At 36.6% G+C, this 72,089-nt stretch overlaps 2 protein-coding genes and 1 non-coding gene across 3 annotated transcripts; all 3 read right to left on the bottom strand.

Annotated features, from left to right (window-relative positions):
• Positions 1-15,908: 15,908 nt before the first annotated feature.
• LOC145040984 (uncharacterized) lies at positions 15,909-16,958 on the bottom strand. The gene is made up of 3 exons (XM_078988860.1): positions 16,871-16,958; positions 16,194-16,789; positions 15,909-16,100 (listed from the first exon to the last, which is right to left on the bottom strand). The coding sequence occupies exons 1-3, from the start codon at positions 16,956-16,958 to the stop codon at positions 15,909-15,911; spliced, it is 876 nt and encodes a 291-aa protein (XP_078844986.1).
• Positions 16,959-27,266: 10,308 nt separating this feature from the next.
• On the bottom strand, positions 27,267-36,686 carry LOC145040983 (uncharacterized). Its single transcript, XM_078988859.1, has 6 exons — positions 36,474-36,686; positions 35,815-36,076; positions 35,603-35,697; positions 28,890-28,944; positions 28,184-28,408; positions 27,267-27,904 (listed from the first exon to the last, which is right to left on the bottom strand). The coding sequence occupies exons 1-6, from the start codon at positions 36,684-36,686 to the stop codon at positions 27,267-27,269; spliced, it is 1,488 nt and encodes a 495-aa protein (XP_078844985.1).
• A 4,586-nt stretch (positions 36,687-41,272) lies between these two features.
• Positions 41,273-41,380, bottom strand: LOC145044398 (U6 spliceosomal RNA). Its single transcript, XR_013681352.1, has one exon. It is a non-coding gene; the product is annotated as a U6 spliceosomal RNA (small nuclear RNA).
• Positions 41,381-72,089: the final 30,709 nt, after the last annotated feature.

Raw genomic sequence — 72,089 nt, 5'->3', positions numbered from 1 at the left:
GTGCACCAAGTGCAACAGGAAGGGGCACACAGTCTGTTTTTGTAAAACACCAGCACAATCCAACACCCAAACCCCTGGAACTGGACTAGGCCAAGCCTGATATGGGTGTGGCATAACTAGGCACTACAAGAGGGATTGTCCGAAGACAAATAATGCTGACGGTGCAGGAAGAGTACTGGCCATGGGATAGGAGGAAGAAACATCGGATCCTATAGTGGTCACGGGTACGTTTCTCCTCAATCACTCTTATGATTGCATACTATTTGATAGTGGTGTAGAGAGGAGTTTCGTAAGCCACAAATTTAAGCACCTTCTAAAAAAAACCACAATCCCTAAATGAAACATTTATCGTCGAGATGGAAAGTGGGAAAACCGAGAGCACTAACAACATATACATAGCCTGCACACTTACTCTAAATGATAACTCGTTCCCAATAGACCTTATTTCGATCTCAATAAAAAGTTTTGACGTCATCATCGGCATGGACTGGTTAAGTCCTCACCGTGCTGATATTCTATGTGAAGAGAAGGCTATTTGCCTCAATCTGCCAAACGGTGAAACCCTTGATATCTACGGTGACAAACCCAGTGCGATCCTTCATATCATCTCTTGCATCAAAGCCCAAAAGTACTTACGCAAGGAGTACCACACGTTCTTAGCCCATGTTGTGGATGAAAAGCAAGGATTAAAAGACCTCGAGAGCATTCCTGAAGCCTGTAATTTTCCTAACGTCTTTCCCGAGGATCTCCCAGGAGTTCCTCCTGAACGCCAAGTCAAGTTTCGAATCAAATTGATTTCTGGAGCTACCCTCTTAGCCAAATCCTCGTATCTTCTAGCACCAGCAGAGATGCAGGAATTATCCAACCAAAACGAACTACTCAACAAAGGATTCATCAGATCGAGCTTCTCACCCTGGGGAGCACCAGTATTATTCGTGAAGAAAAAGGATGCATCTTTCTGAATGTACATAGACTATCACGAACTAAACAATCTCACCGTTAAGAACCGCTACCCTCTACCCAGAATAGACGATATGTTCAACCAACTCCAAGGAGCGAGATACTTTTCAAAGATCGACTTGAGATCAGGGTACCACCAATTACGAGTCCAGAAGAGTGATGTTCCCAATACAACATTCTGAACTCGTTACGGTCACTACGAATTTATAGTAATGCCCTTCGGTCTGACAAATGCACCTATTGTATTCATGGATTTAATGAATCGGGTGTGCCATCCTTTCCTGGAAAAATTCGTGATAGTATTCATAGATGATATACTTATCTATTCGCGAAGCAAGGAAGAACATAGTCAACACATGAGATGAATTCTAGAAACTTTAAGGGCGGAGAATCTATATGCGAAATTCTCAAAGTGCGTGTTTGTGATTAGGAAGGTAAATTTCCTTAGTCACATGGTTAAGGAGAAAGGCCTACACGTGGACCCTTTCAAAATAAAGGCAATTGAGAATTGGTCGGAAATCCATTAATTCTTGGTTCTTTCTGGCTACTATCACAAGTTCATATAAAACTTCTCCTGAATTGCTAAACCGCTTACCACCCTGACTCAGAAGGGTGTAACTTTTAGTTGGGGAGAGCAACAAGACAATGTGTTTCAAACACTAAAGTGAGCCCTATGCATCGCACCTATCTTGTCCCTCCCAGAAGGGACAGAGGATTTCTTTGTATACTGTGATACATCCAATCAAGGGCTAGGCTGTGTGCTTATGCAGCGACGAAAGGTCATTGCATATGCCTCGAGACAACTAAAGACACATGAAGTCAACTACACCACTCATGATATCGAGTTGGGAGCATTAGTATTTGCTATAAAAATCTGGAGGTATTACCTTTATGGTACCAAGTACACTATCTTCACTAACCAAAAAAGCATTCAACACATCTTTGATCAAAAGGAACTTAACATGAGACAACGGCAATGGGTAGAGCTACTTAATGACTACAAATTCAAAATTCGTTATCATCTTGACAAGGCCAATATAGTACTTGATGCCCTTAGTCGAAAGGATTACTCAGGTCATAGGGTGAAGGCACTAACCATGACAATCCATTCACATCTATCCAAACAAATCAAAGAGGCTCAGCTAGAAGCCTTAAATCCAGAAAATGTGGCGGATGAAGCCCTAAGAGGAATGAAGAAAAACTTAGAGATCAAGGAAGACAGAGTTCATTATCTCATAAGTCGAATCTGGACCCCAAATTTCGATGGTTACAGGGATGTGGTCATGAATGATTCACACAAGACTCGATACTCCGTTCACCCAGGTTCAGACAAGATGTATCTAGACCTCAAGAAACTTTATTAGTAGCCGAAAATGAAAGTTAAGATTGCTACCTATGTGGGAAAGTGACTAACTTGTGCCAAAGTCAAAGTAGAACATTAAAATCCCTCAGGTTTACTTCAACAACCAAAGATACCTGAGTGGAAGTGGGAGCGGATTACAATGGATTTCATAACCAAGTTACCCAAGACAAAGGGTGGTCTTTACACCATTTGGGTAATCGTTGACAGATTAACCAAGTCCGCACACATCTTACCAATCAAAGAAACAAACAAGATGGAGAAACTAACCAGAACACACATTATAGAAATAGTAAGAGTGCATGGTGTGCCCATGTCTATTATCTATGATAGAGACAGTAGATTCACCTCAAGATTCTCGCAATCACTTCAGCAATCTTTGGGAACGAGGCTGGACGTCAGTACAGCCTACTGTCCACAAACTCACGGGAAGAGTGAGAGAACCATTCAAACACTAGAAGACATGATGAGAGCCTATGTGGTCGACTTTGGTAAAGCATAGGATACCCATTTGTCACTTGTCGAGTTTTCGTATAACAACAGCTACAACTCTAGCATCAAGGTTGCCCCATTCGAATCCCTCTATAGTTGCAAGTGTAGATCCCTTCTGTGTTGGGCTAAAGTGGGTGAAACACAGCTAGCTAAAGGGCAAGTCCCTGATAGCAACTGGTCCAGAGATCATTCGAGAAACGACATAAAAGATCGTCCAAATCCGAGAACAACTAAAAGCTTCTAGAGACAGACAAAAGAGCTAAGCAGACAAGAGATGAAAACCCTTCGAATTCTAGGTTGGTAACCGCATTCTATTGAAGGTCTTACCTTAGAAGGGCATGATATGCTTTGGAAAGCGTGGAAAACTAAATCCAAGGTACATTGGGCCATTTGAGATTATGGCTAGAATCGGCCCAGTAGCTTACAAATTTTGTTTACCACAAGAACTTAACAACGTACACCCTGTCTTCCACGTGTCAAACCTAAAGAAGTTTCTATCCGATGAGACTCTTGTGATTCCACTCGATGAAATCGAGGTAAACGAGAGTATTAAATTTGTGGAAGAACCGGTAAAAATCATGGATAGGGAAGTCAAACGAACGAAACAAAGTTGCATACATATAGTGAAGGTTCGCTGGAATGCCAAGCGGGGAAGTGAATTCACTTGGGAACAAGAAGATCAGATGCAACAAAAGTACCTACACCTTTTCCCTAGTCCATGATGTACCCACTATAGAAAGAATTTCGGGACGAAATTCCCTCTAACGGGGGGTATAATGTAACAACCCATTGTTCTCAAGTCAATAAAAGTCAAACTCTATAAATAAAATTCAAGGTTTTGTTAATTTCGTTAAATTTATAAGGGGTCAAACGTTATTCAAATTATATAAATAATGTTTCTATATAAGAATTTGGAATAAAATACACTTAAAAATCAAAGTTTTTCCCTTTGGAACTGAGAACCCTCACACCGAAACTCCTTCTCAACTGAGAACCCTCGGGCCGCCAACCCTTCGGACCGAAAATGTCCTTCCGGTCGAATATCCAACCGCTATATATATTTTTCCCCGAAAAATAAGTCATTTTCTCACTTCTTCACTCGAAAACACTCCTATTTTTCACTCAAATATCATACAAGTATCTTCATCTCTTCAAGAAAAGTCCTTCAAATCTTCATAATTTTCACCAAGAACACAAAGAACAATCTTCAAATCTTCAAGTTGAACGAAAACACCTTGGACCGAGAACTCATTTCCAACCGAGAACACCCTAAGATCGAGAAAGTGGTTCTCGATTGAGGATTTAGGACCGAAATCAAGGATTTCGCTGAAGGCTAGACCGAAAACCCTCATCAATACTTCATACAATTCTTGTTAATTTTTATAAGAAATTATTTACATAAATTAAGTGTTGTCTAACACTATAATTAATTATCTCGCTAATTTTAATACGATTAAGTGTTTAAATAATTCTAGGATACCTTTCTTTCCACGTGCACTAGCCCAAGGATCATCTCTTCAGTATCGCTATCCAAACATGAAAACGTACTAGATGTGAGTTCATATCCCTACATTTCCACTGTTTTTAATGTTTTTAGGTGGGGAATACAAGTAAAACACAAGGAATCTTGTGTTCATATTCCAACGATTTCAAAACCATTTGCAATTTATTCAAACCGATTCATCGCTACATTATATTATATTATATATATATATATATATATATATATATATATATATATATATATATATATATATATATATATATATATATATATATATATATATATATATATATATATAACCATTTTGTGCCATGCTGAGCAAAAGGGTGTTCTTCACGGATTTCTTACTACTACATCATACATACAGTTTAACTGAAAGGTTTTCAATACATTACAGAACATTACATTTAAACTATAATTGGTATAGTTTGGGAATCACTACATTATTTTACAAACTTCATTACACAAAGCTAGCACATACACTTTAACTATAATAGGTAAAATTTGGAAGCACTACACTATTTTACAAGTTCAAGAACACTATTTAGGAATAAGAATATAAACTATAATAAATATAGCTTATGGAACTTTACTCTATTCCACTGATTCAAGGATACACTACTAAATAATTATTAAAGTATACTTATTTTACATTACAAAGTACAATACTATAAGGTGATACATATAGTTTTCTAGTACAAGAGAAAAACTATAACACTATACGTAAACTAGTTAATACAGGGTTGTGAGGCACTACTTCAATTGTACCCATCAGGGTGCAGGTTCTAAATACTACAAAGTATAACCATCGTCTTCTGGAGGGAGAGCGTAAGTTTGTGTATAGATCTATATGGGATTGACAACCCCGCACCTAAATTGTTAAATACAATTAGGCCGGCAGGCCTGGGATGACAAACGTCATAACAATCTGATGCCTGAAGAACGTCGCAGAGGTCACTATTCAGATTAGCATTTGTTATATGAAACTCACAACTGAATAACTAAAACATTTGTTTACGGGATTAACACTACTTCAATGGTTTTATTTTAATTAATGAAACTATCATACACTACTATACATTATAGCGGGTGGTATCCATGCATTCATACAAAGGTTTTCATACAGTACACTGCTATACATTACTACTGGTGGTATCCAGGTTTCTTTACAAAGGTTTCATAACAAACACTACTACGATACACTATTTCCCTAGTATAGAGTACACTAGTACTACATACAATTTAGGGAAAACATACATGATATAGTTTTATTTAAATATAAGACTATGAATTACTATTACAGAGTACAGTAACAAACATACATTTTGGTCTTAAGGCCTAAGACTACATTTCATTTACTAAGAAAATATTGGATTTTCTGGAGGAACATACTAACGATTTCAAAGAACAAAGACAAGCTTTCCATCACAAAAACATACTTATGAACTCACCAGCTTAAATGTTGATACACTTTCAAAACCAATTGTATTCTCAGGGAACCAGTAGACACGTACACCTTTGTCGCGTCTTTCCTCGTAGGGGATGACTATGTGAATGTTGTGAATACAATCGTTAAAATTGGATACATCAAAGATCACCCTCCCACACAAGTTCATGAGGGAGAAAGAGCCAGAAGAGTTGAAGTTAGCAGCCTTTTTTGAAGTCGACATTTGTAAAAGAAAAGAGACAATGTTTAGATAAGAATCCTTAATATAACACCCAAATGAAATATTAAGGCTAGGATCCAACACAGTATCTCACAATTCGGAAGAGGGATGTCGTAATCCAATTGCAATATATTTGAAGGTAGGTAAATGATGATTCACCAAATTCCACCATAAAAAACAAAAAAGAATATTAAGTTTTAAATAAATTGAAATTCGTAGAATCTTTTGAGATTCATTGAACTTTGCAATGGCATGTTTTAATGTCGATTATGCCCTTCAAGTTTGTGACTGGGATATCGAGGAAAAAAAACGAGGTGTGAATAACCATGCAAATGTGCTTGGTACTCTCGATGTCATTTATCACCTAATCAATTTGTCGATTAAGCACACACGATCTATTGATATATGATAAACATCGAGCTACCCTTTTCCACCCTTGCTAGTCCCAAATTAGTGTGCGGTTAGCCACACATGCTCCACTAATGACTTGGCAAGGTGCAAAGTGCAAATTCATGGAATAGCATCATTTTCATATTTTTCCTAAAGTAACCAAGATTGGGAATTTGTGAAAAACATTTAGTTACTTTATAAATCATTATACTTATTAATGAGGAATTAGTTTGTCCTATCCTACCCGTTCGGCTAACGACCCTCAACTAATCAAGGAAGCGGTGGATGAGATTGGACACTCATTCAACTGCCATTTTATAGGCAGTTTCCTTATACTCCCCTTATAGATCGGCTTCGTGGATGAGGCCTAATAACGATAAGACTAACTTGTCTTATACGTATATATATAATTATTAATATTTTAATATCATAATAGTATAAGGGTAGAATTTTAAACTTTTAAAACTCTAAGGTTTTAGAATTTAAATATTTCAAAATTAAAACCTTTTAATCAAAATTTAAGTTTTGAAACTTTTCAAAACCTTCTAGATCAAATTAAAATATAATTTAATTAATCAAATAAATGTCATTATCTAAATTGACCTAATTCATTTTATGGCAAGATAATTCACATCAAATAATACAAATAATTAACTTTATCATATAAACTAATAATTAGCTTATAGTTTGACAATTATCTTCCAATTGGATGAGAATAATCATTACCATATAATAAAATTCGAATTTTATCAGTTAAAAACGTTTTTGGTAATTATCCTAATCCAATTCTGGTCAAAATTCGGAAAAATCAGCCAACAGACGAGCCGTCTCATCGAGTAGCCCTGACTCATCGAGTTCATGACATGACTCGACGAGTTCATCAGTAAATTGCAGAATTTCGACTTTTTCATCTAATAACAATTAAGCAATGCATCATATACAACAGAAAACCGATCTAGGCTCTAATACTACTGATGAGTTTTGAGCATTACATCAATCCTATGGTGCACATGCAACCCTAAAGCTTTGGATCTAGGTTTTTTCTAATTGTACATGCAATAATAATCATCCAAAGCTATAACCCTAAGCTAGCATGCTATTTTCAAAATTAATACCTAATACAAAGTTAGATGATTACCTTTCTTGTAGCTTGTTTGATCTTCAACCTTTGAGAACTTAGCACCTCAAATGTGATACCTCTAATTGATCACAAACACCAAGAGCAAGTTGGAGGAATACGAGAAAGAGGATAGGGATCATAAAAATTGGTTGGTACTCTTCTGAGGGTTTAAGTAACGATTTTAGGAGTCCCACGGGGTCTTTATATAGCTAAGCTGTTAGGGTTTCTATCAAAACCCTAATCTGATTGCTTAAGCCCTAAGTAGTCCACTGGATCCTTCCAGAAGGCCCCTATGGATGATTTCTATGTGGGCTTCCACATAAATTTTTTCCACCTCCTTCCATTAGGAGTCCATAGCACATATTGCAACTATCTTATAATTACAATATCAGTCCCTTTAATTTAATTAATCTCTTTTTGATCACTAAATTAATTCCAAATTAACTCTTGAACAATATTAATTAAATAATATGATATCTCAATTAATATATTATTCTTATAATATATTAATGAATCACAATTAACATCTTTCTCCATAATTCATCCAGTCAAGTTGCTATGGTGAAGGCAACCCAAAATGACCATGTTATTATAGGGTCAAGTACGTACCAATTATAGTTATGGGCTTAGATACCTAATCCAACAACAAGACCCAAAAATTAGGGTTTTCTCCTACCAATAGTACGCCTAACGTACACGAGAAAACCCCTGTGTCCAAGCCTTAATGGTGTACGCCCTGTGTAACCTCCAATTATGCTCAACATAATAACTCTCCATGAATATATATATATATATATATATATATATATATATATATATATATATATATATATATATATATATATACATATAAGAACTTAAAGAATTTACCTGGGAACTGTGCGTTACAGATCCATTTTTCCCGTTTTACCGGTTTCATAACTTACTCCGTTCCACTAAAGTCTCATTATTTTACCATAATCTTAACTAGAAAGGTTACTGTGGCATCCCCATTTTCAGGGCCAGAAAAGACCAATTTTCTTTATGCTTTATAAAAATCAGAGTACCTCTTTTAATAAAAATGTTGCGGAATTTGTTCCCAGTAAAACATGATAAATACATTATCAAATCATTTCCATAGGAAAGTATTTTTATTCATCTTAAAACGTTTGGGATGTCGTCGTCAATACATAAACATAAGCATAAACAGAACTTACATACATTATCACTAGTGATTTATATCTCCTTAATCTCTCAGTGTACTGTGACTTCATATCAACACATGTGATATAAATAAAATGAGTGGGTCTGGTTGGGAAACCTGGTGAGTACATAGAGTTTTCAACCCACAATAATATAATTATTATGTTTGATCATCAAACAGTTAGCCTAATAACCATCCCTATTATCTTCTTTACTCTTAAGTGTCTACCCTCAGGATCAACTATTCCTCATTCATTCATTCCTAAGGATTATCCTAAGGAATAGGTATGAAGTTCATCATTGTCAATGACACAGTTGTCAAGCACAACCGCTAGTGCTGTCACTTAGGCGCAGCTACTGGAATTATGAAATTCTATATGAGGCGCAGCTGCCAGTATTGTCCTTCGAGCACAGCTGCTAGGGTTATCTCGTTTATTGACAATATCATTTGCGAGAGTCCACTCGCAATACATGTCAATGGGTTTTTAGAGTACACCGGTGAACACATCGTTCATAGCACCTATAGGTTGTGACCCTGCTAGTGTTCTAGTGGACTATATAGAATAGTTTGTGGTTGTCATCTATACTCTGCTAGATGATGGGGCCACCATTTGGGAACAAAGCTTCTCACATCATCCACCTCTTACCATTACCTCATGCTCTATATCACCTCTCAACTCATCATCCAACTCATATTTCATCTACCCATGTTTTAACCAACATATTATGTAGATACAAATACATATACAATTTAAATCATATAAAACTTGTATAACATCGTCCATCCAACATAGATAGCAAGTATACATATAATATGCACACATAGCACGTAATTTATATAAAATACTTCATATCTATGTGTAAGATGAAATGGACCATGCACTCACTTGTTAAGGTGGTGATTTCAAAGTTAGACTCCGCTTCGTTACTCTTGAAACAATTTCCTTCGGCAAAACCTAGTATCATTACCACTAGGGTTTAGTCTATCATTCACCGAGACTAATTAATTGTCTAGATATTATTATTATTATTATTATTATTCTATAAGCATTAAAAAATACTTATATAACCCATAATAATAGCCCAAGTACTTATTATAAGTTCCTAATAAAGTTACTATAATTAAATAAAAGCTATATTAAAAATAGCGTAGGCGTAACTCACTTACAACGAGTTTTATAGAAAATCGGACTTCACTTGGCGTAGTGTTTCTGAACCGAAAGACCCTTTTCTCGGGACTCCGGGAGCCTTGGGGCTTCCTTCAGGTGCTAGGGGGTTTACCTAGGCTTTAGGGGGCTAAATATAGGCTAGAGAGAGAAATAAACTAAAGAGAGAAGTGAGAACGGTACAAGAAATGAGGTTGGCTTCGCTGCCTTTTTATAGCCTGCGAGGCCTCACACTACGTTGGGCGTAGCCGAGGTACGCTGGGCGTAAGGGTCGCATTGTACAACACGCGTCACAAGGCTGCTGGGGCGACGTGGCTCGTTTTAGTTCGTAGAAGACAGTAGTACGTGAGGCGTTCCGAATCTCGTACGTGAGACGTAGGGGGAACATTGGGCGTCCGAAGACCTACGTTGGGCGTACCCCTCGCACAACCTTCGTGATTTTCACTCCCGACTTCAAAAATTCGTATCGTTCGCATACGAGCTCTATTTTCGATGTTCTTTATATCCGAGCATAGAAAGGAATGTACTCTATAACTTTCGTTTAGAATCTGTTAGCTAATTTTGACTTTATTTTAAATTTTATATTTTTAACAGGTCGGGACAAGATTGGTACGTTAAAAATCCATAACTTCTTCATCCAACGTCCGTTTTCGTCTATCTTTTTGCCATTATGCTACTATTAACGAGATCTTCGATTCCTATTTAGGTTGTGTCAACTAAATACCGCTCGATCTAATATTCGAACTCCGGATTGTACACTGCTAAGCCGAAACTTCGAAAAATCATAACTTCCTCATACGAAGTCAGATTTGGGCATTCTTTTTATGGACCCACTTTGTTTAACGTATTCTACAACTTTAGTTTATGTCGCTAAGGCTAAATATCGTTGTATCATAAATTCACTATTTACACTTCCTGGTGTCGTGCCGGTTCCGTCGCGAAATTTCGACGGGCCATAACTTTTTCTTTATAACTCAGATTTCGGTGTTTTTTATATGTATGGAACCCTTGAGATATATTCTAAAACTTGGTTAATATTATTTATTCTAAATAATCTTTTTTCAAAAAGTCATTTTCGACCCCTATTATCTCTAAATTGATTAGACCGGATCTATGACGTTACAATTATTTCCTCCTTATGATGATTACGTCCCAGAATCATCAAAGAATGGGCTCACATGATGAATCCATACATTCTCTCTTCATCCTAAGTAATAACCGTAACTTTGATGTTTCTTTGAACAAGTATCTAACTCTAAGACTTCCTGACTGCAGGCGGTGCCCGATCTTGGACCCGCTCTCTATGTCATGTTAGCCTTCCAATCATGATCTTCATGTCATGATCTCAATTTTTTTGGAGACTCCTTCTTTAACAAACTTGAGATAAGTTTCTTCCTTCGATTATCATAATAGACCGATGGGTCATGTTCTAATGACTTCTCATCATATGATGCATTGCTTGGACTCAGGTCTTTTAGAGTCAAATTCCAGAACAGACTATACCTTCCTTCATATTCTAATCACATATTAAAAGGTCGCATTTCTAGCTACAAACAACTATCACGACACCTCTACCGATCGCTTTGATTATTTTTTTTATTTCAATCTTCTGGATTAAGTCAGATGCTACATCAAACTTGGTTCTCTGAACCACGTAACATACTCATCGTAGTCGGACTCAATTCAATATGACCACTGGGGTCGGAATAACAATCATCCTCTTAGTCATTACCGAAATGATGGTAATGACATATTTGAATAAAACGGTATCAATAACTAGCTTCTTGGTAACCTTGTGACTTTCCCTGATCCAAGCATGAGTCATGTGCTTCCGGTAGTATAGGCCTCAACTACCTTTCACACTTACTCATACTCATCCCAAGTATTGTCTAGCAGTTCACCCAAGTCACCATACAAGAAAATCACATAACAATTTGATACATTAGATAAAAAAACGAAGGTTTTATATTATTCCTTGAAATGATTACATAGGTGTTCAAGTTCAACCTATACTATACCTCTAATAGGCTACACCATGTGGTACTATTTACACGACTACTTCATAAATCCTCATTCCTGGTCCCTTTTATTTCCATCTTCTTCGTCAAGGATCATATGGAATGCTTTTGTATTCGGTTTCGGTGGAGTGTTTGGTCTTGCCGCCTCTTTCTTCTTCGAGAACCCTTAGCAACGTGCCCTTCTTCACAACATTCATAACACACCCTTTTGTTGGCGGTGCACTCGTTGGTGTAGTGTCCGGTCTTCCCACACTTGTATCAAGTCACTTCCTCGCTACATTTCCCGAAGTGCTTCTTCTTATTGGGCCTCGTAGACCCCTCAAACTTCCTTTTTTCGCCAACCTCAATCTTGTTGACAGCTCTTCCCTTAATCATATCCTCCACAGACTTGGCAGCCCAGATAGCCACTTCCAGAGTAGGTGTCTGACACACTGGCACCGCATACTCCCATGGAAGTCCCTTTGCGTACTTGTCGATTTTTGTCAACTCATCTGGAATAATACACAAGGCAAACTCCATCTTCTCTGTGAATTTGTTGGTGTATTCATCAATTGACATGCTTCCTTTCTTCAAGGCTAGGAATTGGTTCTCTAGCTCGAGAAGGTTTTGGGTTGAGCAGTACTTGCGTATGAACTACACCAAAAACTCTACCCATGTCAGTTGTAGGGGCTCAGAGTCTTCCCCAGGGTATTCCACCAGCACACAGCACTTCCTCAGAATTGATGTACTGCAAAGGTGGTCTGTAACTTGCCTTTGCAACCACACGCCATGAAAGCTAACTCCATCTCCAAGATCCAATCCATTGCTCCGATCGGATCTTCCTTTACAGTGAAATTCGACGGCTTACAAGTCAGAAAATCCTTGTACTTGCATCCATTCCTCTTAACTCTGTCATCCTAGTTGTTTTGTCGAACTATTGGTGGGTTGTCTTAACCAACGGTCCCACTTTAGTTCCCTCCTTCTAACTGCCGATCGTTCAATTCGGGCTGTTCAACTGGCATTGTAGGTTCGTCCCTATTTTCATGCAACATCTGCCTCATCTCTTCCCGTTGTTCAGCCAACATAGCCCGTATCATGGTTTGTACTCCGGCCATTGTAATTGGCTCAGGAGCATCTGCTATAACATGTATTTGTTCAATCACTGGTGATTGATTCCTGTTCCCATTTGCATTCCCGGCTCCACTACGGGTTCTTGCCATTTCGATCTATATACCAAATCAAACGTTCGGTGTGCAATGACAAGAATTAAGATACGAAAGATTTTTGTTTACGATTGACGTGTAAATCTCCCAATTTCTCCGAAAGGTTATATGTCAGTTCTAATACCGTAATTAAACATTTAGATAACTGAACACATAAAGTTTCCAGATCCGGTCGGCAACAGACCATACATCCGATCATACAATGCATATCATAAATCATTTAGCACATAAAAGCAAGTTAGGCATTTTCCCTAAATTAGATAGTGTTTGTGTCTATTCAGGTGTATCACCTAAGACACACTCCTCACAATCATTGCTTAGAATTCTAAGTTTAAGTCTAGAAATAAATTTATATTCCTAGTTCGCTTAAACTAATGCACTGATACCAACTGTGACATCCCCATTTTCACGACTAGAAAAGACTGATTTTGTGTATTCTTTATAAAAATCAGAGTACCTCTTTTAATAAAAATGTTGTGGAATTTATTCCCAGTAAAACATGATAAATACGTTATCAAAGCATTTTCATAGAAAAGTATTTTAATTCATCTTAAAACATTTGGGATGTCATCGTCAATACAGAAACATAAGCATAAACAGAACTTACATTCATTATCACTATTGATTTATATCTCCTTAATCTCTCAGTGTACTGTGACTTCATATCAACACTTGTGATATAAATAAGCTGAGTGGGTCAGGTTGGGAAACCTGGTTAGTACCTAGGGTTTTCAACCCACAATAATATAATTATTATGTTTAATCATCAAACAGGTAGCCCAATTACCCATCCCCATTATCTTCTTTACTCTTAAGGATCTACCCTAAGGATCAGCTCATTCCTAAGGATTATCCTAAGGAATAGGTATGAAGTTCATTGTTGTCAATGACACAGCTGTCAAGCACAGCTACTAGTTCTATCACTTAGGCACATTTGCCAGAATTGTGACATTCAATATAAGATGCAGCTGCCAGTATTGTCCTTCGAGCACAGCTGCTAGGGTTATCTCGTTTATTAGAGTACACTGGTGAACACATCGTTCACATCACCTATAGGTTGCGACCCTACTAGTGTTCCACTGGATTGTCTAGAATAGTCTGTGGTTGTCATCCATACTCTGCTAGATGATGGGGCCAGCATTTGGGAACAAGGCTTCTCACATTTTCCACCTCTCACCCTTACCTCATGGTCTATATCACCTCTCAACTCATCATCCAACTCATATTTCATATACCCATGTTTTACCCAACATATTATGTAGATATAAATACATATACAGTTTAAATCATATAAAACTTGTATAACATCGTTCATCCAGCATAGATAGCAAGTATACATATAATATGCACACATAGCACGTAATTTATATAAAATACTTCATATTTATGTGTAAGATGAAAGAGACCATACACTCAACTGTTAAGGTGGTTATTTCGAACTTAGATAGCGCTTCATTACTCTTGAAACAATTTCCTTCGGCGAAACCTAGTATCATTACCACTAGGGTTTAGTCTGTCATTCACCGAGACTAATTAATAGTCTAGATATTATTATTATTATTATTATTATTATTATTATTATTATTATTATTATTATTATTATTATTATTATTATTATTATTAGAGTAAATTACTGAAATGGTCCCTGTGGTTTAGGTAAAATTGTGTGTTTAGTCCCTAACTTTGTTTTTGCACTCGTACAGTCCTCAAGGTTTCATTTTATTACGCGCCTAGCCCCTATTGACGTTTTCTATCACTCTTCTCCGTTAAGTATCTCATGTGACTGGCACACTAAGGGTATATTCTTCCTTTTATTTGAAAACCCTTTTTAAAGTTTGTATAATGTGTTTCTCTCTCTCTATTCTAATCACTTTCACTTCATCTTTCTCCATCTTTTATCTTCTTCTCTGCAACAACAAAACAACAGTAAGAACCCTAATGGCACGAAATTGCAGTTGTGGTCACCCAACTGTAATACGAACATCAACGACAAAGAAGAACCCTAGACGACGATTCTATGCTTGTACCAACAAGGTAATTTGTTAATTGAGCCCCATTAGTAAAAAAAAACCTTTAACGAAGGAAAAAATATCAAATTTTTAGGTAACAACTTGGGGTTTTGTTGGCTGGGTTGATGAAGATGAGTCTGATCATGCAAGAGCTGACCTTTCACTTCTATCAAAGCTTAAAGATCAGAATTTGAAGTTGGGGATGCTACTACTCTTCAGTTGGGCTTTTTTTTGTGGTGATCCTAATTTACAAGCTGTAATTTACTCGATGTAATTTAGTCAATGTAATTTACAAGGCTTTTACTTTATTTTGTGGGAATTGACAATTATGTTGATGGTCTGTAGGATTTGAAAACAATTATCTCCATGTATTTATTTAGTGCTTAATAGAATTGGTATTTTGCAAGAAAAAGGGTTAACTGATCAAAATGTTATGTTGATGGTATGTCAGAATTGAAAACAATTATCTCTGATGTTTTTAGTGCTTAATACAATTAGTATTGTGTAAGAAAAAGGTTTAACTGATCAAAATGTAACACATGTTTATTCTATTTGTATGAATTTAAATCAAAACCATCAATCAGTGACAATTATATCCATTTAAATGTAGAAATTGGTATGAACTTAAATGCCAATAAGTGCAGCAATCTGACCAACTTTAGAAACAACCATCATATCTAATTACCATGCGGTTATACCCTTACAAAAGATACAAGTTCCAAAAGATACAAGGTAATTATAGTAATTGTTAACAGTTAAAACTAAGACATTAAGCCACAAAAGATAGAAGTTCCAAAAGCTAATACATTAAGCAACAGAAATACTAGAAAATACTTCTTCAAACAACATTATTTCCTTTGTTTCGAGCACCATTTGGTTTCTTTCCAGCATCAACTGCTTTCTTCTTCCCAGCACCATTTGGTTTCTTCCCAGCACCAACTGCTTTCTTCTTCCAAGCACCATTTTTTTTCTTCCCATCACCATCTGCTTTCTTCCCTACACCATCTGCCTTCCCAACACCATTTTCTTTCTAACCTTTGCAACTTCTAGCATTATGACCATTATTTTTGCATTTTGAACATGTCACAGATTTATTTTTCCTTGAAGCACTATTCCCCTTCACCAAATCTTCCACATCAGACTTCTTTCGTTTCTTTTTTGGTCTTCCAATAGGGACATGATGTTTAGGAGGTAGAAATGTGGTAGGGCAAGGATATTTTTCCCACATTCTTTTTCTATTAATAGGTTCAATCTTGAAGGAATACATTTCCTTCCATGTTTTTAGCCAGTAAGTGGGATGAACCCATGATTCAGGCAACCCTACATCTTTATTGTTTTTTCTCATATCCCATATTGCAACTATTTCATGCTTACATGGGATGCCAGTGAGTTCCCATTTCCTACAAGAACATGTGTGTTGAACCATGTCAACAACACACTGGTCCATCCATGGTCCAATAACTTGGTATTTACCATTCCCACAAAACACACCAATACATTGTGATGCCTCATTTTTTATTTTTTCCAATACAGTTGTTGCAGTTGGAGTCAAAGGTCCAGATGCCTTATCGATTACCTTTTGCACTGTGACTATCCTTACCATTAGGTAGTATCTAATGGATTCTAGACAAGTGATGATCGGTTGTTCACGTGCTTTTTGAAGTTGACTATTAAGAGACTCACACAAATTATTTAGAAGACCATCACAATGTGCCCTCCCTGCATTACAATTGAAGTTTAAGCTAACATATTTTACTAACTAACAAAAATGAAGGTATATCAAGTAAAAAGGATACAAACCTGTGAAGTGTGACCTAGCCCAGTGCTGAGGTGGAATAGATTTAACCCATTCATAGCAATCATTATTCAATTTCTTGAACTCTTCCATTGCATGGTGAAATTCTTGCACAATTGTTACAGTTGCACAATTCCATAACGTGTCCTAAAAGACCCTTCCCCTCGACTGTGTTTTCATGTTTTCGTGGATATGGCGTAGACAAAACCTATGTTCTGCACATGGAAAAAGTGTACCTACTGCATGCAACAATCCCTACCAAATAAAAACATAAATAAAATCAAAATGAATTATACATGTGTAGTTATAAATGTAATTCTTGTAGGAATATATCACCTTCTGTCTATCAGATATAAATGTAAAGTTGGAGTTACTGTGCAACTCTAGGTCATCACCCAAACAATTTAAAAACCAAGTCCATGAATTTATGTTTTCGGCCTCTACTACAGCGTATGCCAAAGGATAGGTACAGTTGTTTCCATTAAGACCCTAAATACAAATATTAAGTTAGTAATCAAAAACATTAAAAATAGATGAGAAAAAAAAATTGTTAACTTACCACTGCTGTGAGGACTATTCCTGGATATAAAAGACCCATCCAAACCAAGATAATCTCGTTTTCCACCTGCAAAACCCTTCTTCAATGACCCTAAGCATATGTATATCCGATTGAATATTCTTGATTCACAGTGGGGATTGGGTTCGGTTTCAACTTCGATTTTCACGGTGGTGTCTAGGCTTCGTGTTTGAAGTTCCAAAACATAGTCTCTTAATATAGAGTATTGGCCTGCATAATCACCTATCACATGAATATTTGCCTCGGTTTTTGCCCGAAATACCTTCATCTTCGAAATGTCACATTGGTATTGGCGTTGGAGTTGTTCTTGTAAAGCTCTTGTAGGAATTGTTGGGTTACTTTCCACCTGTTGCACAATTTGCTTGGATAAAAACTTGTAAGTACAAGCTTTCACAGTCCTCGTTTGTAGACATACATGTTTTTTTTTCATACGTATGAACCTCCCAATCTGCATCGTTACTCCACCTGCTTGCATATAGGACCCACGGGCACTTGCTTTCTTCAACAGGCCCACCAACACCTACTTCAATAAGGTCTGGTATACTACCTTTACAAATGGCCCTTACCCTATTTTTGTCATTTTTAATTATGACAATCTCTTTTCTAGTCTTGACAACATGTTGTTTTATTTTGTTTTTCAACTCTTCAGATGAACCAAAACTCTGATACAAGTAAAAGGGATCAGTAACACGCGCTTCACTGTTTTCTTCAGCATCCCGTATTGCTTTAATTGACTTTCTTCTACTTTTATCTCCCCCCTCCTAATCGGATGACGACTCAGATATCAACATGTCATTGTTAAGCACCTCGATTTGTTCATCTTCCTTACCATCTTCTACATTCATACTTGACCCTCCATTGTCACCCATCCATTCTGCATTTTGGTCAATGTTCGAGAAAAATTCTTTCATATCTATGTCATGCTCCTCAATCATGTTATCCTCGTCTAATAGGAAGTCACTATCTTCACTGCCAGTCAAATCATCACCATGCACTCCCATGTCCTCACCTTGATTGACCTCATCTTGTACAAATGCAGTAAAGTCTTGATCAAATTCTTGTACAAATGAAGTTAAGTCTTGATCAAAGTCATTTAGAGGGTTTTCACAATGATCAAAGTCTTCATCAAAACCTTGTGTTTGAAATTGAGGTTCATTTGGGGGTTTTCCACATTGGTCAACTTATGGTATGGTAGAACCACTACAATCCCCTGTTGTTGATGTCTTCCATTCTAAGAAAAGCCTTATAGAACATGCAGGGGGTTCAATAATTTCCGCAATCCTAACTTTACTAGGGTTAGGGGACATTTAATACGTCTTCAACATTGTCTTACCATGCTCTGTATAAACTTCAATAAGTTTATGTTTCTCCACATATGTCCTCAAGTGGTTAATATCACTATCACAAGCCAAAGCATACAAACCAGTGTCCAAATCTGATAATGGTCTTTTGAAGTGATAATACAATAGCTTACCTTCCTCTACGCAACCAAGGATGTCCATCATTTCATCAATATCATGAATAGAGAACTCGTCAATGTCCAATAAATCAACATACTTTACTTTTCCCTTTATGTATCTCCTTCCATGAAACTTTGTAAAAACTCCATTATAAAACAGTTTAATCGAGAAGAATGACGGATTACCACCTGCGAGAACGGGAATGAATCTTAGGTTTTGAGAGTTTTTGATTTAGATGAGAGTATTAAAAACAAAAATACTAACTGTAAACTCGTCCAACGTCTATTTCCGCCATGTCTGCTCAAATCCTCCACCCCACCATTGTTGCCTTTAGGAAATCTTGATTGAAATTGAGTAGGTTAGGGTTTTCTAAGTGATTTAGTTGATAGAAGTGGTATGTGTAATGTAAACGAGAAAGATGATCGGGAAGATATAAGAAACGTTTGCCATATCCATTTAGGCGCCATGTGTAAAAGGACGAATATACCCTTAGTGTGCCAGTCACGTGAGATACTTAACGGAGAAGAGTGACAGAAAACGTCAATAGGGACTAGGCGCGTAATAAAATGAAACCTTGAGGACTATACAAGTGCAAAAACAAAGTTAGGGACTAAACATGCAATTTTACCTAAATCACAGGGACCATTTCAGTAATTTACTCTTATTATTATTATTATTATTATTATTATTATTATTATTATTATTATTATATAAGCGTTAAACAATATTTATATAACCCATAATAATAGCCCAAGTACTTACTATAAGTTCCTAATAATGTTACTATAATTAAATAAAAGTTATATTAAAAATAGCGTAGGCATAGTTCACTTACAGCGGGTTTTATAGAAAATCGAACTTCGCTTGGAGCAACATTTCCGAACCAAAAGAACCTTTTTTCGGGACTCTGGGAGCTTCAGGGCTTCCTTCGGGTGCTAGGGGTTTACCTAGGCTTTAGGGGGCTCCAGATAGGCTAGAGAGAGAAAGAAACTAGAGAGAGAAGTAAGAAAGGTGCAAAATAAGGCTGGCTTCGCTGCCTTTTTATAGCCTGCGAGGCCTCGCACTATGTTGGACGTAGCCGAGGTACACTGGGCATAAGGGTCGCATCGTACAACACGCGTCACAAGGTTGTTGGGGCGACGTGGCTTGTTTTAGTTCACAGAAGGCAGCAATATGCGAGGCAGTCCGAATCTCATACGTGAGGTGTAGGGGGAACGCTAGGCGTCCGAAGACCTACGTTGAGCGTACCCCTCGCACAACCTTCGTGATTTGCACTCTTGACTTCAAAATTGTGTATATTTCGTATACGAGCTCCGTTTTCGATGTTCTTTATATCTACACGTAGGCAGGAACGTACTCTACAACTTTCGTTTAGACTCCGTTGGCTAATTTTGATTTTATTTTAAATTTTATATTTTTAACAAGCCGGGACAGGATTAGTTCGTTAAAAATCCATAACTTCTTCATCCGACATCCGTTTTCGTCTGTCTTTTTACTGTTATGCTACTGTTAACGAGATCTTCGATTCTCATTTAGGATGTATCGGCTAAATACTGCTCGATCTAGTATTTGAACTCCGGGTTGTACACTTCTAAGCCGAAACTTTGAAAAATCATAATTTCCTCATACGAAGTCAGATTTGGGTGTTCTTTATATGGACGCACTTGGTTTAATGTAGTCTACGACTTTCGTTTAGATCGCTAAGGATAAATATCGCTCTATCATAAATTCACTATTTACTCTTCCGGGTGTCGTGTCAGTTCCGTCGCGAAATTTCAACGAGCCTACCTTTTTCGTTATATTTCGGCGTTTTACGGAACCCTTGATACATATTCTACAACTTGGTTAAGATTATTTATTCTAAATAATCTTTTGTCAAAAGTCATTTTCGACCCCTTTTATCTCTACATTGACTAGTCCGGATCTACGGCCGTTATAGTTACCCCGCTACGCGGGGGCCACAAGCTTTCGATGTTGTTTCTGAGGTGGCAAATATGAATACAATCTGCACGTACGATATTGGCTTCCACATATCGGAATTCTAAATTTTTTTGAGATTGAAGGTTTTCATTGACTTTGTTTTATGGCGATAATTTTTTAGAGTTTTGTGTTATTTTTTCTCCTCTGAAGAAAATGATACCGATTGGACTACAACTGAAAGTATTTTATATCTATTTTAATTGTTTACGTTTATAGTGATTTGGTTTTCAACAAATAAATATATGAAGAGACGACTGAATATGGATCAAAAGATATTCATTCATTAGTGGATGATTACATGACATTGGATTACATAACAGCGGGAACGATATTAGATGGTGGCAAAAGCATATGATTTTGGTTGGTTATGGTGTTGGGTGGTCTTTAATGATTTTCTTGCAAATATCCATTGCTTCTGTCATGTTCTGCTGCATAATTTCGAACATATCGAGCATTAGTATTGTGTCCATGTCGAGATCGCCGATGAGGATGTTGGTGATTACAGCGTGCTTTTATGGCAGTTTGATTGGAGCATCTTCTTGTAGATTCTTCCTGGAGGTGTTAATGGTGTTGTAGGTGTGTTGGACGTCAACCAAGGATTGCTTCATGGTTTCCAGTTGGTCGAGCAGCTTCTGCATGATGGTATCCATGCTGTTTGTTTGGTGTTTGGTGGAGAGGTCGGTGAGTTTGTGGTGTGGTTTCATAAGGGATGATTATGGTTGTTCGATGCCATTAAATATGGTAATTTAATTGTTCTCCTGGAAAGTCATAGATATAGGGCGGCTTGATGGTTTTTTTCTTGATTTGGTAGATACAAATCTTGGGTTTGGGTTCGGTAATTAATTTCACAAGCACTGTGTGGTGCTTATTTGTCACTTGGGTCAGAATGTCTGGATAAGTCTTCAAGTGCATGTTGTATAAATGAAGTGGTAGTTTGTGTTTGGTGGAATTTATGGAGTAGCATTTAATTCTATAATGGTAATGTTAATGATTTCCGTAATGAAGGTTGTATGTATAATAATAATCATTTACTGGATCTATAGAGATAACGTAATATATTATTAATTAATGGATTATTTAAATTGTTATGTGTGTATTCATGTTTCACGTGACCGGTAGCATACATATTTTTTTAGGTGGTACCTTAGTTGATACAGGAAAAGAAGTTGTTATATATATTACATATTTTTAGTTGTATGGTTGTTTGCGTATGTAAGTTGGGAAGGCTATGCATATTATCATTACATCTGCTAAATTTAGAAGAAGAACATTAATGAAAAGGGAAGTTAGTTGTTATAGTTTTCACTAGTAGGGGGTCATGATGGTATGTTTATATTACAAAAGATAGAGATATTGGCCCATACAAAAGATAGATTTTATGGTGCTTGTCTATGATGCTTACTATTTTTCGGTCTGCTTTGCACTTTTTGTTGGTGTACGTCCTGTCATACATGAACTGAAAGCTGTTAGTATATGTTTGTGTATTTTGTTTTTACATTTGATTTTGTTATATGTGTATTTACCTTTAGGATCGTAAGTGAGAGCATGTGCAACATGTTGAACAGGTGTGGATGAGCCTGGTGTGCTGTCATTTGGTTGTATTCTTGTCATTTATGGTAGAGCTGTTGTTCTTGGGATAGATGTTTCAGACATGGTTGTTGAGTCTTCGATGTCTATTATTATGAAGCGCACATTGTCTGGAGTCAATGCTCTAAGCATTTGGATTGACATTGTTTTTGTTTATTCTTTGTGATCAGTAATGGGTGAGGGCAGGATGTTTCTATTAATGAGTGGATTGTCAGATATAAACTTTTCGAGCGATGACTTTAGTAGCTTCCGAAATGATGTCTCAAATATTACTCCTGATATGGTGGTTGTAGCGTCGATGATGGTCACAGTGAATTTGCATCTATGGACAGAAAATATTTGTAAAGACTGTTGTTACAGAGTAATGACCTTTTGTTTAATTTAAAAGATGCTTAAACGTAATTTGGCTTTTCAATCAGTGCGTGTGCACTGAAGAACCACTTTTCAACCCTTCTGAAGATTCGATCCTTGCAAGTTGGACATGTTGTTTGGTACCAACTGTTATGAAAGTGAAAATCTTTGATTGAAGCCCGTACAATGAATGTTTTATCCTGTAGATGTGAACAAATTGGTTGTGGATGTGTGAAACGAATTCCATTTGTAAATAGAGGTATTATTAGTACCACATTACCAGGAGATCAGATCTGTTTTTGGCCTTCATGTCGTATAGGGTCGAGGGTGTTCCTGATAATGTCGGCACTGGTCTTGAATGTCCTGTAAATTTGATGGGATTTTGTTATTAGTACAGGATGTTTACCATATGGAATATATTATGTTTTTTTCCTAATTTATATGAGTTACAAGTTAATGAGAGATGTTGTTTCTGGTATCTCTGGGTTGACATGGATATGTGTAGCATGTGATGAGCCATGGCATAATGCTCCTATAGAAAAGTGTTTTGGAGATTAAAACCATCAGAATACATGATGTGACAGTCATAGGAGATATATATCGAGGGTTGTCTACAAAAAAGTACCATTAGATATGGACGGTTTTAGGTTCGTGGCCGCAACAACAGTTGTCACGGGTGGTGGATGTAAGCAGGAACGGTTGAACTTATGTGGATTGGTTATACATTCTTTCCATAGATTGATTGCAAGTTCACTACCACTAACAAAACTGAAATTGTTTTGGTATTAGATGGCTATCACAGGATTGATAAGTGTAGTTTTTTGGTTACCATGTATACCTTTCGTCAGTTTGTATAAGTAACACAAATGGTTCTCCACTCGCTTTGGTGCAATCCCTGATCTTCGATAAAACGCCAATGTAGTCTGTTTAGAAGTACATGTAATTGTTTAAGGAATAGGTATGTAATCAGATGGGTCGGTATGATGACTACCTGGATAATATGGGGGTGTTTCTCCAAGCTCTATGAGATGTGACTTTGATACAAAGAGAAACTAGGTTTCAGTATGGTTATTGTGTCCGGAATTGGTTCTATGACAGACATGAGGCCAACATCAATATAGAAGTCACTTTTCAAGGAATTTTTGATACTTATCTAATTGAGGGCAGCAGTAATCTGATATGTTGTAACATTCTGAAACATTGAGAACAAACTCAATGTAGCTCTGATTCGTTCGTTGTCTAAGAATTTGGATGGCATTCGCCTATAAAAACACATTGTTATAAGATTAGATCAGTACAGTTTGTGACTCATTGTGGTAATAAAATTTTACCATTTTGCACAACATTAAAAAAAACGAAATCCCAATTTGGCTCCAATCTGGCAACAAAGAAAGTGTGAAATTTGGAATATTTGAACATAATTACTTAGTGAGGAGAATAACATGTACTTATTTTACTAAAAGATTAAAATAAGACTTAACCATATAAATTAACATATAATAGTCGTCGAATATTTAATATAGTCTTGATCAATAAGATAATAAAATTGATAAATTTACAATGACTGTAATAGCCAAATTAAATAGTCTATGTATTGGGTTTGTGATAATCAAAGTGACTTTTAATAAGAGGATTATATTGAATGGCATGATTAACAAATAAGAATTAGAACATAAGTCTAATTGGGTGAAGTTACCGATAAAAGTATGACTTGTTACCGTAAGATTAAGAAGAATGTGGAGAAAAAAATAGCATATTACATATCAATAGCTAGTAAAAAAACAGTTTTTGTTTAGACTATAGATAAAAACTATAAAGTACATTTAAAAATGTTTGAAAGTAAAAGTACAAAGCTTATGACAATTAAGTTTGAATGCACTCTTATCAGTCTAAAAGTATTCAGTATTTATATGGATTGCAGAGCATAAAACTGTGAAGATTTCCTGCATTTTAGGAGTAAAGGGCAAAATTCTCCATTTTATGGAAATGTGGGGTACCAGGTTCAGTTTATGCCAATGGGTTCGTTTTTCGTATTTACAGGACTTCCAGATACTTGCAAACTTATAGACGTATGCCATTCATGGAATCCATTCTATTCTACAATATCAATATATATATATATATATATATATATATATATATATATATATATATACATATATATATATATATACATATATATATATATACATATATATATATATATATATATATATATACATATATATATATATATATATATGTATGTATTTTTGAACATTGTGTTTTAATATTTAAAGAAAATGAAAGTATAAAATTTGGAACTTGGTTTTATTGTATTGTTTTTTAGTGATAACTTACAAATCTGTCGACAGCTAAGTACCAAGTTTCATATTGTCGGACTTCATGTTTCCATTTGCGTAGTATTCTAACTTGTAGGGGGCCTCCAATACCATCAGTCTTCAATTCTGAGATGCTCGCCATGGCTTGCCTATGTTTTCTAATTCAGAGAAATATGTGGAAATGAGTGGTATATTCAGATGAGAACATGAAAATCTATAAATATGTAAGCTATGGTGGAGCAGTGAACACAAAAAAAAAATGAAAATTCGGTAATGGTTTTTGGAAAATAGTTGACAAAAGGTATGACATGTAGTGATACTATAGACCTCGGGTGAAGTAACTTTCTGCAGTAGATCTTTGAAGACAATGTTTTTGATTTTATTGTGTTCCATTGTGTCATTGCTATCTATCAGTATTTTTATGGAATATGGTGATGTCGCTTGGGATAGGGCTACATAAAGTTGTCTGTGCGCAAAGACAGGCTATCACAAATAGATGCCAATTCTACGCAGTGATGTCCTTAAGTCTCGTTGATAGTCATCGCGTAGCAAACTTTCACTGGGAACTGTTTTCATGAAAGCGTGAATGGAAAATATGATGACTTATGTATAGATTTTATGCATGGTATATATACATGTTTTCCAATGCAAGTGTCAGTTATGATGGTTGCTTCAATAACACTTGGTAACAATTGAGAGATAATCAGTCGGGTACCGTTACATAGACCTTCCCTCTAATTTATGTTTCTTAACAACATTATTGGACAGTGTACTTTAAGTGTAAGCTTGTGTGGTGGTATTCCTGGAAAGTTTAGTTGGTTTGAGTATTCAATTGGATACAGGCCTTCCAAATGTGATGTGTGCTTCCCATTTGGTTGCATGATGTTTGTGCTATTGTATGTCCTACCACTTGTTGTGACCATTTTTAAAATGTGAGGATTTATGTCATCAGCTTAATCATTTGTAGGAGAAACTATTGCTCTTACTGAAAGGTGTGTGGCAGTCGGATTGTCGAGTGTGTCATCCCCATAAACAAAATCTATTAATGTTTGTAAAGAGTTGGGGGTAGGTGATATTAGGAGTGAGGATAGAATTCGTACCCAACTTGAGTCACGTGGATCATCTTTTTCAGGTACACCTATGACTCCGTCTCCAATAGCTAACAACCATGTGGCAAAGGCTGATGCAGACATTGAACTGTGGGTCGGTTTTTCATAGGATTGTAGTCTCATGTTCGTATGTAAAATCTGAATTGTGAAATATAGCCAAAGATACAAACTTGGTAAAGTTAGTGCAATGATTTCAGAACGTGTGTTTTGTAAGACGGGAAGAGTTTGGCGGAAGTCACCAAAAAGAAGCATCGATATGCCTCCAAACGGCTACTAATCGCAGTCCATCACATCTCTAAGAGAGTGGTCCAAAAATTCAAAGCACCTTCTGTCACTCATTAGCGCTTCATCCCAAATAATGAGTGTTGTACACTGCATAAGATCTCCAAGGAAGGTGCGGTTTTTATATTGCATGATTTTTTGTCTGTTAAGTCAATGGGTATCTTGAACCTTGAATGTGAAGTTGTTCCAAAAGGTAACAAAAGCGACGCAATTCCAGAAGCAGCAACAACCAAAACTATTTTTCCTATGGACCTGAAATATGAGAGGATAGTCGTCCATAAGAATGTCTTGTCGGTATCCCCGTGTCCATAAACAAACATTAGATTTGTTTTTTGTTTTCTATGGAACTAACAACTGTGTGGTACACCGATTGTTGGTTACTGTTTAGCTTTGGTAGTAGTTCAATGTGTTGCTTAAGCATGCCTTCCTTATCGTAGCTTATTTCTTCTAGCAGGAGCCGATTTTATAAAATACCAATGACATCGACTGACGGAACTGGAAGACCAAAATCTGCCATCAATTTAGATGGGATAGCGGAACGGAGGGTGTCATCTAAATCATGGAGCAGCTGTTGTTCGATTATTTCAGCAACTGAAGCAACACTTTTATCAGGCATTTGGGTTCTCAGGGTACGTTAGTAGTCGTCTTTCATCTTATCACACGCAGTTTCGCACAGCAAACGTGGATTGCTGACTTCACTGGAAAAGCAGTAGGTGGCAAAATAGTGATCGGAGCTATGATGAATTTGCCCAGATGGAAGCTTCAGTGAAACAGGTCACACATTCAATCTCATAACCTATCAATCCAAGTGCATTGCAAGCAGCCCTGAAAGTTGGGTAAACTGTACCAGCTACAGTACGCAAATCTTGAAACGACGTACATCCCTTTTGGTGATAGAGTAGCATCCGTAAGTAAAATAATTCACCAGAAGTAGGATGTACGAATACAACTCGGCCAACTATTTTCGATGACTCATGAACTCTTCGGCTCCATGACTTAGATGACTTATCCCATTTGTAAGATTTTGGATATTCTTGGTAAGTCGGATCATGAATTTTTGCGTCCTTTGCATTGCTTTTGAACCATCCAAGTAGGGTAGTCATGCTACTGTATGGATTTGATAGTACTTCAGGTATTGTGATACCCCCATTGAACACCAAATGTTGCATGTTTTCCACATGTACGATTAGAATCTGAACAGGTGGGTGGCGATGGTGTATATGGAAGTCTAAAATCCGCCATGTTGCCTCGTGTGGGCATATGTAGCACCCATCCAAAAAAAATTGGACCTCATTTATAGGACGAATATATTCATTTTGGGAGCTGTTATGACACGTAGTGAGCGTGGCAGTAGATGATTCAATGGGTGATCCTGCATTTTAGATAGTGTATCTTACACGGTCAGCTCCTTTAGAAATATATTTAAATTGGTATTTAATCATCATGTTCCAGCTGTAGTACTCAACGATGATGTGTGCACGGAATCATGAACAAAGCCTTTTGTTTTACGGCACAACATATCCATTGTTTATAATCTGTCCATATTGGGTGATATGGTGTGCAGTTAGCCTACGTTTGTAGCGTACGTATCCCCCCGTGCCAAACAATGTAGCATGAACAAAGAGCTTAGGGAAACATTTAATACATTTACCGTCTTTCATACATGGAACCTTTTGGTTAAGTGGTCCGCACGGGCCATGGATCATACAGGTTGTTATCGTCTCGTACAAGTTTGGCTCTTTAATTGGATCTGGCAACTCGGCTGTAATATACGTGTCAGCATCGGCTGCAATTTTTATTTGTTCTAAGCTTTTTACACAGAGTAAAGTATGAGAATGGGGAAGACCTCTCTTTTGGAATTCATTAGTGTACAAATCTGCAATAATGAAGAATTTTCCAAATATTAATGTTTGACATTTTTTTGTTCTAAGTAAGTGCATAAGCATAAGTTGAAGTTCATATTGTAAGACATAACGAACTGAAAACATACCATATTGAGTGGAATATAGTTAAAAAAAGTAATAATAAAAAAATTGAAATAAAAAAATGCGCATGTTCCACCCTGGTATGGAATCTAATCTAGGTCTGTTAGGAAGCGTATGAGAGTATGCACTAAAGTTTTTTGTGACAGGGAAATAGCATAAAAGTTTCAATTTCTAGCAAATGAAAACAAAACAACACTAAAGAACAAAATTAAAAACAGGTAGCAAAAAAACATCCTAAACATTTGTTAGTGAGATTGAAACAAAAACAATAACATATCTATAGAGGGGTAAGTATGGAAATAGGGAATCATACATTGCCCAGATAGCACAAAATTCAATCAAATATACTTTCGGAAGATAAGAGAATCATACATTGCCCAGATAGAAGATTAGAAAGAGTAACCCCGTTTGAAAAAGACGTAGAAATCTGCAATTTCATATTGTAGAATCTACTATAGCTTTATGTATGAATAATAAGTATATTTTTAAACATATATTATGTCACACCCCAAAACCAAGAACGGCGGAAACATTCTGGGGCAGGGGCCAATTATGATCCTCAGCAGCAACAAGGTGCTCCCAAGCGACCCTGGGGAAGCTCTATTCCCGACTTGAAATCCATAAAGGACTTTAAGGGAGAGAAAATAGGGGGCCCTAAAATGACTCTTTTTTGGGAGAGTATGCCAATATGATCTTAATGAGGTGCGGGGCTTTGCATCTGACATTCGTTGGGCTTCCCTCTTCGGGAGCCTGCGTCCCGGCGTTTTTGTGCTCGACTGCTTCTAGCTTATTGGTCCACTGCCTCCCCAGCTAAGCAAGAACGCAAGAAAGCACTCTTTCACACAACATTGAGGGCTTTTTCATAAGAAGCAGCACTCTCGCATGATATAGACCACGAAAAATATGAAGGTGAACCACTCTACTAGTTCTGGAGTCAAGCCAGCAAAGAAGTAGACTCCTTCCTTTTTCACTGGCGCTATTGTTGTCTATATACAAGTGGCGTAGGCGAAGCTGTGGCGACTCGTGGAGTAGACGACTAGTCAGTTACCAACCGACCGCTCTACCACTGAGCTTGAAATAAAAAAAGGGTAACGAGGGGGGTTCGCGTCTATACGTGTAGTGTGGTGGTTGGGCCTAGCCACCCTATTTGTTCCATGAGGTAGTTGATTTCATTAGGGAATTGAATTGCAGGAAGGTCAGGTAGTCCTTAGGCCGTTGAGCGAAACTCTTTCCATCCAATCAAAGACGCGAAGCGCCTCTAATCTAAAGGCAATGCAAAGTAGTAAACAAGCAACAACATCATCCATTGCATTAATATTATAATTTTAAATACAAGTGTGTTCTTTTATAGAATAACAATATAATGAATATTCAAAATAAAAGACGAGTCTTGACTGCTCCGTCTTCACAAAACCTAGTCGTCGTACATGTCTATTTGTGACCTGAGAATACAAGTTATTTTGAAAGCGAGTATGAGCAATAAAGCTGGTGAATTGATAAGTATTGAATCTCATTATTTGTAAATAAAACTTGTAATAAAAGACTTGTAATTGTTTTGAGGAAAAGTTTGTATAAGCATGAAAACCCTAGAAAATCCAATATTTCCTACTAGTATAAAAAGTAGTTTTCTACCAAGATCAAAATGAAAGTAAGTAAATAGTCTTCTAACGAGAATCGCTAAAAGTAAGTAAGTAGTCTTCTCACGAGACTCGTTGTAAGTAAGTAGTCTTCTCACGAGACCTGTTGTAAGTAAGTAGTCTTCTTATGAGACCCGCTGTAAGTAAGTAAGTAAGTAGTCTTCTCACGAGACCCGCTGAAAGTAAGTAATAATGTGATTGATAGTCCCCATACTAAAAGTTCTCCTTAGAAGAGATTCTGGGAACTAAAGGTGACTTCCACAACGAATCGCTAGGTCGAAATCCACATTTATGTTACGTAGTCATGTATATATACTCAAAACTATACCTATAATAGTTTACTAGAAATATATGAATGTATACCTTTGCTACCCAAAGGTACTAAACTGATTGATTAGAACCTTTATATCTATATATGTATACATAATATATAACTAATATTTAGACGACATTCGAATAACTAACCGATACCCTAAGGCCACATCCCAATGAGGAAAAGGAAACAAGGCGAGTTAGCAGTTCTAAGTCCTTCAAACATTATTTATATAATTATACATATATAGACATGCTTTTAACAATTATACTAGGAATAGTAAATAGTATCTCCTAACTATACCTATTATAGTTACTAGTAATGTATGTGAATAACTGAAAGTATGCCTTTGCTACCCAAAGGTACTGAATTGACTGCTAGAACTTTTATGTCTATATAGGTATACATGATATATAACTAATATTTAGACGACATTCGGATGAATAACCGATACCCTAAGGCCACATCCTAACGAGGAAAAGGAAATAAAGCGAGCTAGCCGTCCTAAGTCCTTTAAACATTACTTATATAACTATACACATATAGGCATGCATTTGACAATATAAAAGTATAAAACAAGTTTCGGTAAAACCTTTCAAAAGTTTAATAAATAAAAGATCATGACTTGAAGTCATTTTATAAAACGATTTGAAAGTAGTTGGTTTGATAAGACAGTTTTAAGTATAAGAAAAACCTTTGTTTGAAACACAATTGTAACAAAGTTTGAAAGGAAACATACAGTATGTAAGACATTTTGATAAAGACTTTTAACATGTAAAAACGTTTGAGAAAGTCATTTGAAGTAACATGTTTGGTAAAACAGCTAAAAGTGTAGTAAATCCATTTGTATGCTAGTTATTAATCACATGTTATTGATATAATAACAAGCATGATTCAACTTATATTCCCCCCCCCCCCCATAAAGCATTTATAAACATTTCAAAACATTTAAAAGGTTAATTAAGGGGTATGAACTCTCCTGTTGTGAGTGGACTGAACGGAAGTGTTGGACAAGGTGCTAGGTGTCAAGTGAAGACTTGAACACACACAATGATCCTAGTTAACATATAATAAGCATATATGTATCTAATTAGTCATTTGACCACTAATTAATCAAGTTAAGACACCCTAGGACATGGAAACATTTTGATTCAAGTGCTATAGGTACCAACGGGTTGCATCTAAGGGTTGTATGGCATGGCATTGGAGTTTATGGCTCATGAACCACTCCTTATGGAGTTTATGGCCCATGACCATTTCCCCATGGTTTTATCGCCGTAAACTCATGGTACTAAGTGCCATTTTGTGTTTTGAGGTCTTATAAGTCATGATTGCACATCCAGTGATCAAGTCCAAGCCTTAGGAAGGCATTAGAGGCACATTAAGGCTACTTTGTAGAGTTTACGGCCTAAGGACCACTTCCTTAGGTGTTTACGGCCGTAAAATCTTATGGTGACTTGTTTTGATTATTTTTTAAGGTCTTAAACACTTCTAGGAAGGATCAAGGTTAGTACTCAAGGCTTAGGAAGGGACTAGGGTCCATTTGACCACCTTAAGAGGGGTTTACGGCCCAAGAACATCCTTCGCCGTAAACTCCTTTGTTCTTATGATCTTTGATGATTTTCAAGTGTTATCAAGTTCATATTATGCACGCAAGAAGCTAGGGTAAGTGTACTTACAAGATAGAAGCTTGATTTCATGTTTAAGGTCCAAGAACGCTAGTGTATGTTCTTGGTGTTCTTGGTGTTTTGAATAACACTAGAAGATCTAGTTAAAAAGCAATAATGAATGTATTAAATGATGTATAACTACTAGATGTTAGGTTATAACAACAAATCAAGTCGAGAAACACTTACGTTTTCGAGAGATCGGGTGAAGAACGGTATGCTAGTTGAGAGAGAATGGGGAGTAAACTTTAGGGTGGAAGTGAGAAATGAAGAGTTTGGGGAGTAAACTCATGCCTAAGGCATGAGTTCACGGCCATATGGGAGTTTACAGACCAAACTCTAAAAGTTTGGCCGTGAACTCCTTATTAGGGTGATAATGGTGGGTTTGCTACTCCAAGACCCGAGACGGTACTTCCTTTCATTCGTTCGTTTGAAGAATAAATGCTAAAAACACTCAAACGGACTTTAAACTAGATAACAATTATCAGAAATGTAATTGAATTTTAATTAAAGTGTTTGAATTTAGGGTTTGTACGTATGGAAATTCCGAGTTGTCACATATTATTTCTGAATTAAATAAAATATGTGTTATATAACATTAATAGCACTCTTACACTCTATAATTTTGAGTATTAATAGATAGAATTGAAAACATGTTCATTAACACAACAAAGACATCAGAACAAATGGACATAACATGACATTTAAAACATACATGCTTCTTTTTTGTTCTAACTAACTGTATAAGCATAAGTTGAAGTTCATATTGTATGACATAACGAACTGAAAGCATACCATATTGAGTGGAATATATTTTAAAAAAAGTAATAATAAAAAATTTTAAAATAAAAAAATGCACATGTTCCACCCAGGTATGGAATCTAATCTAGGTCTGTTATAATATGGTTCGAAGCGTATGAAAGTATGCACTAAAGTTTTTTTTTTTTTTTTTTTGACAGGGAAATAGCAGAAAAAATTCAATTTCTAGCAAATGATAACAAAACAACAATAAAGAAGACAATTAAAAACAAGTAGCAAAAAACATCCTAAACATTTGTTAGTAAATTTGAAACACAAACAGTAGCATATCTATAGAGGGGTAGGTTTGGAAATGATCATTGGTATAATTGATAGTAGAAATGAAATAGAAACAACAATGTACGAAGAGAATTCCAAGGGCCGGCCCAATACATGGGCGAGTTGGGCTAAGGCCCATAGCAACATATAAGGAGGGCCAAGAGCAAGAAGTTCAGTCGATCGTTTGGGAGCAAGGCAAGAGCGAATGCATGTTGGTGAGCACCAAATAATTGAATCACCTTGAGAATTGCAATAGCCATATCGGTAAATTCAGTTGCCCCCTAGAAAAACGTACGAGTTTGTAGAGACCGTGGAGCCGGATCTAAATTCTAAATCGAATTAACAGATTCATTGATACCCTTTACCATCCTTCTACATCAAATTTCCATTCTTTAGTGTCATTAGTTTTCTTCAAATAAACCTACTGCTCCACTTAATAGATCATCTCAATAATATCATAGTATTGCGCTTTTAGATTTTTGATAGTATTGCGATTTTAGATTTCAGATTTGTGTGCAAGTTAGAGACTTGGAGCTCGATTTTTTTATTGTGAGTTCGATTTATGTTATAACCTGAAGCAAACTCTGGGGGCGACGAAAGTAGGAAGGACTTGTTGGATTTTTCGATTTCTGGTTTCTCTTCAATTGATTTGGGTAAGTTTTATTTTTCTTAATCTAATACTAATTTCTTTATAAACCTGATGCTATCAATCATCATCTCTTAATTTGATCTTTGTGTTTTTGGTCAGGGGTTTGATTTATACATGAGTCAAGCATTTGGAAAGAATTCTGAAATCGATTTGGTGTTGTGATTCTTACTATTTGTGTAATTTCTTTTCTACTGATGGTTTTCATTTCATCTGAGGTAGTCCTTAAAGCAAAAAATTGAAATTTGGTGTTGTCACAAATTATTTTCAATAGTTTATTCAATGTTTTGTAGCTTTTTCTTATACTTTGTTTCAAATCTAGTGTAAACTCAAAATTTTAATGCTATTTCGGCCATGTTTGGAGGTATCCTTTTACGCGGTGGTCTTTTTTTGGCTATATTTTAAGAGCTTTGGATGGTTGGGGTGATCTGTTTTTACTGAAGTATCTGGTTAGAGATTTGGAAAGCTCATTGCTATTTTGAGTATGTCTTTATCTGATTTGCTTGATTATTGTTTACTTCAGCTGGCGATTCGCTACAATTATAGAAACATGTTTTTACATTTTACATACTGGTTTTGGGGAGTTTAATTAGCCCCTTTCAGATCTTTTATTGCTTGGTATATATTTGTATTTATAGCTTTGCTGGCACTTTACATAAGAGCATTTAAATATATTTGTCTATGGCCTATGGTTGTTTGATATTAGTGACAAAATGAAAGCAATTACAACAAAAGTTAATTATTAAAATTTGTATAAATTTAATAAGACATGAAAGCAACTATAACTCTTTAGTTAGTAGCATTTGTATAGAATTGACAAATTTAATACTACATGAACTCTTTTTCTATATAAACTTCACATTAAACACTCCAAACTCACTTAATGAAAATGGACTGGCGTCAGCCTTGTACTGTTGGGGCATTTATTTTTTGTCTCACCCCGGGTATGAAGAACTAATGGACTGGCCATGAGAATTCCTAAAAGTTAACTTCTTGGAAAACAATATACATGACATATAAAAGATAGGGGTGTATTAAGAAAGAATCAAAATTCAATAAAATATACTTTTAGGAGATAAGGGAATCATACATTAGCCAAATCGCACAAAATTCAATCGAATATACTTTCGGAAGATAAGAGAATCATAAATTGCCCAGATAGAACATTAGAAAGAGTAACCCCGTTTGAAAATGACATACAAATCTATAATTACATATTTTAGCATCTACTATAGCTTTATGTATGAATAATATTTATATTTTTAAACATATATTATTTCTCTGAAGTAAATGCAATATGTGTTATAGAACATTAATAGTACTCTTACAGTCTATAATTTTTAGTATTAATGGATAGAATCGAAAACATGTTCATTAACACAATGAAGACATAAGAACAAATGGACATAACCTGACATTTAAAACATAGGTTAAAAGGAGAGCAAATGAAAAACATACATGCTTCAACCCCGCCAAAGGTTTGTCCTCTTTAAGAAATCAAATAAACTCATGAACTTTGATGTTAAAGACTCTAGCAATAATATCTGCTCTACTATGGACATCCCTTTGGCCATGTGTATCCAGGTAATCTCTGGCCACTTGACGTTACATGTAAACGTGATAAAGTATTGTGGATTGCCATAGACCCTACATATTAAAAGCGCATCTTGATAATGAATGTAAATGAACCGGGGACCGCCAGTAAATGATGTAGGTAAGAAGACACGTTTGCCAACAGCACATACCTCCCTATCTCCTTTTGAAAGTGCGCCATACACCCCGCTAACATATTCAGACCGAATATTGGATTGATGCTTAACGATGTAATCCAAACGGCTTTCTTTAATACATGTATATGCATCAACCAAATACTGTTGGAAGAGGCGAGATGCGTTTACAGTCAGATTTTAAGCAGTTTCCCCTCTCCTATTACCAATCTTTAAACGGGGCGACCAACCTTCCTCACCATACGGAAACAAAAGCGGGTATTGTAAAGGCATATAGCTCGGATGCAGCTTATTGATACGTTCAGGCCGACCCGATTTCAAATGGATAATAATGTCGTATGCTGTACACGTTGTGTTGTTGCCACTTACTATACAACCTAAAGACCCAGGTGACGAAAAATCATACCTACGATCCTCAACATTGCTAAACAGTTGCACCGCATACGACTGTAAATTAGTTTCTTCAGCTATCTGTTTTGCAGTCTTGAAGGTCTACACATATTCGTTATTAGCAACTTTACCAGAAAGTTGAAAAGATTACAATCCAAATTCCTCTTTCTAGGACCATCAAAATCCCTTAACATATTCTCTACTTCGTTCTCGGTATCAAAGAGGTAAAGCGGCAGAAACCTGGGACCCTTTACTGGATCCGGAGAGAGAGAACCAATCTTGTGACTAATCTGACCAAATATTTTTAAAATCATAAGGACCACGTTTATCATTCACATCCTCATCCACATTTGCCCCAAATAAAGTCATGGAAAACATGCTATTATAAGCCCTAATATCCTTTCAAAAAGTTGGATTTTGATACAAGGCAATAAATTCGGGGGGTAACCTAGAAGGGTAAGGAAGCACTACACTTTCACCCCTACAACAATGATTATACCTGGATGAGCAGTTGTAGATAGATTAATGGCCCTCTCAACATACCAGAAAAACGCACCACAGAACTCACAAACCCAGCTACACTCACCACAGTCGACGTACTGGGGAAGAACAGAAAAGCCTTAAAACATCGAGACCTGTGCCGGCCAGTAACAGCGACAACAACAAAGTACGAAGCACTGTCGTCGGCTGTCCACTTCGCCGGAACAACCATCACAAAATAAACGCATGACACAGTGGCAACAAACCAAACAAAAAGACGACATCAGAAGAAAGAAATAAAGAAGAACAAAAGAAAATTACCTGGGATGGAAAGAAGGAAGGACGCGGAGAAATGGAATCAGAGGAAGAACGAAAGAGAAACACAAAAGAAAAAGAAAGAAGGATTTGAAAAGTAAAAAAGTAAAAGAGCATAAAGAGTACACGTGGAAAGCATGAAACTTTGACACGAAGCAGGAAAGCCATTAAAAAATATTATATACATATATCTTTAACAATTACCAGGAAAAAAAAAGTACTAGGAAAAAAAATGATACACTCACGAAGACAACAAAGAAATGGAAACAAATTAATGAAGTGACAAAAACTGGAAAACATAGAGACCTACAACGGCAGAAACAACAAATGGAAGTAGAAGGACCAAAACAGCCAAATAAGCTCCATGTTCACTGTTACTAAGATTCATTTCCATTATATATATATATATATATATATATATATATATATATATATATATATATATATATATATAGGATATAGATCCGGTAAGAAATTTTTTTTGGTAGGAAGGTAAGAAGTTTTTTTTCTAAATATTTTTTTGACGAACAAAATAAATGAATCACTAGATCATTCATTTCTAAGATGATTCACAAGAAAAAATTCTCAAAAAAACATCTTTATGATTCATTTTTAAGTAAATTAAGAAAAAATTCATTTTTATGATAATTTTAGTGAATAACAACAAAATCATTGTATAAATGAATCATAAAGATGTTTTTTTAAGAATTTTTTCTTGTGAATCATCTTAGAAATGAATCATCTAGTGATTCATTTATTTTGTTCGTCAAAAAAATATGTAGAAAAAAAACTTCTTACCTTCCTACCAAAAGTTTCCTTCTTATTTGATCTTGACTCTATATATATATATATATATATATATATATATATATATATATATATATATATATATATATATATATATAGTCCTAAACTAAAATTTAGTGATAATTTAACCATTTTCTCCCTATACATACATATTACGTATTTCATTATTGATCTCGACGCGTAGTTATTAAATAAGTTGATAAGATTGAAAAGTTGGGTTATATAATGCTATGTTTACCATAAAACTTGATATCCAGATTTGTTGTATATTTTTTGGAATATAAATGCATCCACCGAAGATTGCAATAACTACATAAACTAGCAAAAACTTCGTCATTTTTTAAGTTTATAAGAAAATTCAAACTATCTATCTAATCCTATGTAACTCAATATATTTATCTCATTAGCTTATTTTCCACCCTTTTTCCTAGAAACACATTTTATCGGTTTCATTGCCGACCTGGGTACATAATTATAAATGAAGTCGGTGAGAGAGATATCAAATTTTACTATAAACATAGCATTATTTAACCCATCGTATCCATATTATTAGCTCATTTAATGATTAGGCATCATGTTCAACAATGAAACTTGTAAAATGTATATTAAATAGAGAAAATTATCAAATCATCACTTAATTTTTGTTTGGGACTTATTCTCAAATTATGGTAAAATAATATGATTTTAATGGAACCTAGTAAGCAATGAAACAGGTAAATCGGGAAAAAATAGTCAAAACATCATTTTTGCCGATAATTAATGTTTTTTCATAAACAAATTTTAGTTTGAGACTTTTTCGCAAATTAAGGTAAAATAGTATGGCTTTTCTGGAGATTTCTCTTTATAAAAAAATGATTTAAACAGTAAAAGAGTCAAATTTTGTGGGTTCTTCTTATAAAAGTAAGCTTTATGCAAATTGCCCTATATTTAAATCAAACTTGAGCATTTTTCTAAAATCATATCGAGTCTCACAAATTTATTCAATATATATATATATATATATATATATATATATATATATATATATATATATATATATATATATATATATATATATATATATATATATATATATCCTCCATCAATTGATATAATAAAAATTATTATATGTTCAGATTCACACTTTGAATTTATTCAGATTCATATTGTGATTCTGTACACATTCACACTATGAATCTATGCATATTCACACTGTGAATCTGTGCAGATTTACACTGTGAATTTGTGTAGATTCATACGGTAAATTTATAAAAATTTAATAATTTATAGTGCAAATTCATAATTTAAATCTAAACAGATAAAAGAAAATCAAATTTCATATCAATGGAAAAAAGATAAATATATATATATATATATATATATATATATATATATATATATATATATATATATCTTTCTATATTTTTAGAATTTTTTTCGATAAATAATAAGATTTAAAACTTAAAAAAAATAATGATTCCTTTGTTTTATGGTTTAAAATGGTTTCTTGTTGAACTTATATATATATATATATATATATATATATATATATATATATATATATATATATGTACACACACAGAGAGAGAGAGAGAGAGAGAGAGAGAGAGAGAGAGAGAGAGAGAGAGAGAGAGAGAGAGAGAGAGAGAGAGAGAGAGAGAGAGAGAGACGAAGGTCTAAACATTTAAGAGGTTTGAATTTATAAAGAAAGTGAGAAAAATATTATAGTATTGAAATTGAAATTCTTATTTCTCTTTTAAATTTAAATAAATAAACAAAAAAAAAAATCATTGTTATGTAGAATTTAATAAATGAAAAAAAACCATAAAATGACATTTAAAAAAAATGATTTAAAATAACCATAAAATAATATTAAACAAAATGAATGAAAATTATAAAAAAAAAATATTTGTTAAACATATTAGATCTAATTACATATTAACTGGGTTATTAGCTGTAAAAGTTAGGTCATCATGTTTTTTAAACAAGTAACTTCTAATTAAAGTAAAGTATATAAAAATCAATGCGGTTGTTATTAGGTATCATAATTTTTACCGATTTAAATTTTAATCTTTTGATTTAATTACAATTTATATCAAATACTTAAATAAATAAAATAAAAAATTCACTGATACAACAATAACAAGTCAAAGACGTGAAAAATATGACATATGCAGCATCTGTTAAAACAATTTTAGTATAATTAATTTGGAAAAGAATATGATATCATCATATTTTAGGAGAATTTTAAACGAATATAAATATTGTTATTTGTTTAAATAACTATATTTTAGTTGCCATCGATTGTTAGGCGAATTGTCAAAGGTATCGACCCATGTGAGAGTGCCTCTTTCATATTTCATTATCAAAACAAGCTAATACAATGTCGGCTGCCAAAAGTTATGAAACTTAATATATGGTTTTTACATATTTTATCAAATAAAATCTTTTTTATTGTTAAAATGGTTTAATCGAAAACAAAAGCACATTTTATGTAGTTTGTTTAGAGTTATTTATTAATATGACCATTTATTGATTTTCTATAATACATCTTTTTAAAATTATCATTCAAAAACCATTATGATAATGAATAAACGTTAGACGGTTATTTATGTCACAATTTTACAACAAATTGATGTGGATACAACCGTTCAAGATATTCTAGATGTTAGTTCATACTCGTGGGATACTATTAAAGCATGATAGTACCACATCCACCATTCCTAGATATTCATGACGTGAGCTTTATCCAAAAGTGGTGAAATTATGTACAAAATGCGGTGGTCTATTTAGGGATAATGATTTAGGAGTGGAATAAGGTTTTCAGTTTGTCCGCATTAAATCACTAAGGTTTTTTTTGTGCGTATTATATCAATATGGTTGTTATTACCGTTTATAAATAGTCCTTTTACAGGTTTTAACCGGTAAAAAAGACTATTTCTAAATGGTAATAACAACCATATTGGTATAATACGCACAAAAAAAACCTTAGTGACCTAATACGAACAAACTGGAAACCTTATTACCCTCCTAAGTCATTAACCCTAACTATTTAGAAAACATGCTTACTATTCAATGTGACTGACTTGTTTGACTGAAAATAGTTGCTTCCATTTAAACTTATCTCACAACACTTCGAGAACTTCTTAGTCCAAAAACTCATATGATTGATGATCTTCATTACATAAATATGTAACATTTTATCAATAACTTTTTTTTGTTATTTAAATGTTTACATGAACATATCCATATGTACAAATACAATCTCACTTTGATACCTCCCATCAATATCTACATTTGATAATGAATAGAAATGTAAAACCAACAGGGACTTGCAGAGGATGCATATTATCAATTATTTTATAAAAAGCAAAACCACAACATGAACTAAGAAACTGAAGTTACAAAATTAATCAAAAATCAGCACATAAACAAACATATACAGACTATATACAACACATAAACGGAAGTTTATAAAGCATGAAACTTAATGACAGGAAAAGTAAAAAACTTAAAGGAGACGTTATAAAAAGAAAGATCACCCTTACTTGCCGCAAATGGTTGAAGACATCAACAAGAAGGTCAATCTGACCATAGAATCCACATGTTGTATGATCATAGCTTCAGTAGATGAACTAACGAAACGTAAGAATTGCAATTGAACTCTATTAGCATTTGAAAATGGAATTAGGGTTCCAGAGAAGATGATGAAGGGTTTAAAATTTTTTTTGGACCATTTCTCGATTTGTATGTGTCATCCTTGCGCAGGGGTCATGCTAATCTTCTCTGTATCGTTCCAATTTTATCTGATGTCCCCAAAGGGACAACTATAGATGAAGAGCTTCGCCATATAGAGGAGTAGCAGGTTATATGGGACGATGCGAGTTCTAAACGAACTAGTTTATTGTTGATGGTCATATATTCTCAATGTCTTTAAATTTAGGCTTAATGACTTAGGAGGGTAATTAAGTTTTCAGTTTGTCCGTATTAGATCACTAAGGTTTTTTTTGTGCGTATTAGACCAATATGGTTGTTATTACCGTTTACAAATAGTCATTTTTACCAGATGAAACCGGTAAAATGACTATTTCAAAACGGTAATAACAACCATATTGGTCTAATACGCACAAAAAAAAACCTTAGTGACATAATACGGACAAACTGAAAACCTAATTACCCTCCTAAGTCATTATCCCGTCTATTTACGCTGAAAACGACAGTTATCTTGTTTTCACAAATAAAACGAATTATGGCAAAATCAATATATGTATTTCACAAACAAAATAAATGTTATAATGCACAGTATGAAAACCAAAACTAGCATAACTAAGATAATTCTTTGTAAAGTTATGTTTTCCTTGCTAAAACCTATTATTTTTATTCTATTATTTTTATTCTTTATAACTCCAACTATATATTTTTTAATTATATTCTTTAACTAAGAGTTCATTTCAAAAAGGCTGGTCTTTGTAGCTTTGTAGAGTTAGCTCTCGCCTATTCATTTGAAATTTTACATTCATTATATTGTCATGTCAAAAAACACATTATACGTGGTCAAAGTAAAAAAAAAATGACTTGATTATACTTCCTACATAGATATTCTACCTTCAAACTAGATCGTCCTAAATACCTTCTACTGGGGTTGTTGGAAGTTATGATGTAATTAATTCAACTTTGGCATCATAATGATACATTTGGATTTCACCATTCTATATCAACTTCCACTTTTTATATATAGCTTAGGAGTGTCGGTTGATGACAGGACACAAAACAAAATTGAGACGAAACTGAAATTCGAATTCATGTTCGTATCGTGTGAAGTGTAAAAAACACGATGTTATGCTCGTGTTCAAAATTCAACACAAAATTGACATGATTTAACATTTGTTTGTCGTGTTATTCATGTTTGTCATGTTACGTATGATTAAGTATTAATTAAATAAATTAATTGTTATTTTATATTATTTTTATCGTGTCGTATCGTGTTTGATGGGTATCACGGACGGTTATGCGGGCTGTGATTGGTCAACCTCAACCTCTATTTACCAACATCAACTTCTATTTACCAACATTTCATTTCAACCAAACTACTTCCAACAATAAATATCACAATCCCAATTTCAAGGTTTTCAACAATTTCAACCCCAACAATTCCAAACACAACCATCTCAATCCCGACTTATAAAACCTTGACAACGACGACGATGAACGGGTCGAAGAAACACAACCATCTAGGCGAAAGAAATCAAAAGGAAAAGTTTCAAATAGAAGAGGAACAGCTTGGATGGAAAATGAAGAGGAAGCTTTAGCTAACGCTTGGATTTTTATATCGTGCGACTCGAGGATGGGCAACACGCAAACGGGAAACAGTTTTTGGCTTCATGTTTTAGATCACTTTCATTCGCTATTGGGAAGGCAAACGAGCCGAACGTACAACGCGATCAATGGAAAATAGCGTGAACTACGAGCGGCGTGCACCAAGTTTAACAGCATATTTGAAAATCTGAAAAATATGCATGAAAGTGGTAGCACGATTTCAATATTTTATCAACCGCATGCCAGCAATTCAAAGTTACCACTGGCGGTAAAGCGTTCGGCCACCAAAACGCGTGGGAAATTTTTCGGAACAGTCCAAAATGGGTGTTTAACCCGGAAACTTCGCATTCAGGATCGACCACCGGCTCTAACAAAAGGCTAAGAACTTCTGAGTCTGATTTGCGTTTGGTGTTGACCTCAATGACGACTTCAACGGGACCGAAGGGGAGGGTCCACTGGAAGTCCAACTTAGTCGACCACCGGGAAGGGATAAAGGGAAAAAAGTGGCGTCTTCAAGCGGAAAGGCGATTAACGAAGACGTGCTTGCAGACAAAATTGACAAAACTTTAAGTTTTTTACAAAATATATATATATATATATATATATATATATATATATATATATATATATATATATATATATATATATATATGAGTTAACGGAGAATGTTCGGCATCGGAAACAAGCACTCACCAATCTTCAAATTTTAAACATGAAGCCGTAACCAAATATCAAAATTTAACCGCGTTTCTGAAAATTCAACAAGAAGTTCGGGAAAATCATGGATTTTAGGTTTTAACATTTTAAAATTTATGTTTAATTTCTATGGTTTTTAGTTATTTAGGTTTCAAGTTTTATTTTTTATTAAAATTCGGAATCTAGGTTTGAAATTTTATGTTTTATGTTTTTTTATTTCATATGAAATATCTAATTATGTTATTAATTTAGATTTTTATTATAGTTTTAATCTATATATATATATATATATATATATATATATATATATATATATATATATATATATATATATATATATATATATATATATATATATATATATATATAGCGAAAAATGAATATGTGGCTGTCATATATCTAATATTAAGTATGGAACCATTAAAATTAACTTCATTTTTATTAAAAAAAAACACAATTTTTTTATTATTAGATTCTTACTGTTGAGTTCATATTATTCCGGATTTCATAATTTAATCACAACATCTATATATTTCAGATGTGTTGTTTATATTAGACCTCTAGTAGGCTTCATAACTTTCTTTGATACCTACTATATGTATACTTGCATGGTTCTTTTTGATGTGTTATGAAAAGAAATTTATTGAGTTTTTAATGAATAATTTTAGTCTTTCACTATAGGTTTCTATATTAAATTTGAATATGAAGGCTCATAAGTACTAGATAATATATTCTTATACATGGTTTGTGGTGCAAAATTAAATATTTTAAACTCCAAAAAAATATGTACAAACCCTATAATCTTATCTAATATAGGATAGAAGAAAGACGGTAGATAGATTTGATTGCATTTTGTTAAAAGGATGTGGTTTTTTTATGGTTCTATACCTAATATTAGGTACATAACAGCCACATATTCCGTAAGCCTATATATATATATATATATATATATATATATATATATATATATATATAAACAATGTATAGTGATAACCATTTTCAAGGCTAGTGAATGTGTGGTGAACATATAGTGGGGTGTGATGTGGCGCATACGTGGCATCACTTTTCTAGTAAATATATTGTGACCATACCCCATGGCCTTACTGATGTACTTTTGTGAAATGTGATTGTTTCCCATGCAAATGTTTCCAATGCACTACTTAATACAATTTGCTAAAGACATGCTAAGAATTTGCAATGTGTTTATGTGTATATAAGTTGTTAGTGCAAACTAACAAGTGAAAAACATATAACAACTAGGGTTTCGTATTATTATAAAAAAGAAATACAAATACAATGAAAGAGAAATAAATAATATATAGACAAGCTAATTAGGGTTTTCTAGAGAAAAATCCCAATAATAAAACCCAATATAAAATAAAGCCCAAAATCTTATTAGGCTAACATCCCCCCCTCAAACTCACAATGCAACAACAATAAGTATTGAGAGTTTGTCAGACATAAAATGGAATCGAGGAGCAGTCAACGGCTTTGTAAGAATATCAATAATCTGCAAAGAGGAAGGAACATAAGGAAGGGAGATAGTGCCCTTCTGGAGATGATGATGTGTGAAATGACAGTCAATATCAATGTGCTTTGTGCGCTCATGAAACATTGAATTCTTGGCAATCATTATCGCACTCTCGTTATCACAATACAAAGTGGTAAACTAAGAGATGTGAATGCCCATATCTGCAAGAAGCCATCTCAACCAAAAAATCTCACAAGTGGCGATAGCCATGGCTTAATACTCAGATTCTGTAGAAGATCGAGAAACAACATCTTGTTTCTTTCTTTTCCATGATATCAATGAATCTCCAAGAAAAACACAATACCCAGTAGTAGACTTACGATCATAAATATCATTATCCCAATTTGCATCACTATAGGCATGCAGCTCAAGAGAGGAAGAAGATGGAAACATAAGAGTGCGGAACTGAGTACCACATAAATATCTCAAAATACGAAGAACAACTCCCCAATGAACAGTAGTAGGAGCAGTGACAAAGTGGCTAACCACATGAACTGCATGAGCAATATCCGGTTTAGTGACATTCAGGTAAACCAAACTCCCAACAATGGTACGATAAAGGCTTGGATATGATAATTTGACACCATCAATTGGAGAGTACTTTGGATTACTCTCTATAGGCGTATCAACTGTTCGATTATCCTTGAGTCGTGCACGTTTAAACAAATCTAAAACATACTTAGTTTGAGATAAAAGATAACCCTTTGGAGATTGAGTAACTTTAATCCCCAAGAAATAATGAAGCAATCCCAAGTCTTTCATACCAAAACGGTGAGCCAAATCACGCTTTAAAGACTCTATACCATCATGATCATCACCAGTAATAATCATGTCATCTACATATAAGGAAAGAATAATCTGACCTGCATTCGTACATCGAATAAATAGAGCCGAGTCATGGTTACTTGGTTGAAAACCAAGAGAAGTAATCACCATAGAAAATTTCTCAAACCAAGCATGAGGGGCTTATTTGAGGCCATATAGAGCCTTCCGAAGTCGACAACCTCACCTGGTTAGTGAGCAATACCAGGGAGAGACATGTATACTTCCTCATGAAGATCACCATTCAAGAATGCATTCTTGACATCCATATAATAAATCTTCCATTGGCGAATGGAAGAAACTTCAATAAATGTGCAAGCAATCGTCATTTTTGCAACAGGAGCAAACGTCTCGTCATAATCCATACCATACTTTTGCGCGTACCCTTTCGCAACAAGACTGGCTTTATAATGCTCAACGGATCCATCAGAGTTTTTTTTGATTTTATAAACCCAACGGAAACCAATCGTGTGTTTTATGGGTGGAAGCGGAACCAGATCCCATGTATGAGTCTGATAAAGAGCTGCTAGTTTCTCAGTCATAGCAGTCTGCCAAAGGGGATCAGAAACGGCCTCTTTGTAGGATGTTGGCTCAGAGAGATGATGTACATTAGCAATAAAAGAGGCAAAAGCCAGTGAGTAAGAGAAATAGACAAATTCAGAATGTTTTGTGGACTTCTTATTACAATAAGGCCTCAATGGAGGGGGGTCATGATGATTTGCAGGCAAAGGATCAACGATAGGTGTTGGATCAGTCGTATGTGGTGGATCAGCAACAAGTGGTGGATCAGTGACATGTGGTGAATCAACAATGTCAATGCTAACCGGATCAATAGTACGAAGCTCTTCTCGGGTTGCATCATGTAACTGAATAGGAATGCTATAGAATGGAATATGCTCCAAAAAGGTGAAATTGCGAGATACATATAGTTTTTGATTTGAAGGATCATAGCACCAATAACCTTTCTGACCAATACCATATCCTAGAAAAACACAAAGAGATAATTTTGAAGTTAACTTATCTCTCTCTACATGAGGCTTCAAGACAAAACATGTACACGCAAACACTCGTAATGAAGAATAATTTGGGAGTTGTCCAAACAACATTTCATAAGGAGACTTCTCCGAAGTGTATGCAGTAGGAATGTGATTAATAACATAACTGGCGGTATGAACAGCTTTTCCTCAAAACATATTGGGAACTTGAGTAGAGAGTAGTAAGGATCTGGAAGCCATCAGATGCAATAATTGTTTAAAATCATTGAAGGTAAATTCTCCTCTCAGATCACACCAAAAACATTTTATAATAGCAGAGTTTTGAGTCTTGAAAAGAGCTCTGAATTCACTATATGTGGTGAAAAAGTCAGACTTGCGCTTCATAAAACAAACCCATGTATAACGAGTGTAATCATAAATGAATGAAACATAATAGTTAGCTCCTGATTTAGAGGTGATCATAGAATGCACAATATCAAAGGGAGTAACAGAACGAGTGACACTTTTATTAAACGGTAAAGCAGAAAATTTTCCCAATTTACAACCACAAAAATCATAAATATCATCAAATTTCAAAGAGCCTAACACACCAGTGGAAACCAAAAAATGTAAATGAGACGCTGACACATGTACCAAACAAGAATGCAAAAGATAAAAAAAGAGACGATGAAGGGTTTAAATGAAAAGACGACAAATCGACACTAGATGCAGCAACATCAACAACATGTAGCTGCTCCAAGACATAAGCTCCCCAAGTCTACAACCTATCCCAGTCACCCTCAGAGACCGAGTGTCCTGTACACAGTAGAATGAATCATAAAAGAAGACCCAACAGCCAAATTTACACAACTGACTGACCGATACAAGATTCAAAGCAAGTGTAGGAATGTAATGCAGATCTGTTAAAGATATATAAAAAGTATCAATATAACCAACACCCTCTACTGACATGGGTGTAGCACTAGCAGACATAACAGATAGAGGTGTACGAGAAGATAATGAAGCAAAATATGAAAAATGTGGTGATATGTGATGAGATGCACTAGAATCCAATATCCACAAGGATGAAGGAACACCTGACATGTTGGATGATGACAGACCTAAATGAGACATGGAATCTGACATGGCGGTTCAATTGGAAGCTAAGAACTGTCTGAACTGCTCAACAATCTGTGAATCCAAGGCTGACGGTGGTGTGAAATATGTTTTATTCTCAACTGAAGGTGTAGCAGCAGCATATTGTGGTGGTCTAAAAGATGAAAATGAGGGACGTGACTGTCTAGAAAACTTGTTCTGCTGTGAAGACTGAGACTGTGTTGGTGATCTTGTTTGTTGTTGTTGCTGATTTCCCTTGCTTGTCAACAAAGGACAATTTTCCATTCAATGGTTCTTCTTCTTAAAGAAAGCACACTCATCAAATGCAACTATTGGATGATTTTGGTTTGAAGATTGGGGTCGTTGTGGAACAGCAAAGACAGCAAGAGTGGCTGTCTTAGGAGCTTTGTTAGCATGGGCCTTTATACGAGTTTCTTCAGCAATCAACTCGTGAATAACTGAATCAATGGTGGGAAGAGGTGTACGATGCAAGATTGATCCACGCAGATCTTCAAAATCTGAACGTAATGCCATCAAGAACTGAACCAAACGTTTCTCTTCCATTCTATCAATATAAGGCTTAAAAAGCCTTCAACACATCAAGTTTTGTAAAAGCTAACTGATCCCAAAAATTCGACATATCTGCATAAAATTCCTAAATACTGAGATTGTTCTGTTGGAGGGCTCGAATATCAAACTCTAACTGATACTGCTTTGAAAAGTTAGACTTAGTATACAACCTAGCCAAGTGATCCCAAACCTCCTTTGTCGTTTCATACTTTGCCAACTAAGTACCAATAGAATGGATGACAGAATTATTAATCCAAGTAATGATCTTGGAGTTATCAGTCTCCCATGAATCCAGTAAGGTCGCATAATTGTCGGCCTTTTCATTTGATGGTTTCTTCTTAGCACCTGTAACAATCCCCCACATAGTCTTACCCCGCAAGAATTTTTTTCGTAAAATAACTCCAATAGGCATAGTTTTTGCCATCAAGTTGAATACTAATGTACTAAAGAGAATCATCTCTTGGGGCCATATTTCAATATCAGTCAAACAGTAAATACGAGTAGCAGCAAAAACGATCAAGATCTCGAAATCAACAAAGCTAGATGAAACGAAACCCTCAAAACCGACATAATGAACAAATCAAACCAAACCGAATACAGAAACAAGCAAGAAAAGCATACCCAAGAATTGCAATGGTTGCAATGAATAGTGCACGTGAACAGTACTGATGACCAGTGCGATGAACAGTAACCGTGAACAGTAATGAACAATCGTCGTGAATAGTAATCGTGTTGAACAGTAATCACTTGTGAGAAGTGATCGTGAACAGTAATCGCAGGTGAACAGTAGCCGGTGAGCAGTGCCGATGAACAGTAACTCGCCCCCAAAAACGAAAAAGTACATATAATTAACCGAGCTTTGATACCATGTAAACTAACAAGTGAAAGACATATAATGACTAGGGTTTTGTATTATTAACAAAAAGAAGTACAAATACAATGAAAGGGAAAGACATAATATATAGACAAGCTAATTAGCGTTTCCTAGCGAAAAGGACCAATCATAAAACCCAATATAAAATAAAGCCCAAAATCTTATTAGGCTAACAGTTACATTTGTTTTATGTGGACCACCTTGTTTCAAAATGGTTCATACACGTTTAACCTCTAGAATAATTACTAACATATATACAGATCAACAATCAACCTTTCATATACCTTCTATTTATTCAATAGGTTCAACTTATTTAGACACATGTACTCATTCCAGCCATACTTTTACTTATATAGTTAAATCATCGACCCTTCCTTACGCTTATTTCCATCATAGTCATGAAAGATCAATCAACACATGTTCTCCAAATACATTATGTGGTTCACCTTCAAGTGTAGACCAATCAAAATTAAAGTTAATATTGATGATGTTTTCTCCAAATATATAATGTGGTTCACCTTTAAGTATCAGATCAATCAAAATTATAGTAATATTGATAGTGTTTGTAATGTTTGTAACTCTTAACGCAATCGTGGAGAGGACTGTCATATATATATATATATATATATATATATATATATATATATATATATATATAATTACAGATAATACAAAATACATTTGAAAATATTTATCCCTAAGTTCAACTATACATGACACGAATATTTACGGGATAATGCTATGTAACTCCGGTTGTATCATTATCACTAATGCCCCCACCCCCTCCAAGAGCATGGATGGTGGTCCAATAAAAATCTTGTGACATAAATGTTCAAACAATAGCTTTGGAAGACTTTTGGTAAAAATATTCACCACTTGCAAACGAGTAAGAACAAACCCGGTGAGTAATTTACCAGAGGCAACAAGCTCTCGAACATAATGGTAATCAGTATCAATATGCTTGGCTCGTTTATAAGAAAATCGATTCTGACTGAGAAATACGGCATTCTGATTATCACAAAGAAGAGTGGGACGATCAGGAGGTAAGACATGAAGCTCTCGTAGAAGATGAGTTACTCATATAATCTCAGAAGCTGTATTGGCCATGTCACGATACTTAGATTCACAGCTAGATCGAGAGATAATAGGTTGTTTTTAGCACTCAAAGATATAAGATTTCATCAAAGAAAAATAGAATATCCATATGTAGAATGTTGTGTCTCAATACAATGAGCCCAATCAACATCAGAATAACCAATGATGCTTCGTTTGGTAGAATGCCGGAAAGATAACCATAGGAAAGAGTACCCTTGACATACCTAAAAGTTCGTTTAACAGCCTGAAAGTGATCAATAGTTGGAGCATTGAAACAATGACTCACTTTATTGACGACATAGTACAAGTCAGGTCATGTAATGGTAAGATATTGCAAATAACCAGCCATAGAGCGATATATAGTAGGATCATGAAAGGGAGTACCGGAGCTTGTGAGATATTCAGAGCTGGAAAGAAGCATAGAAACAAGTTTAGAGCACAATAAGATGGCTCTAGTAATAATATCATGAGCAAATTTAGCTTGACTAAGGAAAATCCCATCATTTGTATAAACCACCACAAGACTAAGAGAGTAACTCAAGTTGCCTAGATCTTTAATTGCAAATTCACAATTTAAGCGTGAATTATAAGAGGTAATAATATATGTTTATTGCCTGTAAGAATAAGGTCATCAACATAAACCAAAAGATAAAGAGTACATGTGTCTTTTTTGTAAACAAAGAGAGAAGTGTCAGAACTACTGAAAACAAACCCGAGGGTAGATAAAAGAGAACTCAGTCATTAGAAGCATGCACATGGAGCTTGTTTAAGGCCATACAAGGCTTTCTGTAGGCAAGATGCATGCTTAGGAAAAGTAGGATCAAGAAATCCAGGGGTTGTTCCATAAATACAGACTCTGAGAGATGACCATTTAAAAAGGCGTTTTTAACATCTAGTTGATGAAGGGACCATTACTGCTAAGGATAAAACTATTCGAACAATGGAAGCTTTCACAACCAGACTAAAATTCAAAGAGTAATCAAGACCGAGTACTCTTGTAAATCCTTGGGCAACTAGATGTGCCTTAAATCGATTAAGAGATCCATCAAAATTATATTTCATCCGAAATACCCATTTAGAACAACCAACATTCGAACCAGTGGGTCTAGGAGCTAAAACCCAAGTTTGATTAGATTTCAAAGCATGCATTTCTTCTTTCATGGAAAATAACCATTTGGGATATTTAACAACACTTATAAAACCACAAGGATCTTTTTTGTACAAAAGAGCAATATGAAGGGGATTGTGCTTGAGAGAAGAAAATTTTAGCAACATATTTCGAATTTGGCTTTGTAGTTCCAACTTTCCCTCGAGTAAGCATCAGATGATTAGAAAGAGATTGAGCAAGAGCAGTAGACAAAGGAGTAGAAGCAACCGTGGAGTCAGCTGAATTGTGGAATAAGGAGTAGTCGGGTGATGAACCAAGAGAACTTATGTTGGTGGAAACATGTGGCCCAAATGTAGAAGAAGTTGTATGGGCTGGCCCATTTGACTCTAAAACATTGGTAGGCCCAATAAAATGAGAAGGGGGTTGATCGGTAGAGGCTGGTCCAGAATGATGAGTTGTAGATTTGGTGGCGGGAATCGACGAACCATCACAATAACTTGAGAAAAGTAAAGTGGAAAGGTCGATGGGTTCAACATGACCAGAAAAAGGAAAAGTAGTTTCATCAAATGGAGCCTGGCAAGTTCTATAAATCCAAGATGTAGCCAAATCTAGAGAAAGATAGCCTTTATATTGAGTGTCATAACAAACAACAATGCATTTTACACTTCAAGGATCCAACTTATGTGAAGCATAATTCTTGACCTAAGGAAACACACGACAGCCAAACACCTGGAAAGTATCATAGTTTGGTGAAGATTTAAAGATAAGCTCAAAAGGAGACTTATAGTCAAGTACCTCGTGGGTAAACGATTAATAATATATGTAGACGACACAAAAGCATCAACCCAAAAAAACAAGTGCATGGGCATTGAAATGCATGGCAAGCCTACTTTTAGTAATATGTCAATGTTTTCTTTCAACTCTACCCTTTTGTTGAGGTGTGTAGGCACATTCTACTCGATGATGAGTTCTATTCTTAAGAAAGAGAGTATGAACCTGATAATTGAGAAACTATGTGCCACTATCACTTTGAAATACGTTAGGTTTTGTGGAGAATTGAGTTTGAACAAAACTTATGTAACGTCCGAGATTTATCAAGTATTCTATTGCTTTTATTCAAGTAATAATTATTAAATATTGATTCTTTTTTGGGCAGAGCATATGTTGGGCGTACACGATGTACGCATGGCGTACATGCACGATGTGTGGATCGGGGATCCCCCATGCGTACGCTGGGCGTACCCATGTGTATGCTGGTCGTAGGGTAACCAGATGTAAACTCTAAAATTTATGGTTTTCCTACTATTTAAACAACTAATAACCTTCAAAACCCTTATCCTCTCAGCCTCCCTTGTCCCCTTAGTGCCCAAATCGAACCCTAAACCCATTGCATGTATCTTGAGCTCACTTTGAACATTTTGGTGGTTTTGAAGAAGAAGATGCTTGAAGGAAGAGCAAGAGCTTGGAGAAGGCTTGTAGATCCAGAAGTTTGGCATCATTTCTGACCCATTAGAGGTATAAATCTCTAAACTTGATCATTCCATGATTAGATCTAGTTTTGGGGTGTTTTATGTTACATTTTGGTCCCATATTTGAGGTCCTTTGAGTTTTAGAAGATCCTATCCAAATGAGTTGTCCTTTTTAACTCTTGAAGGTGTTTAGAACCATAAAAATCAGATATTTAAGCTACATCCATGCAAGTGTTAGATGGTCACAAAGTATGTTTAAGGACTTAAATCATGTATTAACCCCCATCCATGCATACAAAGACATAAAGTTTATAACTTTATGGTTTAGGATGTCTTAAAAGACTTGGATAAATGTTTTGGACGTTAAGACTTAATGGATTAAGTCACAAACGAAGCTCTAAGGAAACTGACCAGTACGCCGGGTGTACCCCCTAGTACACTGCGCGTACTGGGTCAACCTCCCCGAAGCGGTCAAGACCAGCGTATGTTAGGTGTGCGTGCTAGGTACGATGTGCGTACGCATACAGAATGGTTACATCATTTTTCGGGCTTTGGGTGGGCCTAGATTTATGACCCTCGTAGCTTACTGTGGAGTAAGGCCTCTGGGCCTAGGACTAGGATTTATGGTGTTTATCCTTATTGGGCCTTAAATTTTAAAGTAATGGACTTGGGCCACAAATTTATTATGGATTGGGCCTTGGGAGAAAAGGCCCATTAGGGCAAGGACTAGGGAACCTTTCATTAGCGCATAAATTAGAAGATGGGCCATAAGGTAGTTGTACTTAGTCCCAATAACTAACTAAAGGACTTGCTATGTTTTAGGGAGAGGAGTCCCAAGCCATCCGAGGAGTACGATTTCGACACACACAGTTGAGGTGACTTACCTTCCCGTATGAGTAGGTCGAAGGCACCACTGTTGTCCCACTAGTAGTTGTTGTAGTAGAGATGATTGTCTTTGTGATAATTGTTTGTCTTGCCACTATCTATTATGTTTTATGTTCTTACTTGCTACAATATTATGTGGTAGTGGTAGGGGTAAAATAGACCCAATATTCGTTGAAATAGACCAAAGGGGAGGCCAGCACCCAGATATGCTCGAAAGTATCCGGTTGAAATAGACCGAATGGGAGGTCAGCACCCAGATATGCTCGGTAATATCTGACTAAAATAGAACGAAGGGGAGGCAAGCAACCATATATGCTCGGCAGTATACGGTTGAAATAGACCAAGGGGGAGGGGGCAGCACCCAAATATGCTTGGCAATGTATTTGTTATATGTTATGTGGTATGATGGGGGAACTCACTAAGCTTTGTGCTTATGGGTTTTAGCTTTGGTTTCAGGTACCTCTTCTTCGAAGGGAAAGTAGGCGACATGATTGAAACACATCACACCATGGTTTTCGCACATGAGATCTTTGGGAGTTATAATCTAATGCTATTTTACGATGACATGTTTTGATTAGTGACATATTGGGTTTCGACATGGATGATATTATGAATGTTTTGAACTACTGGTTTTGTAATACCTTAATTAAAAATGAAATTTTTTGTCTTAAATTCTGGGATGTTACAAGTTGGTATCACAGCCTTGGTTTGACGGAATTCGGACACACCTTTGGGGGTGTCTGGACTCAAATCGAGGATTTGAGAGATTTTTATAAGAAAAATAATTTTTTTGAAAATTAAATAAGGGTTTTAAATGAAGAACAAAGTGTGTAATGCATGCAATCGGCCGACCTCAAGTAAGTTTTCCCCAAGATACCATATATGTTATGTTATGATATGAAGTATGAAAATGTGAACTGAATGCTAGATTAGGGCTAAGGATTTAAGAAGGATGCCTTGTATGCTGACTGTATGTGCTTGTTGAGCTACATGCTAGATTAGGGCTAAGTATCTAGGAAGTATGCCTTGTATGCCTACTGAATGTGCTTGTTGAAATGTATGCTAGTACTGATTAGTCAAGAGATACGATTGTTTATTTAGAATATTCTTGGTTTTGGCTACTCAAAGCTCGAATATTGCTTGCTTTGTGCTTTTAGGTGTCCTAGTTATCTTTAATTAACTAGTAAACGAATACATTAAGTTACATATTACGAGGACTAAATAATTTCAGAAGGTTAGGTCTAGCCGTATTTCGCAGCTCTTACTTGAGTCAACCGTTTTAGGGTCGGACCTCTCTTCGAAGAATTATGTGGTCTTAGTAATATGTCATGGTATTCGCGAGTTAGTAGGGACTTCTTATGCAATTGATGGCAGAGAGTGGGTCGGAGATTACCCTAGGGAAAGCCTAGGAAGAGATTAGTGCCAGGAGTTATTGGTTGAGAATTGTATATATGGATAGGAGGCGGCTTTAGTAAACCAATGGAAAAGTATGGATAGATTTGGAAGGGAGTATGGGCCCATACTACTAAAAGCAGAGGATTTATACTTGAATCTTAGGGAGCTGCGGGGAACCAAGAGTGGCAGAGTGTGAGACCTCTCGATGTTATGCTTGACCATGATGATTGTTTGTTTTGTTTCAAAATGGTGGTAACACATCACGAAGCAGGAGGTTCAGGGTCAAGGTCTGGTTCCAGTACGAGTTTCGAGCTAATTGATGATGGAATGTATGAGTTCAATGCATCCGATATTACGAGAGGCATCCTTAAGGAGACCCCGGTGGTTTTCCGGTTGATCAAGGAAGGTATCATTGAGATGATGGAGGACTAACTTAGGGCATTCAGGAGTGACATGGCACCTGAACAGACTAGGACTCGTATGCTCTCCTTCAAGGATTTCAGGGGATGCGGGGCACCAGAATTCTATGAGGTGAAGGACCCTATTGTAGCTAGGAAATGGATTGCGGACATGGAGTCTGCACAGATGACGTGCTTCTGCCCTGAGGGTTCGAAGGTCAGGTTTGTTGTTGGGTGTTTGAGGGATCATGCTAGAGGCTATTGGGAGGCAGTCGTTGATACTTTGGTAGCCCCAGCCATTGAGGCCATGACCTGGTCGGATTTTGTGGCCAGGTTCCAAATCGAGTTTGCGCCAGCTGTGGAGGTTCAGCAGCTGGCCAGAGAGTTTTTGAATATGAGACAGACTATAAAGACACTGACATAGATTACCGCTAAGTTTAGGGAGAGGGCCTTGTTGGTGCCTCAGTACGTGGGTGATGAGGAGGTGAAGAAAACCCGGTACCATGATATGGTGAGAGCTAACATTCGAAAATATGACAGTTTTTAGGCGTGGCCAACCTTGGATGATATGATAGCCATGTTGGATAAGGTTTCTAACTCCATAACTATATTTGGTATGTACTTGACCCGATTTAGCATGGTTCATTTAGCTTGCACTTCATCAGAACAATTTGGACTTTTGAGAAGAGGATATGTATGATTTATTAATATATTATAAGTTGTAATATATTAATATGAAATCATATTATTTAATTAGTATTTATCAATAATTAATTTGGAATTAATTTTGTGGTCAAATGAGACTAATTAAATATATAGGGATTGATTGTGTTAATCATTCATTCTTATAATGTGGCTAATGATCCATGATTCCTTATGTTGGGCTTAACCCATGTGGTGACCCATGGATACTCCATGAAGGTTAAAACCTATGGATCAGGAGGAATGTGCAAATTCATGCACATTAGGGTTTACATGGTGTAACCCTAATGTAACCACACTCTATAAGAAGCCCTTTGGTTCTAGAAATTGGCACCTAGAGTATACACAAGAGTGTGGCCGATTTTAGTGAGTTGAAGAATCCTCTTCCAAGTTTCCAAGTGTTAGTGGTGATTAGTGATTCCACTTGAGGCATTCACATTATTGGTGCTAGACTCTTAAAGCTCCAAGCAACAAGCTACACCAAAAGGTATGTTATCAAAGTTGTTTTATTACCCATGTATCAAAGTTTTATATACTAGTTAGCGTAATACCTTGGAAAATAAATTTTACATGTATAATATAGAAAACATGGATCTAAGGTATTTAGGGTTACATGTACACTTTAGGAGTGTTAGAATGCTCAAAACCCTTCAGTGGTATTAGAGCCAGGTTTGTTTTCAATTATAGTTGATGCTACTTGTTGTTTGAAGTTGAATAAAATTGAGTTGTATGCATTCTGACTGATGAACTAGAGTCCACTGATGGACTCGACGAGTCCATGTATAAAATGAAAAACTGGATGAGTCTAGTTCATGGACTTGCCGAGTTGGCCAGGCAGAGTGCAGAAAAACGATGTTTTTGCCCCAAATGGATAGGATCATTACCCCAAACTATTTTGAATCATCAAAATATGTTTTTTAAGATATGGTAATGATCATGCTCATCCATTTGAAAGGTGATTATCAAAATTTCATGTTTTGTATTAGTTTATATGATTAGTCTAATTACATGGAATTTTTTTGATTTGAATTACCTTGCTTATATGAGTTTAATCAAGAACTTGAACATGCTTGTTAGTTTTTTTGATGATCTTGATGATTTTAATGGACTCCATAACTTGTCCTCAAGTTATGGAATTCCAAAAGTTTTTCATTTAAATGAATCATTAAGAGTCATAGGTTACAGAAAAATGAAGATTCTCGTTTTAAAAAACCATTAAACTCATATGTTATGAAGTTGAAAAGTTTTGAAGAGTTTCAAAACTTGCCCTCAAGTTTTGGAATTTGTAAAGTCACACATTAATACTTTAATTCCAAACCCTAAAGTTTTAAAAGTTTAAATTCAAGTCTTATACTATTATATTATTGTAAGTTTAATAACATATATATATATATATATATATATATATATATATATATATATGTGTGTGTGTGTGTGTGTGTGTAAGAACAAGTTAGTCTTACCGTTAGTAGGCATCATTCACGAAGCCAGTCTATAAGAGGGGTATAAGGTTACTGCATATAAAATGGTGGTTTAATGGGTGTCCACTCTCACCCACCGCTTCCTTGACTGGTGGAGGGTCGTTAGCCAAACGGGTAGGATAGGACATTAATTCTCATTAAGTATAATGATAATTATAAAGTAACTAAATATTTTTATAATTCCCAATCTTAGTTACTTTAGGAAAGTGTGAAATTGATGCTAACCCATGAAGTTACACTTTGCACCTTACCAAGTCGTTAGTGGAGCGTGTGGTGTTAACTGACACTCTAACACAGACTAGTAAGGGTGGCAAAGGGTAGTTTAATGTTTGTCATAGATCGATGGAGCGTGTGTGGTTAACTGGCACATAGATTAAGTGATAAATAACATTAAGAGTACCAAGTATATTTGTATGGTTATTCACACCTTTTTTGTGATCCTCGGTGTCCCAGTCACAAACTTGAAGGGCATAATCGAGATTTAAACATGCCATTGAAAAGTTCAATGAGTCTCAAAAGAATCTAGGAATTTCAATTCATCTAAAACCAAATAAATCAATTTCGTTTATCATGGTGCAAATTGGTAAATCATCATCTACCTACCTTCAAATATTTTGCAACTTGGATTACGACATCCCTCTTCCAAATTGTAAAATGTTGTGTTGGGTCCTAACCTTAATATTTCATTTTGGTTGTTATATTAAGGACTCTATATCTAATCAAGCATTGTCTTTTCCTCTTTTTCAGATGTCTTCCAACAATGCTTCTGGCTCAAACCAACTGACTCCTTCTCTCTCATGAACCTTTGTGGAGAGTCATCTTCGATGGAATTAACTTCAATGATTGGATTAGGAACATTAGGATGGTCATGCACAATGAGGACAATGAATATGTCCTTGACAAGGACCTAAAGGTCATTGATGAGTCTTCTGCTACTCCCAAGGATATTTGTAACGACCCAAAATTCCAGACCAAATATTTCTTTTAATAAAACATTACTTTAAGCAAAGTCATCATTCCAAAACATAATCTGAGTATAAGTTTTCAAAACACATGTTCATTATCAGAGTAAACATTCCCAGGTTATCTAATCTATGGTGTGTGCCGTGCGATCACCCCGAGCTCTTCCCTCTGCTACCGGAAGTACTTGAAACCAAAACTGAAAACCGTAAGCACGAAGCTTAGTGAGTTCCCCACCCTACCACATACCATGCATAACCACATACTGCACATACTGGGCCACGCCAGCTATCTTGGGCCTCGCCCCTACCTCGGGCCTCGCCCGCTACAACGGCCCCGCCGCTCCAGGCCCCGCCTGGCTTCGAGCCCAGCCTGGCTTCGAGCCCCGCTCGGATACATATCTGATTTACTTAGGCCTCGCCTGTCACAGGGCCCCGCCCACCAACAAATAATAACACATACACATATCACAGGGCCTTTCCCGCCAACTAATAATATCATATAACATATCACAACACATAAGTTAAACTCATACGACTGATCCTGTCCGAAGGCCTCGCCTATCCTAGGCCTCGCCCTTGTCTTACTACTGATGAGTCATGGAACCCCGTCCACGCTACTACTAGTAGTGAGATACGGGCCGAGCCCAGCCCACTCTCACTCCTTCTCTAGCTTGGGCCTCGCCCCTGTTCTGCTACTAATGAGATATGGAACACCATCCAAACTCTGCTATTGGTGAGATACGGGACCTCGCCCACACTCACCTCCCTACCAGGCACATACATGTATCACACAGAAAACAAGTATAAACTATCATATAAACAAATCCTTGGGCACCCACCCGTTATTAAGGGACCTCGTCCTGAAAATCATACTAGCATATTGTGCCTAGGGCTAACCCCCGGGTCTTCTACTCATAACTACATGGGCCGACATTGTGGCCTTAGACCCATTCACACAAAGGGAAACACACCTGCACTGGTTGAACTTGCTAATGATCTCACTAGCTGCTGCCCAACAACTCACTGAACTCCTGCTCCCCTTGCTCCTCGAACTAACAATATCAAAGCAATACTGAGCCTAACTGACCCCCGAAAGACAACCAAGTCAACCCTGGTCCAGGTCAAAGTCCTGGTCAAGGTCAACTTGATGGGTTTTGAGCATTCTAACACTTCCTAAGTGTACATGCAACCCTAATAACCTTGGATCTATGTTTGTCTAATTATCATGCAAAGTTGAATTCCAAGGCTATATTCCTATCTAGCATACATGGGGAACAATTTTTTTAACTTGAATGATAGATAGAATAACTTACCTTGTTGTTGCCTGTGTTCTTTGAAACCTTATGAGCCTAGCACCCCAAGTGTGATGCCTCAAATGCTTCACACAACACCAAATGCTCTTGGAAAAACTTATGAGAGAATACACACTTCTTGAAATCGGCCAAGCCCTCTTGTTTCCTTAGTGTAGCCGATTTTGGTGGAGAATGAGATCCTTATATAGTGTTGACACATCTAGGGTTACACCATGTAAACCCTAATGTGGCATGACTCTTCATTTCCATGACCCATGGGTTTGTAACTCCCATGGAGCATCCTATGGGTGGAACCCAACTTGATAATCCATGGAGCCTCTTAGCCCACTATACAAGATATGGATGATTTACATAATCAACCCATATATTTAATTAGTTATCTTTTGATCACTTAATTAATTCTAAATTAATTCTTGATCAAACTAATCAAATAATATTATTAATATATTAGAACTTATGATCTATTAATAATCTCCATGTGTTATTTCTCTCATTTAGTCTATCCAATTGCATGTTGCCATGCAACCCAAATGGACCATGTCGGGTCGGGTCAAGTACATACCAGAAATAGTTATGGACTTAGACACCTTATCCAACAATCTCCCACTTGGATAAGTCTAATAACTATTACTGCAAGTATGACTTCAGGAACCGATCGGCAATCGTAGCTCTTTTCAAGGTTTCTCGGAACTGAGAAGATGATGGTACGCCATTTAAGATAAGTGATTATATAATCCTCTGTTCTAGATATCAGTCTGACAAATACATGGAACAATGTCTTACTTATTGTCCAACAGTTTGTTTCCCGATTTCCGATTTGTTTGACAAAGAACTTAATTGAACACATCAACTTAGTTCTGACCGGGCCCGATACATGGGTCAAAACAAAATCATCGAGGGGCCCAAATATCAGCTTCGAATCCAAGAAGGAACAGATAAACTTCGACTCATATGTTTGTTCTACCACTCATTGAATTACACACAAGAGCACGATTTATAACATCGAGTTACCAATGCATTTTCGTACAATCAATGCATAACCAACTTGAAGTAACAAATCATATCTCTAGGTTTGAAGACTTATATGATATTACCGTCTCACGATCACTCGAGATAGAATTCCATGAAGTGATTCCAGTGAGCGTGGGTTGAGTCCAATGCTCAGAACTTATGAGCACTCATGATTGTTGTAGCCTTGTCTAACACCTTAGACCTCTGCAACCAATCATGACAGTCTTGATTCATACCTACTTCCGACATATGACCGACTGTGGAGGTTTGAATAATATGTTATACCAAAACAAAATTATTCTGGAAGTTAAAACATGCAAAAGAAATATAGTAAACGATTGACAAGAGATAGCAACACTTTACTCATAAATAAATCACCTTTTATTCATCATCTAATGTCAATTACACTTTACAAATTTTGAGGTTATCTAACTACTAAATCTAATATCATCCTTTAGCCCTATGCTCCGAGCATGCTGGAGATGATTAACCCGAGTCAGTCCCTTCGTGAGGGGATCTGCTGGGTTCTCATCCGATGATACCCTCTTTGCCACGAGGAGTCCTTCTTCTATTCGATGCCTAATAAAATGGTATTTTCTGTCGATGTGTCTGGATCTCCCGTGATCCCTTGGTTCCTTGGTAAGGCAACATCGCTTTCACTATCACAGAAAATTTCCATTGGCTCTTTAATAGCTGGTACAACTCCAAGGTCTCCGATGAAGTTCTTTAGCCATATAGCCTCCTTTGCCGCCTCGCTCGTTGCAATATACTCTGATTCACAAGTAGAATCTGCCACTGTCTCTTGCTTGGAACTCTTCCAAGAAATTGCTCCTCCATTTAGGGTGAAGACCCAGCCTGACTGAGAGCGGAAATTATCCATATCAGTCTGGAAGCTAGCATCACTATACCCTACAACTCTCAAGTCATCACTCCCACCGAGGGTAAGGACCCAGTCCTTAGTCCTTCGTAGGTACTTGAGAATATTCTTTACCGCAGTCTAGTGTGCCTTGCCAGGGTTCCCCTGAAACCTGCTAACCATGCTCAGGGCAAAGGCTACATCAGGTCGAGTACACGTCATAGCATACATGATGGAACCTACAGCTGAAGCATAGGGTATTCGACTCATTTCTGCTATCTCAGCCTCAGTGCTAGGGCTTTGTGTCTTACTCAATTTGGCGTTACTCTGGATGGGTAACTCTCCTTTCTTGGAGTCTTGCATGCTGAATCTTTTCAGCACCTTATCCAAGTAGGTACTCTGACTAAGTCCAATTAGTCTTTTACTCCGATCTCTCAAGATCCTTATCCCTAAAATATAGGCAGCTTCACCAAGGTCCTTCATAGCGAAACACTTTCCATACCAGGACTTTACTTCCTGCAGGGTTGGAATGTCGTTTCCTATGAGTAGTATGTCATCCACATACAATACCAAAAAGCTAACAATACTCCCACTAGCCTTGACATACACACAAGATTCATCTTCACTCCTGGAAAAGCCAAATTCCTTGACCTTTTCATCAAAGCAAAGATTCCATCTGCGAGGTGCTTGCTTTAATCCATAGATGGATTTCTCAAGCTTACACACTCTATTAGGGTACTCGTTGCTGACAAAACCCTCTGGCTGACTCATGAAAACATCTTCAGCCAACTTTCCATTAAGGAAAGTGGTTTTGACATCCATTTGCCAAATTTCATAGTCATGAAATGCGGCTATGGCTAATAGAACCCGAATAGACTTAATCTTGGCTACCGGAGAAAAGGTCTCATCATAATCCACTCCAGGAATTTGAGAGAAGCCCTTTGCAACCAGTCTAGCCTTATAAGTGTGTACTTTACCATCCATGTTGGTCTTCTTCCTGAAGACCCATTTGCACCCCACCATCTTACGACCTGGTACATTTTCAACCAAGTTCCAAACTTGATTGTCATACATGGATTGTATCTCGCTATCCACAGCCTCTTTCCATTTAGCAGACTCGGGGCCTGCCATGGCTTCCTCGTAGCTGTTAGGGTCATCTTGACTTACTAGTGTCCCATCACTAATAAGTGTCTCACCTTCTGCAGTAATATGGAATCCATAGTAATGCTCAGGTGCACTCCTAACTCTCGTGGAACGTCTCAAAGGTACAGATTCGTCAATTGGCTCAACAGGAGTTTCCTCCTCAAGTTGAGGGCTAGAGTTTGAAGTTCCTTCACCACTTGACTCTTGAATTTCTTCAAGATCAATTTTCCTCCCACTGTCTCCTTAGCTTATAAACTCTCTTTCTCGAAAGACTCCTCTTCTTGCTACAAAGACCACATTGTCACTAGGTATGTAGAAGAGGTAACCAAAGGATTGCTGTGGGTAGCCGATGAAAATACACCTCTTGCTTCGAGGTTCGAGCTTATCATGAGTCTCGCATCTCACGAAAGCCTTGCAACCCCAAATCTTGATGTGGTCTAGTTTAGGTACTTTACCAGTCCACATCTCGTGAGGAGTTTTGGCAACTTTCTTTGTAGGGACTAGATTAAGGATATGGGCGGCAGTCTCTAAGGCATACCCCCATAATGAGATTGGTAGCGAAGCTTGACTCATCATGGAACGAACCATGTCCAACAAGGTTCGATTACACCTCTCAGCCACACCATTCAACTGCGGTGTCCTGGGAGGTGTCAATTGTGAGAGAATCCTACATTCCCTTAGATAGTGGAGGAACTTTGAACTAAGATACTCACCACCTCGATCGGATCAAAGCATCTTAATGTTCCTGCCCAATTGATTCTCGACTTCCTGTTTAAATTCCTTAAACCTTTCGAAAGTCTCTGACTTATGCTTGATTAAGTAGACATATCCATATCTACTGTAATCATCAGTAAAAGTCAAATAATAACGATTAGCATCCCTTGTGGCATGTTTGAATGGTCCACACACATCCGTGTGTATGAGGTCCAACAAACCTTCAACCCTCTCACACGAGCCTGTGAAGGGTGACTTCGTTATTTTTCCAAGTAAGCATGATTCACAGCTATCATTTGACTTTAGGTCAAACGACTCCAAGACTCCATCCTTTTGGAGTTAGGCTATGCGTTTCTTGCTTATATGTCCAAGACGACAATGTCGTAATGATGCTTTATCCAAGTTATTATTATTAAGAGAATCAATACACAAAACATTATTTCCTAAGTTATCTACAACAGATACAGCTTCATACACACCATCACAAGGTAATGCTTTAAAATAAAGAACATTAATAAAGAAAGCATTAATCGAACCAACTTCATTATCAAATGAAAAGGTGAAACCTTGTTTATACAATGCATGAAAGGAAATAACATTTCTTGCCATTTCTGGCGAATAACAACATTTATTTAAATCTAAATTTAACCCACTACTTAGCGATAAAGTATAAACTCCAATCTTGGTGACAGGTGTAACTTTCCTATTCCCCATGATTAAGTTTATTCTTCCTTGCTCCACATTCTCACTTCTTCTTAGCCCCTGCAAGTCACAACAAATGTGAATACCATAACCGGTATCAAGGACCCAAGATTTAGAATGGGGTGAGTTATTAGAAATGATAGTGTAAATACATGCATGGTTGGGTTTAACTTTCCCATCCTTCACATCTTGCTGGTATTTTGTGCAGTTCCGCTTCCAATGTGATTTTTAATGGAAATAGAAGCATTCAGCCTCTTTTGGGTCAGAAGAAGGAGTGACGAAACCTTTCTTGGTTCCACTTGAAGAAGAGCCATCAAGGGTCCTAACCTTGGTACCCTTCGAATAACTCTTTCTCTTCTTCCCTCGACTTTTCCCGATTGCCAAAACCGGAGTGGAGTTTGGAGTAGGAGTGTTAACAACCGACTTCCCCTTAAGACCTGATTCTGCGGTCTTGAGAAGTCCTTGAAGTTTGTTGAGTGTGACCTCTTCCTTATTCATGTGATATGTCATGCGGAATTGATCATAGCACGATGGTAAGGAGCGCAAAATTATATCTATTGCAAGCTCCTCAGGGAAGTTCACATTAAGCTTCAGCAATCGATCCACATACCTTTGCATTTTCTGCATGTGGCTCGTGACGGAATCCCCGTCTTTCATCATGGTTGTTATCATGGAGCAGATGATTTCGTAACTCTCTTGTCGTGCACTTTGATGGTATCTTTCCATCAAATCTTGGTGCATTTCATAAGGGTAGAAATCCTCATAGGACTTTTGGAGTTCTGCTGTCATTGTGGCCATCATGATGCATGCTACTTTCATAGCATCCCTTTCATGTGCCTGAAAGTCAGCGATCTCCTGAGGAGTTGCAGTGGTCTCATCAATCTCCTTAAGCTCCTTGTCGAGGACATATTCTTTGTCCTCGTAGCGGGTAATCATCCTGATGTTTCTGATCCACTCATTGAAGTTGGATCCATCAAAAGTGACTTTCCCACACAAGCTCATCAGAGTAAAGGAGCCATTAGGATTCGAGCCAGAAGCAGCATTGTTTGAAGACATATGAAGGAAGAGGACAAGATTAGTTTAGATATTAGGAGAGTCCTTAATAAAACACCCAAATGTAATATTAAGGCTAGGATCCAATCACAATATATTATAACTTAGAAGAGGTATGTCGTAATCCAAACTATAACATATTTGAAAGGTAGGTGAATGACGATTCACCAATTTCCACCACGAAAACCGAAATATTGGATATTAGGTTTTATGATTGGTTCTTAGAAATTCCTAGATTCTTTTAGATTCAATGAACTTTTCAAAGGCATGTTTCAATCTCTAGTGTGCCCTCCAAGTTTTGTGACTGGGATACCGAGGATCACAAAACGAGGTGTGAAGTAACCATGCAAATCACTTGGTACCCTTAAAATTTATCACTCAATCGATGTGCCGGTAAACCACACACGCTCCACCGATACTATAATAAACCTTAAGTCACCCTTTACCTACCTTGTTAAGTCCAAGTTAGTGTGCCGGTTAACCACACACGCTCCACCAACGACTTAGACAAAGTGTAAAGTGTAATTTCATGGATTAGCACCTTATTCACATTTTTCCTAAAGTAACTAAGATTGGGAATTTAATAAAACATTTAGTTACTTTATAATATTCATCATACTTTGAATGAGAATTTATAAGTCCTTGTGACGGACCGTATCCACAATCTGAGATTATTCAACCCTCTGAGATTATTCAACCCTGATCACATGTGACGGACCGTATCCACCTAATGGCTAACTCCCGTCACTCAGAATCCCACAATGCACAAAGCAAGAAGCATTCAGACAAAGGGAAAATCTATCCATAACATACTCAAGCAATCATATGCACATAGCAAGAATCTGAACTAGCATGCAACAAAACTCATAAACTCAGGAATAACCTAAACAAGCTATCCTACTACTATGTATTCAGCACTATCATGCAGATCAAAAGCACATATAACAGGCACATAAGGCATCCTCCCTAGATCCTTAGTCCTACTCTAGCATGTTGTTCTATTAACTGATAATCAAAACATAGACTTATATGGGTATTTTGGGGTACTTACTTGAGCTCGGTTGATTGCATGCACCACACCTCTTTTCTCTTTTCAAATTTCTTTTCTTTCTGAATTCTTTTTGCTTTTCTAAAACCGTTTTCTTTCTCAAAACTCTCTTTTTACAAAACTGTCTTTTCATTTTGAAAACTTCTATACCCATTCCTCAGTTTGAGTTCAGACACACCCGAGAGCATGTTCGAATCCCTCAAACCAAGGCTCTGATACCAACTTGTAACGACCCAAAATTTCAGACCAAAAATTTCTATTAATAAAACATTACTTTAAGCAAAGTCATCATTCCAAAACATAATCTGAGTATAAGTTTTCAAAACACATGTTCATTATCAGAGTAAACATTCCCAGGTTATCTAATCTATGGTGTGTGCCGTGCGATCACCCCGAACTCTTCCCTCCGCTACCGGAAGTACGTGAAACCAAAACTGAAAACCGTAAGCACGAAGCTTAGTGAGTTCCCCACCCTAACACATACCATGCATAACCACATACTGCACATACTGGGCCACGCCCGCTATCTTGGGCCTCGCCCCCTACCTCGGGCCTCGCCCCCTACAACGGCCCCGCCGCTCCAGCCCCGCCTGGCTTCGAGCCCCGCTCGGATACAGATCTGATTTACTTAGGCCTTGATATGGGCATATTTAGTTATAAAATTCATGCATGATCTTAATACTTTATGTTGATTTTGTCTCATTTAATGAACAAAAGGTGCTTAATTAGATTAAATATTTCATTTTCAGCAACAAAGACATGCTCGAAAGGAAAATGAAGCGGAACTAGCTATTGGAAGCTTGGATCTTGGATTTTGAAGAATGGAGGATGTTGCTGGACAGCTTGACCCCTCGTTAGTGTTTTGGCCATATCTCATGCACCGCAACTCTGATTAACGAGATTCAAAATGTTCTGAAAAGTAGACACAATTTCGGACGACTTTCGTGTTTTGAGAAAATGCTGATTCGAAACGTACTCGGCGAGTAGGGTCGATTACTCGGCGAGTTGTATCGAACTTTCACGATTCTGGACGCGCTGATTTGCCGTACACGGGTTTTAAGTGACGTACTCGCCGAGTAGGTCACTGGACTCGCCGAGTAGCCTCTATTTTGTGAAAATCTATATAAAGGGACTTTCAGATCGATATCAAAGCATGGAGAGAAACCCTAGGAGGCTGAGAAACGATTGGAAGTGCTACTAGGTCGTGAGGAACTGAAGAATCAACCCTACATTCAATTTTAAGGAGAATCAAGTTAAAATCAAGTTTACTCTTACCTAATCTCTTGTTTGAACTATGTTTTTACCAATTGATTTCATTTTTGTGATTGTTTCTGCTGTAATCATGAGCTAAAAACTCATAACTTCTGTTTAGGTAGATGAATTTGTGAACATGGATTGATTATTTGATTAGGATTAATTTTAATTGGTGATTATGTTTTATTAAGCTTGTTAAAGAACCTTATGTGTTAACAATAACTATTCTTCTGTTAATAAATTAGTAATTAAGTTGTATGAACATCTCTTAGTTGCTAATTTCATATGATTTACGTGAGCACATAGTTGTATGTCTAGGAATAACGAATGTGAAACTAGAATTAACTTGAAGATAGGTAAGTTAATGTGTGAGCTTGTGTGATACACCATCAACAAGAGGTTAATTGAATCACCAATTTGATTAACTATTACAAGTCTTATTTAACCCGAATCAATAACTAGGGAATCCGTTGATTTAGACAACTGGCCACTGCTTGAGTTAATTTGTTTCCTAAGGATTAGTAATAGCGAACGTGGAACTAATCATCTTAGTCGGTAGCTAATGAAGAATTAATCCGATACATTGAAATCATCCGTGGGAACAAATGAGTCGAACCTAAACAGAAGTCCTCTTTATTATTGAATTTAGTTGATTTTTATTTGCTTAGCTCTTAGTTTCTTAGTTTAAGTTTTAGTTAATTGTTTAAGTTTCTAGTCTTGCAAAACTAGAGAAAACTCTTTCTATTACTTGTTTTATTTAGATAATATTAGCAACTATTTTAATTGTTTACCGTTCCCTGTGTTCGATACCCTACTTACCTGAACTAAACTGCTAATCGATAGGTACACTGCCTTTCGTGTGTTTATCTTTGTGTTTAAGTTAGTAGGATTAAAACTAGTTGGTTTTACACACATCAGGCCTCGCCTATCACAGGGCCCCGCCCGCCAACAAATAATAACACATACACATATCACAGGGCCTCGCCCGCCAACTAATAATATCATATAACATATCACAACACATAAGTTAAACTCATACGACTGATCCTGTCCGAAGGCCTCGCCTATCCTGGGCCTCGCCCTTGTCCTACTACTGATGAGTCATGGAACCCCGTCCACGCTCCTACTAGTAGTAAGATACGGGCCCAGCCCACTCTCACTCCTTCTGTAGCTTGGGCCTCGCCCCTGTTCTGCTACTAATGTGATGTGGAACACCATCCACACTCTGCTATTGGTGAGATACAGGACCTCGCCCACACTCACCTCCCTACCAGGCACATACATGTATCACACAGACAACAAGTATAAACTATCATATAAACAAATCCTTGGGCACCCGCCCGCTATTAAGGGACCTCGTCCTGAAAAATCATACTAGCATACTGTGCCTAGGGCTAACCGCCGGGTCTTCTACTAATAACTACATGGGCCAGCATTGTGGCCTTAGACCCATTCACACAAAGGGAAACTCACCTGCACTAGCTGAACTTGTTGATGATCTCACTAGCTGCTGCCCAGCAACTCACTGAACTCCTGCTCCCCTTGCTCCTCGAACTAACAATATCAAAGCAATACGGAGCCTAACTGACCCCCGAAAGATAACCAAGTCAACCCTGGTCCAAGTCAAAGTCCTGGTCAAGGTCAACCTTCTAGGTCAACCCTACTCACCGAGTTCATATATTCAGAGTCCTTCCTTTCGCATCTCGACTCGCCGAGTCAGTCCATGACTCGCCGAGTCTACCGATTTCTGAGTCCTGACCTATCCAACTCACCGAGTCTCCACCCGACTAACTGATTCGAGTCTCAACTTCAAGGGTTTGGGGTTTCGCAACCTGACTCGCCGAGTCCAAGAACAGACTCACCGAGTACAAGGCAATCTTCATCTGACTCGACGAGCTGTTCATCCCACTCGTCGAGTTGCTCCTCACCTTCATGCTACTCGCCGAGTCCACTCAAAGGACTCTCCGAGTCCATTCAAATCCTTTTACATGCATAGGGCTTTTGAGTCATGCATGGACTCTAAACTGTAGATCTACCCTTCCCAAGCCTATTTCTCACGTAAATTTGCAAACTTTACGTGTAAAGAAGGAGATCTAAGCAAAATACACCATAAGCTAGGGTTTAAGGTAAAGAGGCTCCATAATCAACTTAAGGGCTGCTACTTTATGCTTCTCAAGACCATAACGAGCTTAGATCTGAAGTAGCAACCACAGATCTGGCTTCTAACTCAAAAGAGGTAACTAATCATGGCTAGAAAACCCCCAAAACTCACAACCATACTAGATCTAAAGGAGAGAACAACTTAATACCTTCAATAACTCAGAAAACTTCTCCAATCTTTGAATCCAAGGCCAATCCTTGAAGCTCCGATGATTCCCCTTCTTCTTCTTCCTTCAAATCACCCCACAAATGGCTTGGAAGCTTGAATGAGCAACAATGGGGCTTAGGGTTCGATGTTCTTGGTGAAAGGGTTAGTAAAGGAGCCCTAGGGGAGAGAATGAGACGTTTAAATAGGCTCTAAGTCCCGATTTTAGGGTTTTCCTCGCACAGACCAGACTCACCGAGTCCCCTTGGCCGACTCGCCGAGTCGGTCACTTACTCCTCGACCCGGTTCCCGCTCGGACTCGTCAAGTCTCCCTTAAAATTAAGGTTTTATTTCTTTTCTTGGCCTTCCAAACTTTGGGTGTTACAATATTGTTGAGTACACTACCCATGAGAAGGATGCCAATAAGGTGTCCTGCATAATGTTGGCCATAATGACAGCAGAACTCCAAAAGTCCTATGAGGACTTCTACCCTTTTGAAATGCACCAAGACTTGCTGAAAAGATACCATCAAAGTGCACGTCAATAGAGGTATGAAATCATCACCTCCATGATAACAACTAAAATGAAGGATGGAGAGTCCATCACGACCCACTTGCAGAAAATGCAAAGATTTATGGACCGTTTGCTTAAGTAAAATGTGAACTTTGATGAGGAATTGGATATTGATATCATTCTCCACTCCTTGCCTCCATGTTATGATCAATTCTGCATAACCTATCATATGATAAGGGAGGAGGTCACACTTAGAAAACTTCAGGGACTTTTGAGGAATACTAAAAGTAGTCTCAAAGGTAAGAATGTTGTTACCACTCCTACTACTGCTCCAGTCTTGGCAATTGAGCAAGGCAAGGGAAAGAAAAGGAAGAACCCTTCCAAGGGTCACAAGGGAAAGTCTCTTTATGGATCCTCTTCTAGAAAGACTAAATTCGGTCCTGATACTCCCTCCTTCAACCCAAAAGAAGAAGAGTGCTTCTATTGTCATGATAAGGGGCACTAGAAGCGAAGCTGCCCAAAGTATTTGCATGATGTTAAGGATGGGAAAGTAAAACCCACCCATGCAGGCATTTACATTATATTGTCTAATAACTCACCGCATACTATTTCTTGGGTCCTTGATATAGGTTGTCGTATTCACATTTGTTCTAATTTGCAGGGACTAAACAGAAGTGAGGATGTGGAGCATGGGAAGATAAACTTGATCATAAGGAATAGGAAAGCTTCACCTGTCACCAAAATTGGAGTTTATTATTTATTGCTTTGTAATGGGTTAAAATTAGATTTGAATAATTGATGTTACTTGTCTGAAATGGAAAGAAATATTATTTCTTTTCATGGTTTGTACAAACAATGTTTGACATTTTTGTTTGATAATGAAATTGGTGCAAAAAATGCTTATTACAATGGTGTCTTTTTTTATATTAGAGCATTACCTTGTAATGGTGTATATGAAACTATGATGGTTGTAAACAACTTAGGAAATAATGTATTGCATATTGATTCTTCCATTAGTTTGGATAAAGAATCCTTGTGGCATTGTCATCTTGGACATGTTAACAAGAAGCGCACAGGCCAACTCCAAAAGGTTGGAGTCTTGGAATCATTTGACTTAAAATTAGATGATAGTTTCAAATCTTGTTTGCTTGGAAAGATGAATAAATCACCCTTCATTGGTACTTGTGAGAGGGGTGAAGGTTTGTTGGACCTCATACACACAGATGTG

This window comes from Lactuca saligna, chromosome 4, assembly GCF_052625555.1.
Source record: "Lactuca saligna cultivar CGN05327 chromosome 4, ASM5262555v1, whole genome shotgun sequence".
Lineage (NCBI taxonomy): Eukaryota > Viridiplantae > Streptophyta > Magnoliopsida > Asterales > Asteraceae > Lactuca > Lactuca saligna.
This window is presented reverse-complemented; position numbering and strand designations above follow the sequence as displayed.

Coding starts and splice junctions, on each gene's coding strand:
- LOC145040984 (XM_078988860.1), bottom strand. CDS start 16,958: ATGGAAGAGTTCAAGAAATTGAATAATGATTGCTATGAATGGGTTAAA. Junction 16,790..16,870: donor GGCTAGGTCACACTTCACAG/GTTTGTATCCTT, acceptor ATTGTAATGCAG/GGAGGGCACATTGTGATGGT. Junction 16,101..16,193: donor AGTCTGATGTGGAAGATTTG/GTGAAGGGGAAT, acceptor TGCAAAGGTTAG/AAAGAAAATGGTGTTGGGAA.
- LOC145040983 (XM_078988859.1), bottom strand. CDS start 36,686: ATGGTTGTTCCGGCGAAGTGGACAGCCGACGACAGTGCTTCGTACTTT. Junction 36,077..36,473: donor ATCTACAACTGCTCATCCAG/GTATAATCATTG, acceptor GAATATGTGTAG/ACCTTCAAGACTGCAAAACA. Junction 35,698..35,814: donor GTTTCCGTATGGTGAGGAAG/GTTGGTCGCCCC, acceptor CATGTATTAAAG/AAAGCCGTTTGGATTACATC.